The sequence below is a fragment of the Amblyomma maculatum genome, chromosome 2, assembly GCF_055883805.1.
Source record: "Amblyomma maculatum isolate TAMU_Amacu chromosome 2, ASM5588380v1, whole genome shotgun sequence".
Classification (NCBI taxonomy): domain Eukaryota; kingdom Metazoa; phylum Arthropoda; class Arachnida; order Ixodida; family Ixodidae; genus Amblyomma; species Amblyomma maculatum.
The window spans coordinates 42066308-42138396 of NC_139345.1; the positions used below are offsets into that span (position 1 = coordinate 42066308).

General features: G+C 45.0%; 3 protein-coding genes across 6 annotated transcripts in view; 2 read left to right on the plus strand and 1 right to left on the minus strand.

The window, feature by feature from the left end:
• Positions 1–6808, minus strand: part of LOC146198510 (protein Wnt-4-like) — a 93271-nt gene extending 86463 nt beyond the window's left edge. For 3 of the 4 annotated variants that reach the window (XM_084594012.1, XM_084594010.1, XM_084594011.1), the window contains exon 1: positions 6524–6808. Coding sequence is in view for 1 of the 4 variants with exons in the window: in XM_084594010.1 (XP_084450136.1) it covers positions 6524–6535 (12 nt within the window). In the remaining 3 variants the exon portion in view is untranslated. Of the gene's footprint in view, positions 1–3906; positions 4050–6523 lie in introns of those variants that run through there. The other variant, XR_014704996.1, reaches the window with a different exon arrangement.
• Positions 6809–30181: 23373 nt separating this feature from the next.
• LOC146198511 (uncharacterized) lies at positions 30182–60260 on the plus strand. The gene is made up of 3 exons (XM_084594013.1): positions 30182–30827; positions 30906–31143; positions 60020–60260. The coding sequence occupies exons 2-3, from the start codon at positions 30929–30931 to the stop codon at positions 60225–60227; spliced, it is 423 nt and encodes a 140-aa protein (XP_084450139.1). The 5' UTR covers positions 30182–30827; positions 30906–30928; the 3' UTR covers positions 60228–60260.
• A 7216-nt stretch (positions 60261–67476) lies between these two features.
• Positions 67477–69551, plus strand: LOC146198512 (uncharacterized). Its single transcript, XM_084592605.1, has 3 exons — positions 67477–67720; positions 68297–68566; positions 69279–69551. The coding sequence occupies exons 1-3, from the start codon at positions 67545–67547 to the stop codon at positions 69496–69498; spliced, it is 666 nt and encodes a 221-aa protein (XP_084448731.1). The 5' UTR covers positions 67477–67544; the 3' UTR covers positions 69499–69551.
• The last annotated feature ends 2538 nt before the right edge of the window (positions 69552–72089 follow it).

Here is a 72089-nt window from a genome sequence, read left to right on the forward strand (position 1 = left end):
TGCTATTAGGCACTGCTCGGTGTATCTGTCTACTACTTCATTAAACAACGTTAAAATGGCAATGAAACAGTAATTTGAGAGAGAATGAAGGTCGCCCTTCTTGAAAACTGGAATAATGTTAGATTTCTTGAGCTGTGGAAAAAAGAACTCTATTCAAGACACGATGTCACGCCATAAGGCGAATGGTCAAAAGTTAACTTCTTTATCAGCTGTATTTGAAACTTATCAAGAAAGTGGTGTCCGCCACGCCGCATCATCCATCTTCGCAGGTCACACCAAATCATCTTTCACGACGTTTAAATGACAAGTCTTTATGAGAATATGTGTATTGAGATATATCTGTATGTAAACCAACCAATGTATATTATCGCGCTATCGCTGAAATGTCTTCCCCAATACATTTTAATTCAAAACCATAAAGAACAGGATAGAGAATATCTCTATCATTGAATGTTCTCAAATTTAGAACTGCGGCCTTAATGATATTTCCGGGAAAGCGACTATTTGTTGCGATTCATCCTTGCAATATCCGCCTACGGGGTCGAGACCAGGATGCTAATAACAAGGCTCGACATGAGATTGACGACAGCGCAGGAAGATGTGGAAATAAAACTTCCTAGAGCACTGTGGAACCTACGCTGCAGAAATGCGAAAGCCTGATCTTTGCTGGTGCGCACTTTGCATCACGTTTGCTCTAATTATAATTATCAACTATATGCACCGTCATTATCACTGTTAATGTCATCATTGTCATTATCACTAAATGCGGCGTCGTTGCCATCGATACTATCACCCTCACTGCATACAAGAAGAATTATGATGTGCGTTTCACGATCGCAGGCGAAGCGCAGTTGGTTAAAGGGCTCGACTGGGGATCCGAGGGATGGAGGTTCGATTCTCGGTGGAGACAGGATTTTTATTTTTCTTATGACGTTAGTTTCGGGTTGAGTGATGACGTCATTTGATTGACAGCTATAGTGTGACCGAACGAACTAATGCTGATAGTATTAGCCATTAAAGGCTTTCGCCTTAAGAACGATGAATTGTATGTTTAGAGACTGTATGAGAGTGGCCGGAGTTGAGCAGTGTTTACACATGGGGGCTATCTGTTCCGGAAAGATCCTGCTGTATAAGATGGGGTGTGGGAAGCTGCCAGTTTATAGTTTGGCTATTCAGCCTAACGAAAAATGGCCGGGTGGATGGATAACAACTTTTACTTTCCACCGGAAATGGAGGCCCCCCTATTCCCCACCCCCGGCACGCAGCCTAGAGGACGGGGGTTGGAGCCTCCGCGACTAAAGGCTAACAAAGCGATTTTGTCTCTTCGCGGCCTCGGCCCGGGTGTTGACGTCATTTGATTGACAGCTATAGTGTGACCGAACGAACTAACGCCGACAGTATTAGCCATTAAAGGCTTTCGCCTTAAGAACGATGAATGGTATGTTTAGAGACTGATCAAGCTGTGTGACGTCGCGGTACATTAAGCAGCCCCAAGTGATCTAAATAACCATTCACCATTTTATACGGCATCTATCATGGCCCATATGTTCAGCCTTGGGATGTTAAACCCATCATTTACCACATCATACCACACTATGCTATGCTACGCCTCTCGACCCCGCCCCCCCACCCCCTCACACACACACTAAACAATGCTACACCACACCACACTACCTCCTACCAACCATTACATCCATGCCCTACCATACCACACCACAACACACCACGCCATACTACACCATACCATACTATACCATATTACACCATACATAGCATGCCGTAAAACATTACACCGTACCATACCATGTCATAAAATACCATGCAGTATGTCCCTACAACACATCATATCACAGTACACCATACTATACCATCCATACTGTGCCACACTACACCATATAGTCCATACAATGCCACACCATACTATAACCTACCACACTACACCATACCCTACCATACCATATCATAGCGTATTGCACTACACCATAGCATACCATACTTTACCACACTATGCTATACCCTACCATGCCATGCCATACCACACTGTACCACACTACAAAATACCCTACCATACCATGCCATACCACACTATACCACACCATGCCGCACCGCACTACATCAACCATACCATGTCATACCACACTATACCATGCCACACTACACCCTACCGTATCATACCAAACCACACCATACCATGCAATGTCCACCGTACCATACTGCACTACACCATACCATACCATTCCACATAGCACTACACCATACCATACCAATATCATACCAATTACACCACACCACACCATGTCATACCATACCATACCACATTACACCATATCATATACCGTGTCATTCCACACCATGCCGTACCACACTACACTATACCATACCGTGCCATACCATACCTTATCATATTATACCGTACCTTACTAGGGATACCATACCATTATGTACCATACCGTACCATATAGTACGTTTTCTTCTGCCCGCCCACTCCCCTCATTGCAAACACCCGCAGCGCTAGGTCACGTGGTGCAGTTATATGGTTAGGGCATACAAGTGGAGGCATATATATTGTTTCAAATGCCGATCGTCAAGTACACTAGCAGATGCATGCCAGTTAATCGAATATTTTAGGGGAATCCCCCTAGGTGGAGTAGAATTGTAATAAGGGAGGAATTACTCATTGACCTCCACCCAAGTGCAGCCACACGGCTACAAAATAAAGCTATACAACTTTCTCAGAAACTTCGCAGTTGAATAAAAATTCGCCCCGGTCTCCCTGGACCAGGACAAGTTTTTCTTCAACTCCGAAGTTTCTGAGAAAGCTATATAGCTTTCCTTTGTAGCCGTATGGCTGCGCTTAGGTGAATGTCAATGAGTATTCGTCCGTTATGCATGCTAGTAGGCAGCGAATTTGTATGGCGCCAACCGGAATGCTCCACTAAGAACGTTTTTGTCGCAATTTTGATAAGGGGGAGGAGAAATCTGGCGCTACATGGAGGTCCATTTGTGATGCCTACAATCAAATGGCGCCCCAGAAGCGAGAAAGGGGGGGAAGGGCCCAGACGCAGGACTATATGTTGTACATACATGCCGTTGGCACAGTCGCCGCTTCGGTCGCTTGACAAAGGCTGGCGGGACAGTTACCATATCCAGGCCCGACGGGGTATCCGATCTATATTAGCACTCTTTACGAAGAACTGTACTCTCATCCTCTTCCTACCTATTACTGCACTTACTTTTTTACGTATGAAGTAACGTCTCGTCATGTGTCTTTTGATACCACTGCTTTCGGCGACGTGTTCAGGTTTGTATGAGACGTATGAGGCTCTTAAGACGGTGATATTTTTCTGCCTAAAAAGCAAACTGACGGCAGTGCGTGCAGGCAGCTCTGTGGAAAGGACTTGCAAGGTGAGTCAACTGGCAGAGAGACTGGTATACGGCCCCAGCGAAGCGATCGAGCGAGGCACGAGTTTCTTGGCGTTGCCACATCACCATGAGGGCCATTCAAAATATTAGTGCAAATAACAAAAACAAAAGTATGACATCATTGTGACGCAGAATGGCATGCATTTTGATTATTTTTGTAGACGACGCAAGGTCAACGACGACGAAGGCCGAACGCTGCTCGGCCAAGTCGGCAAAAAGAAATTACCCCGTAACAGTTAAGGCTATTTAGTTTTGGTGACCAAATTTAGAAAACTCGTGGTGTTGAACTGGGTCAATCCTTAGCCGCCTTGTCCAAGTACGTACCGTTCTGCCTCCGTCGTCGTTAGTCTCGCCTTTCTTTACGCGTTAAGGTATGCCGCGGCTTGTTTCTGAAGGCTCGTTCTCAAATAATTGTGGCCTTATAAGGGAACGATACATGTTTGTGAAAGTAAAATAAGTGTTGCCAACCAAAGTTGTGCTCCCCTGAAAAACATGCTTTAATGCGCAGCTGCATAACAAATTGAAATGAAATCTTTAACTGTAGAAAGATGACCAGCCTTCATTCGGCCGCCGTGGGGTCTTGAAATGTAAACCTTGGCGAAAGCAAAATGGCCTGAGCGTTGCACCTGCAAACGAAACGCGGTGAGACTGGTAAGACTACAGAAGGGTCACGCCAATTGCGAAGAAGTAATCAATGCAATCAATGCAAAAAAAAAAAGTAATATAAAGAGCACGACCAAGGTGACTGAAACATGTTAAAACTCATGCTCAGGTGAGTTCGCACGCAATTTCAAGAAGAAAAGCGCGATTTAGACAATGACAGAATTAAGACACACGGACGTGTGGTCTTCCTTCAGTCTTTTTCTAAATCGCGCTGTTCTACAAGTGAATGCAACATTTTGTCGCCTACGCAGAGGATACTAAATGACCGAAACAGGTCGCTAAAAGTAAGGTAAAATATTATACAAAGATTAAAAAACACATGAACTACATTAATTTATACGAGGCAGTTATATATTTACTTTCCAGCTCTTTGGTGTCATCTTATTTTAGTACTTTAATTCGTGGTATCGCCACTCGCAGGGGTCCATCATAATCATCGTTGAGTCGATGTCGCTAGTAATAGGTTTCTTCACGCGTATTGTTGTTCAACTCGACTTTATGCATAGACCTTGACTGCAACACAAAAGCAATAAAAGCTCTTCCGCTCCCCTAAGCGTCAAACTCCAAAGCAATCTACGCATTCATACGATATTCGAGCAGCGCACGCAGCCACTTTCCACGACGGGTCGCCTCTCGGAAAAGCACTGACGCAGCACGGTCCGAGAATTCGCGCGCAATAAAAGATTATCGCAACCTACTCAACAATGCGTCAAAGCGTCTGACACACTATAATTTACATCCACGTTGTGCGAAGACGCTTGAAAAAGGCAATACGAAGGCAAGACAGCGCTGAACCGCCGCCTTCCCGGAGTTATCGCGAGCAAAACGCAATAAGCTTCGTTACATGCAAGCCCGTGCAAGCCGATCGTGCTGTAGAAGTTTCCACCGGGTTTACAAGAGAAAAAGAGGCCGCTAAATAACTAGTTACAATGTAATTACTAGAAAAATTATACCGCGTCCATTTAAGTAATTAAATAAATAATATATTTTGAAGGCTGGATTATTTCGTTTGTTTTTTACTTAGTAGTTCCAACATTTACAACTCACTTGGCAGATCTCCGTCCAAGAGATTGATACCGCTGTGAATAGGTTTCTGCACGCATTTGATCTCAAGTAACCACGAGATGGGCCTTGAGACATGTCTGCTGATCGCGTGTTGCAGTGACATCAATCTCAAAATAGAACAACCACGCTGTTGGTAATGGCTGTCGTTTTGCCTTCACCAAGCCGCAAAGCCGAAATGTGAACGTGACGCAGCCAGCTCGAACTGTGCGCCCCAGTCATCATACCACGTCATCGGCGGATCTATATATTTTTTTTATTTTTACACCAAGAGCCTTGCCTCACAGAGACTAGAACCGCTTTGCTTCGTGCACTGCCCTACTTTTGAACTCTACAAATAAATTGGTGGGATTCTGCGTATTGGAATAGGGACAAGGGCAATGGATTATTACTGCGTTTATTGCCAGACTTAAGGGGCGCTTTGCCTCTGCCACAGAAGATGAGCAAAATTTTGCCCTGACCGCACACTCTAAGAACGAAGGCTATCACCATAAGAAGGAAGAAAGAGAGAAGGCCACAATGGATAGCCTCGCTGACGATAGCTGCCTCACAAGTGATGCCGTGCTGCGTCACTGTTGAAGGCGGAGACACAGACGTCGCTGCCACTCTTTTGCCGACGAGTTTCGGTTTGAAGACAGGTGTGAGGGTGGAATAATCTCTCGTGCAGAAGAAGCAATCAAAATTTTCCTTTCACTTTACAGGGCAGCCCGTGCATCCACCCGCTCCCCTCCTCCCCAATTTAGCTGGATTGAAACACTCACTTTAAAGTGAAATATGTAAAAGATAATGAAACTATATTGGTTAATTAGTCGTCCAAGTAAGCGTTCACGCGTGTTTAAGGTGTTTTTTCTTACCTCTTTAAGGATTTAAACCTAAGTGCGAATTTCAAATACATAATGCGAACCATCTTTTCATTGCAGTTTGGTGCAGCTGAAAACGTAACACCCATTAACTATACTACATTTCATGGGTTTGAGCGGGTAGGCAGTTTTAAAGGGAGTTTATGTATTACGCTAATTGCTATGTCGCGTGCCTCAATTAGCCTTTACGGGATTGTAATAGATCCGAAGGAAGATTTTTTTTTCTGTTCAAAATTCTCTTAATAGCAGGTGCTGCCACTGATTGCCACGGTAACGTGTAATATCCGTTGACGTATTGGTCTTGTGGCAAGAAATGTAATGATGGGTTATCAACCAGAATTCATCTCAATCACTGAAGCGGCGACGGGAGCTCTTCGCACACTACTGCATGCTGCTGTAAATCAATTAGTTGTAAGACACCGGTGCTTGTTCAAGATATGGAATCACGTGCCTCGAGCTTCCTTCGATCTGCTTTTCTGAGCAAACAGCGTGTTCCATACTTCGTAACTTCTTACCTTTGCAGACATCAGAGAGCGGTCAGGTCACGCCATATGTCTCCTTGGTTGTTCTTCGCACTTCGACATCAATAAATGTCGGGGTCAATTCCGAGCGGCGCCATGCATCCTTGCGCCATGAAAGCGATAAATTCAGGGCACGAAACCTCGTGCACTTGAGTACTGCGTTCACGAACGTTATTCCCAAACCCCTTTTAGTTTGGCGCTATTGGATGGAAGAAGAACAATAAATGCGCGCACCTGCATGAAGCAAGCCCGGAGAAGGATAGCGCGTATCAGAAGCAAGGCCTTGATATTGCTTATTCGCGCCACGCAGGAGACGACAAAAAAAAAAAAGTCTGGCCCAAGGAAATGAGACAGTGGCCGTCTGTAGCACACGGTAGCAGCGGCGTGGCGGTGTGCACCGTCACTGTTCGCGGCTTATCTAGCCACGTGCCACTCAGTCGCTGATAACTCAGACTAGGCAGTCATCCTAAAAAAAAAAAAAAAAAAAAATCTGTCTGTGACATGAGCACGCATGCGCGAGCGGATGAGCTAGGCGATGAAAAGACGCGATCACGCTATTCCCAGACAGAAACTGCGCAGTTCGTTGCGGTGCCCAGCGACGCGCCATGTTAGGCTGCGCTAGGAATGGGCTACCCCGTTTCTGCTTCAAATGCTTCAGCGCACTTGTAGACTGGAGAAGTGAGGTTCAGGAATCTCTATTTCCTGTAGTAGATGCGCGCAGTACCGGTCCTTGTGGAGTTTGTCGAGTTGTCGGAAACACGGGAGAACAACGTTGCTCCCTTCTCTAAACTGAAGTATTTTTCGGTTCGGTACCGTTGCCCTGAAAGCTTTAGGGTGCCCCAGTTGGCTTATCGTTCGGCTGCCATGAGAGGACTTGACTCTGATGTCTCTAGACTGAAGTTTTTCTCTGTTCGGTACTACTGTCCTGAAAACAACAGGGTGCTGCAGTTGGCTTTTCGTTCGGCCGCCGTGAGAGGACTTAGCTCTGACGTCTGTATTGAGTGGACAATGGCTCTAATGAAAGTTTCCGATCGGTGACTGTGAATTCTGTGCCTGACTTTGTGGTCGCTGCCAGTGTGTTGCCGAGCCTAAGTCGCCACGCCGCTCATGACCGATGGACGGATCTGCGTCTACCAAGGATACTTCTCTACGAGCCAGGCCGTCGGCATCGAAGGTGAGTGCGAGGCGAGGGCGACTTGTGTCCGTGGAAACCTCCTGTTGACTATTAGTGAAAATTTAAGTTTCATGAGCTCTTTGCGCGAGCATTGCACCCAAGGCAACAAGTAACAACATGTATATAGAGGTTTCCTGGACCATCGCCATCGGGTTTTTGCTCCGTGACGCAAGCGCTGTGAGCAAGGATAAATGGCGCTGTAGGCTTAGCTCGCACTGTAGGCAGGAAGGTGTAGGTATTGAGGCAGCAAGCGAAATGGGACCTGTGGTGTCTACGGAATTAAGCCAAAAATACGGCACTATGTTGAAACTGAACTAGTTTATTCTTTCTTGTGCACGAGTCCGTGCAGACTTCCGGGATGACGTCCTCGTGTGCCGGCGCATATGTGTTGACTTCGTAACTGGCTCCTTTGATGGTTGCCGGATTTGCTTCAAGACCGCTATTGTGTCTGGTGACGGTGCACTTGCTATTGTGTTGTAGCCCCGTCGGATTCTATTTACGAGGTTCGTGCCTCGGCATTTTCAGTGATGCCCTCCTCTTCCTTGAATGTATTTCGCTCTTACCACCGTCAATTATCGGTATTATTTCGAACCCTGCTGGAGTCTCATGTGGAGTTTGATGTCGCTCTTCGAGAAGAGGCAGATAACTGTTGTTTTAAAACAGTTTCTTCATTTCCTCTGTCTTCAAGTTAACTTTTAGGTCTCTAGCCCCAGTGTGGCCTGTTCCAAGTTGCCTTCGGCTGCTGCGGTTGCTTGCTTGCCCATGGGGGCTTTTTCGAGAGTTTTTCTTTATTTGCTTGTGCCTTCATAACGGGTATCCTGGAGACCACGCATCGACTACCTCGGTTTTCGTCCTTTTCGCTCAGGCCGAGCCTTTGCTCCTCTGCCGTTGGTGTTTTCTTGATCTCGCTTGGGCAGTGTCTCCACTCCCGTTAGGACTAGCGAGCATTTTCTGAGCTTATGTCTTGGCCTGGCCGACGGGGCTTCCGTGTTTAGGGCCGCTGAGGCCGCCTTTTGGTCCCGCCACTTAGCAACGGCGTGGTCGCTCCGGATCTTTCCAACTCGATATAGGTCCAAAAACTAGGCTGCCCCTGAGATATTAGTATCCAGCTGTTCCACTCTTCGATGTATTCCATTTAACCAAAAATGGGTTGGCCAAGTTGATTTTAACCAGGTAACACTGTCCAAAAACTGGAGAGCTTCCATGTTCCGTACTATACGAACGCTTCGGAACGCTCTCACATACCACCCCTTCCCATCTCTTTCGCTCTCTGGTAGGAATAATCGAGTTGCTCTTAAGACGACATATTTGTCAGTTACTGTCAGCTCCTCAGAAATCTAAGCAAAGGGCTTCAAGTAGGCGTTTGTCATATTTTTTTATCATCTTCCTGGATTTCCCTCTTTAGCTGCTGTACCAGGTCGTCATCTTCGTAGGCCTTTTTCACTTCAGATATTGTCATACTCATGGGCACTGCTGGCGTGCTGACAAAGACCACATACTCTGGAGTGCTTTGGCCTTCTACGGTTTCTGGGCTGGTATCGTTGGCGTATCTTTGGTATCTTGACAAATAGGCTATAGGGCTGTCTTTTCATGATGTATGCAACACTTAGTAGTTCTGTTGGAGTCGTAGGTTTAAGTGCTCTAACCTGACTGATAGTTCTGCACTCAGATTCTGGAGCATGGAAGCGAGCAGTTCATGGTCCGTCTCAGTTTGCAAGGGCTCCTCTAGCCGCAGTAGTTTACCATCCCGAATAAACTTCGCACTTCCGAGGGATTTTTTGAGCTAGACATGCGCTGGTCCGCCTCCACCTTGTCAAATTTTGCTGTGATGCCTGACTAAAAAAATATGCTTTCGAAGTACTTTGCACTAGTTGTTCCAATCACCACTTGTTGACGTTCGGGGTCAGTCCGGTCTCTTGCAATTCTTTCAGCACAAAACGTAGCCATGACTGGGCTCTTTGAGAGAACTTCCGGATCCTGAAGTATCGTTTACGTTGAGTCATCATCATCATCATCATCAGCCTGATTATACCCACTGCAGGGCGAAGGCCTCTCCCATATTTCTCCACTTAACCCTGTTCTGTGCTAGCTGCATCCACTTGACCCCTGCGAACTTCTTAATCTCATCCGCCCACCTAACTTTCTGCCGCCCCCTGCTACGCTTTCCTTCCCTTGGAATCCAGTTTGTTACCCTCAGAGACCATCGGTTATCCTCTCTTCGCACTACATGTCCTGCCCATGTCCATTTCTTCTTCTTAATTTCCACTAGAATGTCGGTAACTTGAGTTATTTCTCTGACCCAATCTGCACGCTTCCTATCTCTTAATGTTACCCCTACCATTTTTCTTTCCATAGCCCTCTTGAGTACCTCTTATGTAGAATCTGTCGAATGGCGTCTTCTAAAATTTCTTCTCCTGAGTTTACTCCAAAGAGGTCTTTTGTGCCTTCTCAGTGCATGGTGCGTGGCGAACGCGGTTTTTTGTCACGATGTCTCGATATGCTCCAGCTGGTGGTAGCCCTCAGGTGCGACTTCAAAAAAACAGTTGGCAACGTTGTGGATACTGATGTTTTCCGCCGCCGGCATGAAGCGTATTTGTCATTTTATGCCTTCGTTTGGCTCACGCATGCCAACGCTCATTCTAACGTCACTTGTATCACTTTGTTTTGGGATGACCACATTGGGGAAACCCACGTATTCGGTCGTGTTGCTGCCTTGATTGCGTCGAGTTCTAGCATCTAGAGCTCTTCCTGCTCTCCTTTCGCAATTTGAAATGAATGTTTTTGTGTGGGCAGGCTACTGGTCTCTTCTTTTATTTGGAGCTATTGATTTGGTTCAGGTGTCTCTATTCGTTGAAGAGTGGAAATTCTGTCTCACGACATCCACGAGGGCTGTTGATAGGGCTTGCATGAGACTGGTCCCATGGAGCTTTGTAGATCAGTAGAGATGCGGGCTTTCCTTTGATGTCACAAACGTTTGTTTCCGCATTCTGCTTTCTGGCTTTCATCTTTTACCTGAAGAGTCCTAACATCAGAAGTACTGTACTCGCTCCATACGGCATGAGGTGTATGTTCGTTTCTTGCAAAGGTGCTCGCAGTACTTCGCTCCGAAGTCTTTTTTTCTGAGTCTAGGCAGAATTCTCTCTCGAGACCATTGAGTTCTAAAACTATAGTTGGAATCTTGTACTCCTTGCCTTTTATGAAGTAGAGCTCTTCTTAAGGCGGTCTGTTGTTTGTTCCAGTTTTTGAAGTGTTCACACTCAAGTCGCTCCCTGTGATCCTCACAGCTGAGCAAATTCATTTTTCTTGCTTTACTTGGGGAAGGTGGATCCCCGTGCTGCGCATTTCTATTTTTCTCCAGCATTGTCCTCCACGCCATGCGCTGGTTTCTTTGTGTATTTTTTGTGTTATTGCTGGCGATTCTGCCGCTTCTAGTTTGGGACTACCTTGCCTACCGCCACTGGCGTGTGTCTATATTTAACTAGCTTTTCGTTCGGCATTCCATTCTTTGAGCTACATCCGTTGCATGAAAACGGTCCAACGAGATCTCCTTTTCTCGAAAGGCGCTTCTTATTCTCGACGATGCGGGTCCTTTTATAATTTTCTATAGTGGTTTCTTGTTAATGTCGCCGAATTCGCACGTACCTGCCAGCTGTCGTAGACATACCCGAAACTGTTTCGGTTTTCTGCTGCTTCGTTTGACGAAACACGAGACGCTCGAAGCATCGTTCTGCTTTGCTGAAAAATGATTCTTTAATATTTCAACCACGGTTTCGTACGGCACACCCGTGTCCTGGTAGCGAAAGTGCAGTCGGCAACCTCTCCCACAATGTGCAACAAGTTCGTTCTCCTTTTGTTGTCATCGGTGATACTGGTAGAAACCAGGCAATTCTCGAATCTCGCATGCCCTTATACGTCCAACGCCGTGGCAGTAATTTAGCGAGGTCTTTTTGGTTCCCTCTTCGGTGTGGCCCAACGCAGAGTCGTCTTCCTTCTTTAGGAGCGACGTTGGCGCTCTGCTGCGTCGTTCTGGGGTCACTTTCGATATCCCATCCTCGTCGCAAATGTGTGGCGTTTCCAGGATTAATACAGACGGATGAGGCTTGGTTAAAACTGAGTTTACCGAGCTTATTCTCTCGTGGTCGCATTCATACGGACTCTTTTGGCAGTGCGCACCCATCTCTTCCATTTCTCTGCCTCGGGGCGGCCACTTTTCCTTGTTTAGAAATATCCCTGGCTTTGGGCAGCGATGCTCGGCGCGGCATCCGAGGTGTAGCGTCATGTATGATTGGCAAAAAGCACCGCAGGGCCTACCCAGTTTTGCTCGCTGCCTCAAGGGGGTTTAGATATGCGAGCTCGCTGCCGTTTGCGTCCCGGAGCGAAAATCCGTTCCGAATGCCGTTGCTGCCAAGCCACTATGTCGTGTCACCGTACTTACGGCTGCGCTTTGACCGACATATGGTTTGTGGTAGCACACGGTGCTCGGAAAATCTCGCCAACCCTGCCAGCCAGCAACTCGGAAGAACGGACACTGCCTGCGGTCTGTGGCACATCGCGTTTCCGCTGCAGCCATGGTGGGTAGTCAACCTTTTCTACTTTTCAGCTTCGCTGCTTCAGGCCTGTTCCGTCTCCTTCTGAGGCGAACCACGCAGCGCTCGTGTTCCCTGCCACGGTGAGTATACACGACTGCGATACGCTTGCGCGTCTGTAGCAGGTTGTATACGTCATCCTTTTTTTTTCTCCTTACAGATGTTTCACTTTGGCTTTCGTGTACACTGTACTGTTGGAAGCTTCGACTGCGCTGCGTCGCAGCGTCAAGTTTTCTGCGTTTCCGATAAGCGGGAGTGTGACTTATCGAAACGAGAAGACTGACAAGGCTGCTGTAACTCAGGCGGCTTCCTCGCCACCGAGTATAGCTGCAAAGAGGTGGATGATGTAGCTTAGTCGAAGTGCGAGCGACAAACGCCGCGTTTGCTTCCGACAGTGCAGCCAGTATGCAGCGTGGCCAACAGAACCCTTGGACAGCTCAGCCTTCATCCAAAGATAAATTTAACCTTTTATATCCCACGATTGTCCTTGTCTCAATTACTTGTGTTGCTACCAGTCACCGATGCTATTAATCGCCAAAATGCCGAACAAGCTGCGCAAAACGCATGTTCAAATATTCGTTTCCGGCGGTTTTAAACGAGATTTTCATGGACATACCCATACATGACATTTTCATACATGATGTACCCATACATGGAATATCCTTACAAAGACATACCCATACATGACATATACTTAAGTCTCGTCAACGAAGTTGCGTACCATTACTGTGAGGCAGTAAATTTTGCCTCCTTTATCCTCAGTTGGGTTTCACCTTTTTTTGTTTGCTCTCAGACATGATGCAGGTTAGTCAACATAAGTGTACCACCTTCGGGACACGATGCTGCGCTCTGTGCGCAAGGAGGTCAGGGCTCCTCATTTGAAGTTTTTTAACTGCTTTCCACGCAACATTCGTTTCTCGCGGAATGAATTTGTATTTACAATAGTTTCTCAAGTTCGTATGCAGCCATTTCTTATGTTGGTCCTAACCAGAGAACCTTGCTCGAAGGCAGGTTTGTTCTACCATGCAACGATATTTTTTTTTAGAGAGCTTGCAACTGATTTCGAAGCTTTAAGGTACTTTTCATCCACACCTGAAAACACAGTTCGCTCTGCAATCTTGGATGATCTTCGTTACAACAAAATAAATGCCCGAACAGTTATTGCGAGAAAGAATCTTAATTCTTCCTCGCATGCATTTTTTTAAATGTTTAGCTTTCCACGACATCATCGGCACTTGCCGACTTAGTCTCTCGTGTGCTTGCTTACAGTACCAGTTTAATTATTCTTAAACTCATATGTTGTACGTGGTACCATACCTCGCGCGTACCTGGCTTCCAGCCATGACCCCGTAATTCTGGCACTAAGCATTGCTTTAGTTTAAGCAAATGCTTTCCTCCCATCAGACCACTCGTTAACATGCATCTATGCAGACTGTAGGCTTACCTTCTGCTCTGATAATTTCTTTTTCTTCCTTCTTTTCTGAAAGTTTGATCTACATATCCACGAGTTCACCTTTACTTAAACCAGCGTCGTCATCCAAATAATTGCTTTGCGGGTAATTATTTGAGATGATATATTCCCTGTGTCTGTCTAGTTCTACGTTGAGTCCTCATCAATGCAGTCATCTGAGATCATCCGTATTGTTTTTAATAGTCAGCTCTGTACGCCAGCAAAAGGGCTTCTTGGCCAAGAAAGGCGAACGTAACTTCAGCTCTTTTGTGGCATGCAAAGCTGCTTTCCTCTTAAATACACTATTGTCGCTATTTGAAAACTCCGCTTCTTTCCCACCTCTTCTTGTTTCCATGCTTTCACCAGTGTGTAGATTTTCGCTGCTCTTTTTTCCGTCGTGAGTTAGACTGCAAGGGAGAGCTAGCAGGTTAAAATATAGCGCTAGACAGGGACTGTAAGCACAACAGCGCATTGATGATATAAGATAACGAAGACGAGAAATGAGATAAACGAGTGGAGCTAGTAGAGAGTGGTCAGGAGAGAGAGAAAGGAAGGCAGTAGAGAAAGAAAAGCCAATATGGCTCAGGCACAGAAGGTCCTATCTGCGGCAGCAGAACTAGAGAAGCTGTTTTCGTCTCCTTCCCGAGGCGGCGCGGTTATGTCCATCGCTACTTTCATACCGCCAATTCACTTCGAATCAACGAGAGCTGATATGCGGCGTCTTTTTCAGAGTCGAGATGCGCTTGTCCTCCATTCTAGGTGAGGGCAATGGTTTGTGGCAACCCTTGGCTGCTGCCAATGAAGGCGTGTCCAGAATGGTCACCTTTAGTTTACCGCGCGCGACGAATTAGCTCAATCTTTGCGCGCTAATTTTGTAGCCTCTTTCGACGATGAATATGCTCTTTTCGAAATATGGCCCACTGCAATTTTTGTTGTCGTTATTTTTGTTAAATATTCCGCGTACTGCTGCTTTTTTCTTTACGTGCCACATAGTACTAAAATCTGTGAAGTATTCAGTCTATGTCGATGATCTATAGACAGCCTACACATCATCCAGGGTATGAATGTGTTAGACTGTCTGATAAACTACTGATGCGGGCAGGAAAAGATTGATGTTTTTCAAAGAAAAAAAGCTCGTTGTTTTGTCCTCACTTAGACAGGGTTGTGCACCGCTTCCATTTTATATCTGAATTAAGTCGCACTGCCCGTAAAATACGAACACGAATTGTTTCGTATAACATTTGAGAAAAAAAACACACATTCTTGCCCCAAATAAGCAACCTCGAAAAGGCTTCGAAATTCTTGAATATACAAAGGGCTTTGAAGAAAAATTAAAGTTTGAAAAAACATGTCTGCTACGCATTTACCGCTCTGTTATACGATCTTGGACGATGGTTGTGTAGTGTACGGGTCTGTAAGACCAGTTGAAACGACTAGGTACAGTGCATAACCTAAGCATGCGTCTTTTGTTGTCTATGGAACTTCTCCCATGAACCGTCTGTATGTTGAACCAAACGAGCCTTTACTTTAGAGGAGGGCCTTTACATGCTCATACGTGCTATAATTCCGTTCACTGCCAAAACACATGTTATAGCTGTTATCCAACAATTACGCCGCGGTCATCCAGAACAATTCTCAACAGTAAATCCTAAACAGTCGTACCATTCCTCGCTTTTGAAGGGAGGTGTAAATTTACTATTTGGACTTGCTGAATGCACTTTCTGATATTGCACTGAGTCCCGGCCCATTGCTATCTTGGTACAGTTTACTCTCTGTATGTGACCTTAGAATGATAGTTTCAGAAAAGGCAAATACCACACAGGTACAAATACTGCAAGAGTTCCTGGCCTTAGGAGATAAATATAAAAATCAGTGCATTTTAACAGGTGGTTCTTACCTTCATATGCAGGTAGCGGTGTAGTGAAAGACAAATCCAAAACAGCTGGATTGTCTCAGACTGCATCAATTTTTACTCCTCAATGCCATGCCATCTCCTTAGCTGTAGAGAAGATAGTGAAGAGCAGCTCCGAGAAGAGTATGCTCTCTCAGTGTAATCATAGCAATAACTCCAAAGATGCAACATAGCCCTTTGTAGGAAATATACATTGTGTCACAGTAGCCGATACACGAGGACATGAAGTTAAATTCTGCTGGGCACCTAGAGAGGTTGTAATCAGTGATAACGAGACAGCTGAGGAATGTTCTGCAGCTGTAATAACAATAGAACAACAAGCAGACATATTTGAAGAGCATTTTGCCGCAGTTTAACGTTCTGCACACCATACACATTCCTTTTCAGCATACAAATCAACAGCTGAAAAACAAACTTCAAATGATGTGTAGCGAGAATGAACTTTTTAACTGTTTGATTGCATTTGAAGAAATTAAGAAAGTATTGTTGATTAGCAAACACATTGCTCCAGACCTAAAGAAATAAACTATGAAATGTTGGCCCATTTACCTGAATCGTGAGCAGAAGCATCAATGAAACTCATCAAGTATGGATATTGGGAATAATCCCAAAAGCGTGGAAGAAAGCCACTCTAGGGCCACTCTTGAAGCCTAAAAATCATCAAATTCCCCAACCAGTTATAGACCAATAGTCTTGACAAGCTGTCTCGCAAAGTCATTTGAAAGTGTTCTGAATACACGACTGATGTTTGTCCTTTAATCCCGGGCCGAAAGTTATTTCATATTTACCAGTGGTTTCAGGAAAAAAATTTTCACTATTGATCAATCGATCACCCTGTCCGCCTCGAAAATAGTTTGAGAAGCCTTTATACATAGGCAACACTGTCTTGCAGTCATTTTTGATCTCGAAAATGCCTAGGACACCACATGGAGGCTTGGGATCTTTGCGCGACTTTGGGGAGCTCAGAATTCGCGGCAGGATGTTAAAATGTGTTACTTACTTTCTATCTGACCGGTAATTTCAAGCACGCCTTGCTTCCACCCAGTCCAAAAACTTCACTCAGGAAAATGGTGTGCCTCAAAGGTGCATATTAAGCACTACTTTCCTGGTAAAAATGAACTCTATAGCAAATATAATCCCGAAGGCTATGTATTCAGCCTACGTCGACGACCTATATATAGCATGTACTATTAGGTACAAAAGTCACTGGACCATCCTGCATGCTGGCCGGAGAAGCCGAGAGCGCATTCCGCGCGCTCTCGCGGTGACTCGCCTGGTGACGAGACCCGCTTGCGCGCATGCGCGACCTTCCTTATGTTCGAGCATGCTGTTTTCCTCGCTGCTAGCCGCTCCTCATCGGTCGCGGTGACGCGTCGCCTGGTGCCATTGCTGCGGGGACACCTGCTGACTCACCGGCGCTGACAGGCACGTGTCTTTCGCTTGCGCACGCGGCCTCACGCTTCACGCGATTCCGATAACGGTTGTCGCCTGTCTTCCCCACGTTTCCATCGATAATAAAGCAAGAAAGAACCTATCTCAAACACGCTGATAGCGCATTTCGAGAACGCCAGTGGTGCAATGGTGCTTGTCTGCATTTTAATGGTCAGATAGAGCGCTTAAAACTTGAGCCATTAGACGAACTTATATATAGGGCGGAAAATAAAAATATACAATGATGTGGAGTGGGAAAAATTTAGAACGCTAACTAGTAGCGCCCTTAGCTCCATTTATATTTACGTTTTTCTTTCTCCTTTTTATCAAAGGGTACCAATTACCAAGCACTATCTAGGCTTCAGATTGGCATACTATGCTAGTACATAATCACCCACATCCATGGAACTTCTTTTCTGTACACCACCTTTTACTTTCACACATTTTATTTCCAGTTAACTGCTATAACTTTAGTACACACCTACAGCACACGTTATACAGCCATTAACCGGATAGAACGTTCTTTCAACAAAATGTCTTTCGCAGCTTATGCGCTGCGTGCCTGCTTAGAACGCAGAGAAGCTGGCTCGGTCGCCGATAGCAGCTATTTTTTCTCTCGGCCTCGTTTGAAATGCCAGCCATTTTCCTTACTGAAGCTGGATGACGGACGACACCGAGGTTTCAGCAGAATACGCTCCTTAAGTTGTCTTCAGATATAGGCAAGACTGGAAAAAAGTACGCAAGGCAGAAACAAAGCTAGTGACTTGTGAAGTTTCCCTGAAGAGCAATCACTTGTGCTATCCGCCGTGGCATCGAGTTGTAGAGACTGGTAATAACATCTGGTCGTACACGTAACACCTTCCATTCCTCTTGCACTGCATTCCATAAGGAGTCGGCCATAGTGGCAACACCCCGCGTGCGCCGAGCTGTTGTTTTATTAGGCCCAATACATTTTCTACAGAGTTTAGGTCGGCTTATTTAGGGGGCCAGTTCAGCTGGCACACTACGTGGTGGTCGAGAAGTGCTGTGACGTTGCGGGCTGTGTGGACAGGACTTCTGTCACGCTGAAAGTAAAAGTCACCATCAAGGAAAGGGCCATCGAGAACGTATGGCAACATGTGATGAGTGATAATGTTGTAGTACTCTTCACATGTAAATGGCACTTCGATGCGGACTATCGGGCCGAGCCCTTCCTTGCTGATTGCCGCCCACACGTTTATTGTGCACTGCCCGCTGCAAAAATGATTTGGATGTATTTCGGGATGTACCTAAAAGTGCAGAAATTAGAAAAATGATGTGTAATGCCAGTAAGAAAGATACGTCCGAATTTGTGCGTAAAGAATGAAAACAGCATAAGCAATCAATAAAAAGAAACGTGCGACAGGACAAGACGGAGCAAAGGCGTAGGCAGGACACATGCAGATGTATTACTGATGCTTACAGAAGAGAACCTATTTTAAAGAGTACTAAAGAAGTATACTAATATTATAGCACAGAAGAAAAGTAAATTACATGTTAAGTTGAATTAAGAAACATTACTTCTGCTTGATAAAAAGGCATCACGAACACACTGGGAAAGGTATTACTTCTTATTCTAGTAATATAATATAACAGCCCTATTTATAAAGGTGTAGGCTGCCAAACCTAACATGGCGATTATCATAACGTCAAAATCCGCACTACCATAACCATACTACCAAAGCATTTTCTTGCAGAGTAAAATTTCAATAATGTCAAAGAAAACCAGCTCTCGTCGATATCATACGGTGGCGAGCGCTAGTACACTTCGATGGAAAAGAGGCTTTAATCGAATCAGAGGTATCTTAAAATGAGCCTTTAATTTTGACATGTAGCAAGGAAGAAAGCCAGCGCAAACGAAGGTACGCAGTGGAAAATTGATTGCCTTGATTCTGCAAGAAACAATATGAAATAGAGGAATCACGCGCAATGTTTTCAGGGTGTCAAAACAAGAAATAAAAAAAAAAAAAGAATTCAGGGGAGTATGGCAACATAAAATTTCACCATATAACAAAGTACGATATTACACGAGCTTTTATATGAAAACGATGTCCTGTTCATAAAAATACTTGCTTTTTAATAACCATTCGTTTAGTACACTGAAGCGCACTCATCTGCTGTTGCCTGGTCGCCAAACACACCTTTGGTGGTCCCAGCAAGTGCTGAACGTTGATTCGTCTCAGAAGGTAACTAATTCATAGTCTTCCACTGACCACTGCTCAACGGCTTGTGCAAAAGCCAACCTTTCTCTTCGCTGCTTAACACAGCTTCACAGACCTGCTTCCCGTAGTCTGCGCTATATTGTCTTGCAGGAAACATTGAGATTAAGGGCTTCCTTTAGTTCTTTCGCACTGAGGAACGGGTCAGCAACTACGGCAGCCACAATTAGTTGGCCCACGTCTTGTGTAGTTGCCTTTGGTTTGCCGCTGCGTTGGGCGTCACCTAACCTCCCTTCCTCATTTTAAGTCTTTAATTATCCTAGGCATAGTGCTTCTTGCCCTCTTGGGGACAGCTTCTATAAAAAAAAAAAAAAAACGCCAATACGCCGTTTTCTAGCGGCACTTTCGGTTCCATGGTACTGACTGAAGTTCGAGCTTGAGAACGGGTTGTTAGACTTCTAATACCTACAACTAGCCAGTCACCGTGATAAGAACATCAGCATTAAGCGTAAAAACAGAAATTAAGCTTCGTGAATTCTTAGCACCAAAGCACTTTTGCTACACGATAGTTACAAAGTGCCCATCCAGGACACTGTTCAATAACAAGCCCCGAGCCGTCAGGCCGCTCCTGCTTCGTTTCGACGAGATGTGCCGAGATTTGAACATATTTGATAAACTATCTGATGTTGTGCATTGTCCCTACTCTCTGTCACCTTGGCACAATTTGCCAAATGTTCTCGACATCACACTTACAAAATTCAACAAAAACCAAACACCACATGACCACTAGATGGTTCTAAAACAGCATTTATCTAGGCAGTGCAATAGTAGAAGATAAAAGATAAAAAGTTGTAAGGTTGCCTTAGTGTGCTTCCGTTTTCACTGTGCAGTGTTACGCTGTCTTCTTAGCAGTTGAAACAGCAATAAACGAGAATGCGAAGAACAGTATCGTTTACACCGTTTCTCTGAGTGTATCCACCGCCCTTCACCCTAGAAATGCAGCTACACCATTAATAGGCAATATCATACACAAGACAGTAACTGCCACTGCACAGGGCCTGAACATAAAATTCTGTTGGGTCCCAAGTCATGTAGGAATCAAAGAGAATGAGAGAGCAGATGCATGTGTGGCTCAAGCTCGAGAGAGGAAAAGTAATTTACCATTTAAAGATTGCATGAAGTTAGCACGTTGTGAACAGAAAGATAAATGACAGTACACTTGGAATAAAGCAATAAATAAACTTCATTTCATAAAGCCTGTGTTGGGAGAATGAAAATCAAGTACTCACCAGGTACGTTTTAAGGAAGTCATTGTATGTCGCCTTCATATAGGACACAAACATCTCACACATAATTTCCTACTCACAAAAGACAGACCCCTATGTGATGTATAAAGGGATTACCTCACTGTAAACAATATCTTATACTCATGTAAAAGATTTTGAAACACTAAGGAGAAAACATTTCACATAGTTCTACAACGAGCACATTCCTTCTCACCCAGCATTGGTTTTAGGTGAAAAGGCTGTTGACGACTTATTCTGCATTGTTAGTTTTTTAAAACAAGCTATTGTTATACACACAGTATAGCCCAGAAGAAATAGTCCATAAATGCACCAAATTTGGTAATTAATCTCGAGCTTGGCGCATGATAGCCTCAGTTGCATATGCGCCATTAAACCCAACGCAACACAGAGAAGCTGCCTGCGATGCTAAAATCGGAAAACATACCTCATAAAGATGTAATGAAATTTGTACAAAGAAAACTGAGAGCGAAATGACACTTTTTGGAACAATGAAATAACAAACCAAACTAAATGAAACCGTTCTCTGAGAAATAGAAATCTCGCAGTTATCAAAAACGCTTCAAAGAAGTAGTGTTATGCGGCATTCGCATCGGACACACACATTTGGCACACAATTTTACTGTCAAGACAGCAGATTCGTATTTTATTACCCTGTAGAGAACGTTAAAAGTTAAAAATACTTCCCACAGTTTTACATCGAACGTATAACATTTGATCCCACATTACTCAGCAGAAAATCTATGTATGTTAGAAGAAACAATGTTTTTAAACGAGCTATGATATCCTATCATTTTTATCTTCTGCCAAGCAAACACCATACACCTTGTGCTTGGCGCATTATAGAATAAATTTATTATGCGCCAAAAAATCCAACAGAACACACCAAACACGCAAGCACCTTACGCTTACACGGCACATATTCATTTCGTCCTCCCTGTTGTTACCGCTGAGGTACCTGCGGGCAGCCTCTAAGCGAAATGGGCATTCTTGCGTTTCAGATTTCTCGTGCTTGCGGTAATCTTTTAAGGGCCGAAGGAAAAATATGAGAGGAAGCAGAAGCTGGTGAGCCTTGGGAGCTCGCATTCGTCACACTGAATGTAGAAACCTCCGTTAGGCACTGAGTATGCAATAGTTGTGGTGGTGCTTGCTGGATAGCCCAACACGGATTCCCCTGGTCTTTAAGTCAACTACTCACTGACCTGTATGCCTGTCATCTATTACATTATAACTCAAGACAGTGACGCTGGACGAGCAATTCAAGGAGTGAGCAACTGGAAGCATTACCTGGAGCCGCGGACTTTTGGTGGGAAGCATGAGGAAGAAGCCGACGAGTGGCGAACCAAACTACGGATAGGTGAGCCGGTACAACCGGCGGGATTCGACCGTGAGACAGGCGAACTTAGTTCTCGATAGTCAGACGCAAGTTCATACTGCGACCAGCTTGGTCCGTACCAATTAATGGCGAGCACACTCCGTCTGCTCAAAGTTACTCCGCAGCTGTTTGTCTTTGCGCTACCAAGCACCGTTGATTATATTGTCACGCAACATAGCACATCGGCGGAAGAAGAGGAATGGTGGGACGATCGGTAGAAGAAAAACGCGGGTCAGAAGGACGTTTGTAGTCGCGGTCCTACTTCCATCAATCCCTGTAAAAAAAAAAAAAAAAAACCCTGTGCGTACTAAGCACGTAACAGTTGTGGTGAGTGGTGCTTGGGGTATTGCCCACGGAGCCTTCTATCCATCGAATGAGCCGTAGACTCGCTGGCTACCGGTGCCATTGAACATGAGTGAAGACAGCAATAGCGAGCAACAGGGACCATCGACGGCGAACAAGTGGCCACACTACCGAGAGTCCCGGACTTTTTTTGAAAAACCTGAGGAAGACGTTGACGAGTGGCTCAAACACTACGAAAGGGTGAGCAAATACAATCACTGGAACGCGGCTACTAAACTGGCTAATGCGGTGTTCTTCCTTGCTGCAACTGTCTTCGACTGGTTCGACTATCACGAGGATTCACTAACCACATGTGCTATCTTTACAAGTGAGATAAAGAAAAATTTTGGGGACGAACCTGCCAAGAAGAACCGTGCCGAACAGACATTGCTTCACCGGGCGCAAGTATCCGGAGAAACTTGCACTGCATACATCGAGGCTATTTTAAAGCTATGCTAGCTTGGGAATTCCAGCATGCACGAAGAAGATAAAGTCGGCCACATCTTAAAAGGAATAGCGAAAGTTGTTTACAATTTCCTGATTAGCAAAGAGAGCCTAAGCACCACTGCCGATATTATAAAACACTGCAGAACATTTGAAGCTCTCAAGCTGCGTCGAATTACCCCTAAATTTGGAAGACTGGCCAATGTAACCTCTGTAGCCAGTGTTGAAGCATGTTTTCCGCTTCCAATGGCTGATATGATACGGGAAATTGTGCGTGAGGAACTGTCCAGGTCCAGGGACGCCATCTGCCGTAAGAATATCAGCGGCACAGTAGTGCACCGCAGGCAGATGTCGTCGCCCTTTCCACTCCGTGGGTACAACCTAGAGGCGCTTCGGATATGGACGATCGTAACAACTCTGCCCAAAGTTATGTCCATCAGCCGACAGGAAGGAGGTCCGCCTACCCTAGAGACGTGGTTCGTCAGCAGCGAGAGCCTGGCTACAACCAATGTCGCGACTTTGTTAGTCAGGACTCTTATGCTGATCGCTGGCGCTCTCAACCTGTGTGTTACAGGTGTGGCATTGCAGGACACATCGCTAGATATTGCCACCACCGCTTCCTTGCTCAAGACTACCGACCCCCGGCGAACATTCAGACAACTGCACACCGAACAGCAGCGATCTCCGACTATGTCCGTTTGGGACACATACCATTCGACTCATTTGCGGAGTTGATTACCTGCATCTGATCGCAGTGTGACGCCACCACCCCAGCGCCAGCGGTGGTCTCCATCCTCGCGACGTCGTCCCCCCCCCCCCCCCCCCCCCCCCCCCGCCTCCTGGAAACTAGGAGGCGCGGCCGATGGAGGTGAGGGCGAGTCACTGAAATCCATACCTCTACCCGTGTTTATGCTAAAGAACAAATAGGAAGTGTTTATTGATGGTGTGAGAACAATGGCTCTTGATGACACTGGAGCTACAGTATCTGTTATGAGTGAGTTTTACGAACCCTTTAGGTAGGAAAGTAACGTTTAGTGGTGACCGTGCAGTGTTATTCCATGGTGTCGGTGGTGAACCTTTAGTTCCAGTAGGTGTGTGTGCTTCATATATTGCTATTGGTGGTCTAAAGTTTAGAACAGAATTCGCAGTGCTGCATCGGTCAACGCATGATGTAATTCTGGGGATTCATTTTCTGAAAGAATGTGGCGCAAATTTAGACTGTCTTACGGGAGAGATTAATTTGAATTCTTCGGCTCTAGGGGATGATTCGATACCTGAGTTTGGAGCATTTGCGGTGGAAGAACACACTATTGTACCAGCTTTATCAGCATCATTCGTGCGGGTTTTCTCTATCCGCAATCAACGTGAATCGTTTGAAGCTGTAGTAGAACGAACACTCACCTGCTCTAAGAATATCCTCGTGCCTCGTTGCGTCGTTCCCGTGACTAGAGGCCGCACTGAGCTGTGGAAAGTCAACCACTCTGAAGAGCCAGCTCTGTTGCCTCGAGGCCTAAAACTCGCCCGTTTCGAGGAAGGTGTCTCAGGTTGCGTCACGGCGTTAAACAGCTCTGTCACAGAGAAGCACATGCAACCAGTTGGAGAGCGAAGTTCAGGCAATGATTAAGTCCCTTTTAACATCCGATCGTCGCATTCTAAATGAACTGCTTCTGAAGCACGTGACAGTGTTCGACTTTGCCAAGGAGGACTCAACACCGCTGCCTACCAGTCGTATTCATCACACGATCAACACCGGGTCCGCACCTCCGACACGCCAGAAGCCCTATCGAGGCTCAGTAGCTGAACGTAAGGTAATCGATGATCAAGTTCAAGAGATGCTAAAACGCGGAATTATTCGAGAATCTTCTAGTCCTTGGGCAGCTCCAGTCATCCTTGTTAGGAAGAAAGATGGCACATGGAGGTTTTGTGTTGATTACCGTAACAAAGAAAGATGTCTACCCACTTCCACGTATTAATGACGCAATCGACTGTCTGCACTCAGCTTCATACTTTTCTTCTATTGACTTGAGATCAGACTACTGGCAAATTCCCATGCACACTGCAGATAAAGAAAAAACGGCATTCGTAGCACCAGACGGTCTCTATGAATTTAATGTTATGCCTTTTGGATTATGTAATGCGCCTGCCACATTCGAGCGGTTCATGGATACAATTCTCCGTGGACTAAAGTGGCAAGTTTGTTTGTTATTTGGACGACGTTGTAATTTTTGGCAAAACATTTAGTGAGCACAACAGCCATCTGGATATCGTACTTAATTGCATGGAACGAGCTGGACTTATACTGAATTCAAAGAAGTGTCATTTTGGGGATCGTGAAACAATTGTTCTTGGTCACCTAGTTGACAAACAAGGTGTTCGACCAGATCGAAAGAAAATTGAAGCTGTCAAAAGTTTCAAGGTGCCCCAATCAGTAAAAGAGCTTCAGAGCTTTTTAGGTCTATGCTCGTACTTTCGACGCTTTATACCAAGGTTTGCAAATATCGCTTATCCACTGACGTGTCTGCTGCATAAAGATGCACCATTCGATTGGACCAGCGAATGGGACGCAGCTTTCCGTCATCTCAAATTTCTTTTGGCCTTGGACCCCATCCTACGCCACTTCTGTCCATCAGCTCCAATTGAAGTACACACTGACAGAAGTGGTATCGGTATCGGCGCTGTACTTATACAACGCCATGGCCGTGATCAGCACGTCATAGCATATGCCAGCCGCTCGTTGAGTAAGAGCGAAAGAAATTGCACGGTTACTGAGCAAGAATGTCTCGCCGTTGTTTTCCGCTCCTATCTGTACGGGAATACGTTCACTGTCGTGACCGACCACCATTCACTTTGCTGGCTCGTTAGTCTTCGTGACCAATGTGAGCGGCTCGCTCGATGGACTTTACGCCTACAAGAGTTTAATTTTACTGTGCTGCATAAAAGCGGCCATAAATACTCAGATGCTGATTGACTTTCGCGTTTTCCGCTTCAAACGACTGAAGACGAAGCAGAAAACTTCGATGAATATTTGGCTCCACTTTCGCAAACCTTCCCCGATCTCCGAGTTTTCAGAACCGAGCAACACAAAAACCGAACAATAACGTCTCTGATTCTGCCGTCGATCCTATGAAGAACACATTTAGCATTCGCGAAGGAGTGAGAACTTCGCCTCTAGGGGAGCACGCATGCTTCTTGTCGTTCCGGAAAGCCTATGCATCACAGTTTCAGAAATGATGCATGATGACGCCACGTCTGGTCACTTCGGAATGGCCCGAACACTCCACCGCACACAGCAGCGGTTTTACTGGCCGAAGATGCGTTCAACAATCGAGCGATATGTGGCCAGCTGTGTGCAATGCCAGCGTTTTAAGCTGCCAACGTCAAGTTCACCGGGCAAACTGTGACCAGTCACACATCCAACAGCCCCATTTGAGCAAGTTGGCATTGACCTTCTTGGACCTTTCCGACGGTCCTCTATAGGAAACCGATGGATTCGTGTGTGCGTAGATTATTTAACCCGCTATTGTGAGACAGCCGCGATACCCTCCGCTACTGCGTCTGAAGTATCTCATTTCTTACTTCGATTCGTCATTCTTCGGCACGGTCCTCTTGCAATAATCTTAGTGACCGTGGACTCCAATTCACAGCGTACATTGTCGAAGAACTTCTTCGCCTCAGCGCCTGCCAGTTTTCGCCACTCCACACCATATCATCCCCAAACGAACGGCGCACTAATCGAACGCTTACCGCCATGTTGGCTATGTACGTCGCAGCAGATCATAAGGACTGGGATGGCGTTGTAACATCTTGCTATTCAAGAAAAACCAGTAATACAGCACTGAAACAGTCCGTCGCCATTCCATCGTTCATGTCACTCCGCATCATATCGCGCCTTTGTCCTCTGCATCGTTTGTATTATCACCAGCGCACGACACAGTCACAACAAGGGCAATCTTTTCCGTTGTATTTCGTGCAATAAACAGGCAATGGTTCTTGGTATACATTTCTATGTCACACCCTTTTACACTGTGTTTTCTCATATATTACACGTGTGTTCTTTCTACTTCTGGTATTTCACGTAGTTCTGTATTATATTTTCGGTCATTCACCTGCTATAAATATTTTTTTTTTTTGTTCTCGTTTGCCCAAGTATTCTTTCTACGCTTTTTAGTATTCTTGTTCTTGTTGGCTCCACACCTTGAGTTTGCTATGCCCTCCTTATTGCAATGCCCTCGAGCCTTTAAGGGAAAATAAATGAAATGATATGGATTCCAAAACTGGTTTCCAACTGAACCGGGAGGGATTGCAAGAAGGTACAATTAGTTTGTATCGCGTATTCCAAATAGACCGCCATTTGGACGCATGGATATTCCAATTTTTAGGTAGCGTTCCACTTGACAATGAGCAACCAACTAGCCGGCACATCAAAGCTTGTTAACTTCATGTTTACAATGGTCGGGAAGCGCGGCTGCCATTCTTTCTCCATTCGTGAAGCCATGAATAATGCCTCAAAACCCTCAATCAATGTGCTTAAACCAACCAAATTACAACAGCGTTCAATCCATGGACATGAAGTGAGATAATGCGAAACCAACGATCGCATTATCTCACTTCATGTCCATGGATTGAACGCTGTTGTAATTTCCACTCCTCATTGAGAGTTCGCGGTGTGCTTAAAAAGGTACTGGCCTTTTTCGGTTTAAACCGAACTTTTTAAAATGCTCTCGGCGTACCTATATCGGTGTTTTTCGGTTCCAACCGAAAAGTCCGACACCTAGTTATAAAAAAAACCTGCGCTCATGTCCTAAAGGCAGCTCAAATGGAACCGCGAACAAAATATTAAATTTCCTTTAGTGAAGCCAACTATAAAAGAAAGCAAGGATTGCCATCCTAAAAATTGATTTTATGAAATGATACATTGAAGATTACAAATTGGGATCATCTAACACACTACTTGCTTTTAGGAACACAGCCACCGCAATGCGATAAATGTATTGACCAACTTTCAGTGGGGCATATTCTTCTTCCGTGTCCATTTTACGAAATACATCGTCGCACTAATTGTAAGAAGTTTTATGAATATCATATTTCATCCTTGAAATTTAATAGGGGACGGCCCCATTGCATCAGTTGACGACGTCATGCGTTATTTACATATCGAAATTTTAATGAGTATATAAAGTTTTATTTTCAGTCAGGGCTACTAGTTTCAAAGGGTGACCTGTCACCGAACAAGATCGCGTCGTAACCGAGCACGGTAGAATGAAACTTCTCACCCTCTTGCTCGTGCCAAAGTCCTGCTATTAGCTTCTATAATGTTGTTGCATACTTCAATTCCAGTGATTTACACTGTCTATTGCCATTTTTTACTCAAAGCGATTCACCCCACCATCTCGTTTGACAGACCACATAGAGTCAAACTTTGTTGTGGCCCTCTTTGGCCTTAGGCTCTCTGCAACTTAAACTTCCAACTCCAATATACCAAGAAACACTCATACCAGTGTATCTAACGGGTCTTATTATTTACATCGATCTGAGCTGTCAGGACTGAACAGAAAGTATACAGTAAATATTCGAAACTTAGTTTTTCCTCAGGCTGTCGCTTGCATATACAATAACAAAGTCATAACACCTACTGTATGCGTATAGGTCATCCATGCAAGTGGTGCTTATTGCTATTCCGGACTTGAGTCAACGGGTTTCAACTGGCCAGCATAGCCTCCCACCGCTCTAAAGAAGTGCCCGCAAGTAGCGGCGCCTTTTTTTCAGCTCCCTACAATCTGATCATATCCGGCCATCTCGCCGCATTCTTTGCATGTTGGATTGTATTGCGCTGGGTACATGTGTGCCAGCTTGCACGGGCTATAGAAAGCTCTTGCCTGGAGCCGACGCCACGTTACCTCGTGCCTTTTGTCGAGCTTGTTGTGTGGTCGTGGATTATCCGCCATGTCAGCTTAAAGCGATTAGAGTAGTCGTGAATCGGTATGACTGCCTTTCTCGCTTTCTCGTGAAAATAGGGGGATCATCCTGGCTCACTGGTCCAGCTTTACTGTGAGCCAACTAGTTTCCCCTTCCAAGCTATAGCGCACACAAGACGAGGGACTGAGAACGAGAGGACACACATAGCGCTGTGTGTGTGTCCTCTCGTTCTCTGTCCCTCGTCTTGTGTGCGCTACAGCTTGGAAGTATCAACCAACAAGCCCAGATTTCGACATCGTTTTCCCTGTTCTCTCTTTGTGCCAGATCTCATGCTAGTTTCACCTCTCTTTGGTTCCTGGCCTGATTTCTTAGAATTAGTTCTGTCTCCTTGGATGCCATGCCCCTCACGAAATCGTTCATAGCGACTTTGCGATCGCTAATTATGACTGCTTTGCTGCTGACCATTTTCATGCCGATAGCCGCCTCCTTGGTTCTTTATTTCTATCGAATCTACCAATGTTTTACCTGGGTCGTTCATGTTCCCTTTAACAAAAGAGTAGCCTCCTCCGTATTCTCCGCGCCTACGTAAGTAGAGCATTCCGAACTTTCTAACTTGGCGTCAAGAACCTTTTATGTTGCTCTGCTGCCTCCATGAAGAGTGCATGCTTATTGGTCGTGGTTTAGTACTTAGTGCGTTGCTCATTTCACTCGGCAGTTTTACTCGTGCATTTCTCTCCTAGATTCTATCTCGTAGCTCTAGACTACCAGGATATTTCACCCCATGGCGCGATCCTCCTTAACGGCGTGATTTTATGCGCCTCGCACAAATCCGTTGTGTAGTTGTAGACCCCTGGTTTAAGAAGTGTTTCTGTAGGGGTACAGTGGGGTATCTCCAGTGCTGCTTTGTAGACCTGTCGTATAGTCACTCTAATTGGTTCTTTACCGCCAGACTTTGCTTGAGGTAGGGGATGACGTACACAATTCTGCTTATGACAAAAGCTTGAACAATTCGGCAGAAATCTTTGACTCGCCATCGTTTCTGGGCTATACACCCGTCAGCCTAGTTGTCATGCCAATTGTCGACTTAAGTCAGTTTATTGTTTTTGCATTCCTTCTATTGTCTTCGACTGTCAGTCTTAGGACCCTGATTTTGTCCACTCTGGTTACCGGTGTCTCATTTACTTTTACCAGAATACGTTTTGCGTTGATGTCGGGTTTCACCACCTCCTGATCAACAGAAGTTTGGGTGTTCTTGGCAAGCATTTTAACCTTGCCTATTCCGCGTAATATTAAACAGCGTCAATCGCATGTTGGAAATTTTTTTCTATTTGCTTATCGTTGGCTGTGTATATCCATATTGTAATATTGTCGGCATATAGTGTGTGTTTTATCTCTTTACCCTGCTGAAAAACCAAACGATCCACCGGGCAATAACCTCAGTCTCACCAAATCGCTTAGACTTTCATACGGTGGACATCATTATTATAACATATTTCGCATAATTTATGATAATGTGCAAGAAACTATGAGATCTTGTGCAATTATATGCGATTTGTATGTGATTTTTTATACGAATTGCGTGAGATTGCCATGTGTGAGAAAATGTGAGGTTATTGCCTCATACATGTTTTTCAGTAGGGTAGTCTCCAGTAATGGCGGGAGATCAGGAGTAATGGCGGGTGATCACTGAGCACTGTGGGGGTGCCTTTGCCCCCAGCCTTATTGTTTCCAAACTCAGGTATATTCCTGCTGTTCTTTCGACTAGAAAATCCTTAACATAATCGAAAATCCTTTTTTCAAAGACAATTTTCTCCAGATTGGTTAGCATGACATTGTGTTTCACATTGTGGCCCAATACTGATTTCTGCCCTCTTTGTTGTGCGCCGCGCATTTTCAATCGTGGCCTCGCGGCCGCGGGTATTTATTATTTTTTTGCACTTTTCTCAAATTGTGGTCCAATGTCCTGGTAACACCTGGTCTGGCAAATTCCTGCTAGCTCTTGGTCGGTCCAGGCCATCGGCTAGCCGGTCTCCTGAGCGCTATTCGCAGGACGAGGAACACGTGGTATCTTGCGCCTACGGCGCCGCTGCAGCAGTCAGTCCTTTCGCCGCTCACCAGCGAGGCACTCTGCCATCCTTGCGTGCACCCCCGTTGACACGGAGCTGTTCGTGGAACAACTCTTTTGAGGTACGCTGCGCTGCGCTGCGCCTTCTCAACCGTGGGTTCTGCAGTGGTAATTTTTGTTGGTTTTTGTGCTGTTCGCAGGTGTGGCCTATTCTCCTGGTGCCATGTGGTTCGGCAAATTCCTGCCTGCTCTTGGTCTGTCCAGGCCATCGGCTGCCCGGCCTCCTGAACGCCATTTGCGGCAATTAGAACACGTGGCCGCTCGCGCCTACGGTGTCGCTGCAGCAGCCAGCCCTTCCGCGGCTCACCAGCGAGCCACTGCCATCCTTGCGTGCACAGCCGTCGACATGGAGCCGCACATGGAACAATTCTTTTTAAGGTACGCTGCTCTGCGCCTTCTGAACCACGGCTTCTGCCGCTGAATTCTTTTGTTTTTGTGCTGTTCACAGGTTGTGCCCTATTCTCCTGGGACCACGTGGTTCGGCAAGTTCTTGCCATCAGCTACCCGGCCTCTTGAGCGCCATTCGCGACACTAGGAACACGTGAACACTCGCGCCTACTGCGCCGCTGCAGCAGACAGCCTTTCCGCCGCTCACCAGCGAGGCACACTGCCATCCTTGCGTGCAGCCTTGTCGACACGATTTAAGTAGAGCCTGCTAATCACTGCCCTGAAGGAGAACTGTTGAATTAGAGTGCGGGATATTTGGAGAGGGTACTAAAACTCTGAGGGGAGCAAGAGAAATTACGGCGCTGAATGAAGTCAGAATTTCTTGTGAATGACGACGTCTAACCTGGGAAATTGGAGAAATCGACCTTGACGAGAATATATAATGCAGCGCGCTTGATATAAGCAGTTAGGCCGAGTCCAAGCTCGGCGGACGGAAGAGCTACATAGTCAGACTCGGTCCATCTGTTTGGCATGACCCGAGGCGTATCATCGGGATGGGAGCAACGCCTTCTGGATCAAGACATAAGAATCAGATTCGGCACTGGATAGAGTGCTCAAGATGTCTTTATAGGCAGGGAATAGAAGGGATTTCTCAACGACTGCACTTATACGAGAAAGAAACCTGGCTACAATATAATCTACGTTTGATCAACCAATGTATGCCGAGCGAAATTCAATAAAGGTCAGAGGGTCGAGTTCAGGGTTTTACCATATTTCTCTGGATCACGTATCGACGACTGCGATGCGGTTTCACGCGCTGTCAGAATCCTGTGAGCTGGAGACCCCCTCCCCCAATTACAAAAATTAGAGAATTACAAAAATCAGCGCACGGAAACGAGAGTAATTCGATTCATAAAATTCTAAATATAAGAAATAAGAACAGCACGTCTGAGCTGGTGTGAGAGAGCCCCTCTCCAATTTCGCTCGTCCAGCGCCCGACTCGGGCAAAACCTATGACAAACGTAGCTTTCTGCTGATGTATCGGAAGCTATCCGCCATGGTTGCCTGTCCAACGCAACCTGTAGCCGCACAGCGTCGTTACCATGGTAACAGTAACCACTTGTGTTGCATGGCTGTCGAGGTGTCGGGTTTTGCATTCCAGCCCTTGTTTACGCTGACGATTACGCCATTATGGCGGAACTCGCCAGAACGCCATTTTGGCGTTCCGCCGGCGTCCATCGCTGGTGCTGTCGCAGATCACTCGAACGCTGCTTGAGCGAAAATTCGAGAACGAGTGCGAAGGTGGAGAAAGAGGAGTGGACGTGGTGACAAGCGAAGAGGACAGCACAACATGGCGATAGGGTGAATGATGATTTAATGGTTGGCCTAGCACGAGGGCTCCTCTTGCGCCACTGCCTATCTTCTTCGTAACCATATCCTCTCCAGCTGCTTTCCCCCTTTCCATAGTTTCTAACACTTTCTTAACCTCTCCCTTCGTCAATGGCGGAACGTCTGACTGCTTTTCCCTACTGCCAATCTTAGTATTTTCCTCACTATTTTGGCTACTGTAGAGATCAGTTTAGAACTCGGCTACTTTGACTATCTTCTCCATATTCGTGATGACAATGCCCGCCTTGCCCTTAGTGCATACATCTGATTTTTGCCTGTGCTCAATTTATTCTCCCACCGCTTTAAGGCTTCCCCCGTTCTTTACAGCATGCTCAATTTTCTCCATGTTATACTTCCTTATATCGGCCACTTTGCGCTTATTGATTATCTCTGATATCTCTGCCAATTCTATCTGGTCTGTTGGATCGGAAGCTTTTATACTTTGCCGTTTGTTAATCAAATATTTTGGGTCCTTAGACAGCTTACGGGTATCCTCTCTAACTATACCGCCTACTTGTACAGCTCACTCAGTAATGATATCTCTCAAATTATTGTTCATTGCTTCTAGGCTAATGTGTTCATCCTCGGTTAGAGCTGAATATTCTGTAGCGAGATCTTGAGCCCTTCTGCTCTCCCTTCACCGCTAATTCATCGATGCACGTCTTCCTTACTAATCTGATTCGTTCCCTCTTCAGATTTAGGCTAATTCGAGACCTTACCATCTTGTGGTCATTGCATCGCACTTTCCTGATTACCTCTACATCCTGCATAATGGAGGGGTTAGAACACAGTATGAAGTTAACTTAATTTTTAGTCTCCCTTTTAGGAGGTGTTTATGTCCACTTCCCAAACTAAACTAAATATAAATGGACCTAAAGTACAGAAACACCAAATCCTAACCAAACAGACAAACACGGAACTGGAACCAAAAGACGAATGAGAGGAATGACAACCACCGAAACCTAAACCAAGTTGGCCTGCTTTGGAAAAAAAAAAACTAAAATCGGGAGTGACAAGAGCCAAAAATGGCAGAGGAACCTTGAAGTCTCAGGGGTCCCCAGACCTATGAGAGTGCCACTTCTGGGGTTAGGGTCGCGATGTGCCCTAGAGCGGTGGATTAACCCGAAGGTTCAAGTAAAGATGTCAAGGCAACAGGCGGGATACCTGCAGTTTCAAGGCAGAGAGAGTACAGCTCAACCTGCGACAGGCGTGGTAAGCAGCGGAAGCAGGCTAAACCCTCGGGTGCAGTCCAATCGGTAACCCGAAATCAACTACTCATAGAACACCGCTCACAAGGGCCAAGGAACTTGTGTTGGCGAGGGCGTCTGGTCCTCCTTGTCTGAGTTACCCAAAGGTCATCGTTTGCCATAACAATACGATTCTCGCCCTCGTTGCCTGTCAGGCTAGCGGTGCCACTAAGCTAGCAGACATTATCCGCGGGGCACCTCGTAGAGATGAGAACCACCTGGAAGGGCTTTCTGGAACGTCTGTACATGTCGGCGCATTGCAACAACACCGACTGAATCGCAGCATCCATCCACCCAAGATAAACCAGCAACCTCATGACTGATATCGGCAATATGTGTTGTTGCGCGTGCCCACGCGCAATCTTGGGCTGTCTCTAATTTATCCCTTAGATGAAGTGGCATAGAGTAGGGACATGCGCTGCGAACCGAACACGTTTGTTTATTACCCTAGAGATATCAGCCGTGATTTTTCATTCGTTGTGGAACGTTCTCATAGACGTGGCGCGAGATGAAGTGGACCTAATCAAAGCACTGTACGCAAACGTTGCAACACTGGCGGTTTGGCGGCCATACTCAATGGTGCCAGTCACAATACAGCGAGGAGTGCGACAGGGTTGCCATTGCCGGCTTTGCTGTTCATGCTGTATGTAGTGCCGGAGAGTCTACTTCAATTAGACTCAACTACACTGTGTATGTAATGTCCGTTATACTTTGTGGCACGGGCAGAGGCTCTTTATTTTTCTTTCCTTTTGCATGCCTCAGCATAATATATGTATGTAGTGCCCGTTATACCCAGTGGCACGGGCAGAGGCACATTATGTTTTTTTGTTTTTGGGTAGCCTCTCCATAATATATGTATGTAGTGGGGGTGACGCAGACGGTGGCCACATCGGGTTGTGGCTCTACCCTAAAACACTGAGGAGGGACACTGTGTGGTACGCAAGACCCTTGCCATGCTGTACGCTAATGATAGCTTACCTAGCGTATACAGCTGCTGAACTCACTCTTGGACACATGTGACACAGCCATGCGTTCTCTCCGGTGCGAACATACTGCTAGAAGAAAAAAAAAACGTATCTCGGTGTGTTACATCCGCACTGGACATAACTATTTGTCCGAACACACACAAAAACATCGAGAGCGAAAGTAACCAGGTACAAGAGTACTGCCACCACATGCTGGGCTCATTCAACCGCTATGAGGAGGTACTGGATGTGTGAAAGTTCGGGGGAGTTCTGGGCCCAACTTAAGGAATGCTGTCCTGGGAATCTCGTCAGCGGCGAGAGAATTCCTAGAGCGACACCACGGCTGGCGCATGGCTCAGACATGCCATGACAAGGCCACCCTCACGACCACGGAAGGCAGCACTTCCAGAGCGCTTCGCGCTTTCATGAATGTAGGTAGCTGTTCCCGGAGGTTAATAGCGTTCTCATGTTTCCTTGTAGCTCCCAGTTTCCTTTATGTTGCATGTCAATTGCCACTTAAAGAGGCATTTGTACGTAGTAACTGCTTCCGGATCACGTCATGCGGCAGTTGCTAATCACTTTATTCATAAGTAGGCGGTTAATTTTCAGCTTTAATGCTGATTATAAGCTTCAGAATTTTGCACCACATTCGCCCTTCAGCATAAGTATGCGTAAAACACATGGCCGATGCAACACCATCCTGTTACCGTGACATTTTGAAAATTAACTCTCGTCATACCTCTTCTTTTTTTTTTTTTCCTCGTATTAGCTCACAGAGTCGTATGGCGTCAAATTAGGGCGATGCGTTTCGGTATCTTTCTCTACAAGGATTTTGTGGAGACAGCTCTTGTACTTCCGTGACGTTTGTTCATTACCCACGTTTTATTTACTGCTATTTAGAGGTAGTGACTTCAACTTATTGTGTCTTTAAATGTTCACTGCTACAACCGTTAAATCTAGCTTCTCCGGTTTGTACGTTTCTGTAATTTTCTTTAGCAGCTTTAATGTAACACGAATTACTTAGACATTTTCTGTCCAGTATTGTGGGTCTTCTGTCCACTTACTTGCCTCAGGTCTGGTCAAGCTCTATGACTGCGACGTTTGGCTCACTTTAAATAAAACTTGTTTTGAAGAGAAATGCCCGGCGTTGTAGAAAAATATCGACATTGTAGTTTCTTTTCTAGGGCTGCGGACGATGGCAAGGTTCATTGGTGGTCGCCTCAAATAACGGTTTATGTATAAAAGAAAAAAGTTGGCATAAAAATGTTTGCCCAGATTTTGATAATTAGTCTTGATAATTAGGTGTGTATATGATAATTTGATACTTAGGTGTGTATATGACCGCCTCAATGGGAACATATTTTTGTATCTCTGGGGAGTGTTTTCCCAAGGAATCGAAGATTAGGAAAGAAGGCGATAAAAAGAAAAGCGGTTCTTTCGCCATAGTTATCAGCGCGAAAAAAAAAAAAAAAAAAATAGCGCAGGTTAAACGGGTGCCTTTAGAAGAACACCAGGGTTTGTAGGGTAATCCCTGTCCAAGTGCCTAACTAATCGTTTGATTCAAGCATACATTGGGGCTTTTTTTCACCCGCAGCTATGTATAACCAGTACAGATAAAAGACTGCTTATTCAATATTTTTGTTCGCATACTTGTTAAAGAAAGGAAAATGGAGAGAATGTGTTATATATGAGGATGGAGCCTATCCGCTTGCTTTGGTGACAACCGCACTTTCCGAGTTGTGATGAGCGAAGGGTAATGACGAGTGTGCCGGGTTTGCCTTCCTCACCAAATTCGACTTCACCACAGAAGTGACGGGTCTCCGCTGGCACCGTTGAGACCTCTAGACACCTAGGGGGCCTTAAACGCACTATTTTACGCCCTGACGGTCCTTTTAGCGCCATCTTCGAGGGCTGCCGAGAAACAACGTCGGCACGTTTTCGATCCTTTCACGAGCGAGTGCGCTCAATGCGCTCTTTGCTTGTTCGCATGGTGCATGCATGCGGCTTACTCCACGGCAAGCCGGCAGCAGCTGGGGCCGGTCCCTCTGCCGTGCGCCCGCGCACTTGTGTGTAAAACCAGGCTAATCGTTTCCGGAGAAGAAAGTTCGAGGACAAGCAACTGTCACAGTAATTAAGTCGTGGTGTCGAATTTGTGAAAAGCGTCATGAAAACATCCCAAGCAGCTGAGGTCATGGCAATGATGACACAAAAATGTTATGCACGTTGCACTCTCATTAAGTGTTACCCAGAAAATATTACTTCAGCATTAAACGTATGCATTCTTCCTCCGCTGTATTTTATATGCGTTAAGGCGAATAAGCCCAGGCGTCATATGTCTCTAGGACAGCGCCCGTAATTGCAGTCGGCTCGTAGCGTTAAAACCCCTTTCCAGTTCTGCCGCAATTTACCACAATACACCGACAGCTTTGCATAATGTCTGAACGGACATCCAAGCAGTGCCATGGAAAAAGGTCGCAGTTTCAAACGCAAGGTCAAGAGGGTTAAGTATCAGTGGAGCTCCTTTTATCTTGGCTGCCCCTAGACTATGGAGTAGCCTCTATACGCAAATCCGGAAATACGTAGCTGCCCCTTTAATTAGGGCATGCCTTTCGAATAAGGCCAGCTTGGCGCCTTCAAAAATGTAGGCAGTTTAGGAGCACGGCAATTCCTTGTAGCCCCACAGTCGATATTCTAGAGTGATTTGACAACTAGAATTACAAAAGTGCACAGTAACGACCGACAATTTCTCTTTTTCCTTGACTACGCAAGAAGAGCAGAAGTGACTAGCGAAAAGACTAAAAATAGTTAGCAGGACACTTAAGATCCACCTTATAAGAGTGAGGTCTGATAGAGATATGTGGTCCCTTCCAGTTACGCACGCGCACGCACGCACGCACGCACGCACGCACGCACAAAAATATATTCGTATGACCTCGCTTTACGTGAAAGCCTAAGTACTACATACAGTCCCTTCGTGACCACCAGCCGTGCAGTCGTGTCTGAAACGAAAGGTCGTGATTTGAAATCTTGCCTAAACCGAAATGTTTCTTTCATCGGTATTTAATACTTTTGAAAACCAACGATTTAAAACAATCGGCGGCTTTTAATTCACATTACATGCCGTGTTTTCATTCATTTAGTTCTACTCTTGATCGAGGTCACGTATTTCGGGAACGTTAGGGGCTGTTTGAAATTCTCGCGCGAGATATGCGGCTATAATGTCACGCCACTGTGGACCAATCAGGGTTTTAACTCCCTGTCCCGTACGCCCACATCGACGAAGGCCATGCCGGCTTTCTGTGACACGGGACCTGCAGTCGATTGCTCAAAAACGCCAAAGGTATGAGAGCATGCTCTCATACCTTTGAGTTTCGGTGAAATAATTGAGTTCCGGTGAAAGCACGCAGGATGTCAACGCCTGCACCCCTTCTGGTAGCTTAAGAGTGCAGGTCACAGTAGCCGCCAAGCGGCGGAGTAAACCTAAAGAAGAGAAAGAATGCATCAAGAAACACACACACACGCATACAAAAATGAAAGACGACGAGCACTCAGACAACTTTGCATCGTTGGCTGGTGAAAGCCAATTAGATAAAAGCCGTCTGTAGTACGAGTACCCTTGTGCGGCGAAGATAAAATTAACAACCCAAAAAGCAGGTGACGAAACTGGATTTTATTTACGCGATGATCACGATGTGAACCGACTTTTTATTTTCTGGAATAATACTTAGAATGAATAACAATATAGAGAGACAAGAACAAATCAAAGAGATTTTAGAAACTATGTTTAATGGTAGAACATCGACTACAGTTATCCGCAACACCTTTTAACCATCACTTACTTTCCTTCTCCATTGTTCTGTTTTCCTTTCACCAGAGTGAATTTTTATCTACGCTGTTTATCCTCTTCCTTACATGCATATAACAAAACTTGCTTTGCTTCCACATCGATATGGCTGTATGTTTACCGTTCTTTGTGCTCCGGGTGCTGTGGAAAAAAAAAAAAAAAAAAAAAAAAAACGCGCGGCAGCAGGTTATCTCGGAGATGCTTTTCTGCACCCCGGTCTTTTTACAACCACCATTCCGTCGTGAAATTGGCTGTCGCGTCTCGCGTGCTGTGCTCTCTGGAAGCCTGGAATCGTGCACTGAATAGTTGCTATTTTCGTCGTACGCAGGAGTGGAAGTGCCAGCACGCTATATACTGAGCCACAAAGCGTACGAAGCGTTATATAGTTGTACGTAACTCACACGCGCGTGGCCTTAAAATCCACTTAATTCTGCGTAGTGATTGCACGGGGTTTCTTGCCATTCGACCCGCATGTCGGCATCCTTATTGCCAAGACCTTACAGTGTAGGTTATCTTTGATTCAGCTTGAGCGAAGGGTGTGCCGCCCTTTGTAGAAGTCAATGGCAAGGCTTATGAGGAACTTGCCGTTGTGACTGGCTGGTTATCGCCTTTGTTGCTTTTCCGGTGTTAATATCCGAAGTCGGCAGATTGATTTCACTGAATGAGAGATTCTAGAACCCATTTTGCGTGGCTCCTCATCCCCATGAGTTAACTTCGCTCAAGCAAGTTCGGTTAGACTGCGGCTGATATTGCCTACCTCTGGCACTTTAAAACCAAAATGCACTGCACCTTTTTCATCTGACAATCTCCGACCTCTTTTGTTGTAGTGTGTTGGTACGTTTCCTGAAGTCGATGCCATGATGCTGCGGCGGCGCCGCGAACTGCCTGCTGAGAAGGATCGGCAGCGGGCGGAACCGTTCGTTTGCACCTTTTCGAAGGCTTTATTGCCACGTTCCGACACTGTTGTCAGCATATTCATAAATACTGGCGATTGTCACGCCGTAGGTTGCCCAAAGTGATAAGGCTGAGATTGATTAGTAGGTGGAAAACTCTCTCGGCAGATTGTTGCTGCGTGCTCCTTAGCAATTTCTTCCATTGTTGCTAATGACTAGTTGTGTACATATAAAAGACAAACACAGGAAGAGAACAATGGAGATGGAATTTGCGTTCTTTTAATTTCCAAGGATTCCAACTTTGAAACCTTGCCAGAAATCCCGCGTTGCTGTAGGCGCCATCTTCGTCGGCGATTGCAATGAGGATGCTGTCGCTACCTTTGTGCGGCGACAGGCAGTGATTGCGATGATGATAACGCTCATTTGCTAGCCGCGCGCAATGGCCTTCGCGGATGTTTCCACGCCGGTCCTTTCTCACCTCATGTCAAGTTTTCATGACAGTATGTTCTTAGTGTTTTATTTTTATTAAACATTCACACAAATTTTAATGGTAAATATCTACCAGGCGGCGATAAAGCTATCGTTGTATTAGACATAACGCCGACGATCGATCGCTATAGCTGGTATATTTTTACATAGGGGCAATGGGAAAACTGATAAGTTCCAAACGTTTGATCGATATGAGCGATATATTGTTATATGTGGTGATCTTTTAAGTGGACTGCACTGTACTTGCGGCCGCGGTGTCGCGAGAAAAACTGCACTTGAAGTTGCAATCAAGCGCCGGCATTAATTTTTTGTGCTCTGCGCGGTTCGCGCTTAAACATTCCTTATTTTCATTAGACGGACTATACCTTCTGCAGGGCGAAGAACTGTCCCATATTCCTTCAAGTAATCCTGTGCTGTGCTAGCTCTATCCACTTGACCCCTGAGAACTTCTTAACCTCATCCGCCCACCTAACTTTCTGCCGCCCCCTGCTACGCTTTCCTTCCCTTGAAATCCAGTTAACTTAGGTGACCGTCGGTTGTCCTCTCTTCGCACTACATGTCCTGCCCATGCCCATTTCTTCGCCTTAATTTCCACGAGAATGCCGGTAACTTGAGTTATTTCTCTGACCCACTCGGCACGCTTCTTATCTCCTAACGTTAACCCTATCATTTTTCTTTCCACAGCCCTCTGCGTTGTCCTCAACTTAAGTAAAACCCTCTTCGTTAGCCTTCACGTTTCAGCCCCATAGGTGAGTACAGGTAAAATGCAACTGGTGTGTACTTTCCTATTGAGCGATACCGGTGTGCGGCCACAATATATGCCTTCCAGTAATCTTCACATACGGTTCGTCTACACCCTGGTTTTGCAATGCCTGCATGACCGCCGAGGTTTCTACTGAGTCGAGAGTGTTTTTTCGTAATCAATGAATGCTATGCATTAGGTCTGAGTATACTCCGAGCATTTTTCTATCACCTGGTTAATGGCATGGATATGAGCGATAGTAGAGTACTCTTTCGGAAAACCTGCTTGATCATTTGCTTGATTGAAGTCTAAGGTGGTCCTGATTCTATTAGCGATTACCTTAGTAAATACCTTATACTTAACAGATAGTAAGCTGATTTGTCTAATTTTTCAAGTCCTTAGCGTCCCCTATCCTATGAATTAAAATATTTGCGTTATTTCATGATTCCGATACCGTCGATGACACCAGGCATTGCGCATACAGGGTGGCCAGTTTTTCTAGCCCAATAGCCCCCCCTCCCCCGTATTTTAAGAAATCTGCAGTTACGTAGTTTCCTTCAGCTGCTTTCCCTCCTTTCCCTCTTAACGTCTTCCTTCGTCACTGGCGGAACGTCTATTTTTCTTACTGCCAATCTCATTATTACTCGGCTACTTTGACTATTTTGTCCATATTCGTGATAACATTAGCCGTCTCGTCCCTTAGCGCATACGTCAAATTTTCACCTATGCCCAATTTCTTCATTCTTTTAAGACTTCCCCCGTTCTTTACAGCATGTTCAATTTTCTCTAAATCTTATACTTCCTTGTATTGGCCACTTTATGGTTATTGATTAGCTTTGATATCTCTGCCAGTTCTGTCTGGTTTGTTGGTTTGGAAGCTTTGATACTTTCGCGTTTCTTAATAAAATCTTTCGGCTCCTTAGATAGCTTACCGGTATCCTTTCTAACTATCCTACTACCTACTTTTACAACGCACTCAGTAATGTCTCTGAAATTATTGCTCATTGCTTCTAGGCTAAAGTAGTCATCCTCGGTTAGAGCTGAATATCTATTCTAGCGAGATCCTGAACTCTTCTGTCCTCCCCCTCACCGCTAATTCGTTGATGGACTTTTCTTACTAACCTGTTTGGTTCGCTCTTGAGATTGACTAATTCGAGACCTTACCATCCTGCGGTTCCTGCATTGCACTTTCCGGATTACCTCTACATCGTGCATAATGGCGGGGTTCGCACACAGTATGAAGAAAATTTCCTTTTAGTCTTCCCATTAGGACTTTTCCATGTCCATTTCCGGTTCTTCAGTTGGCTGAGGAAGGTATTTAAGATTCTTAAGTTACTGCGTTCTGCAAACTCAACTATTAATTTCCATGTCCATTTCCGGTTCTTCAGTTGGCTGAGGAAGGTATTTAAGATTCTTAAGTTACTGCGCTCTGCAAACTCAACTATTAACTCTCTCCGGCTATTCCTAGAACCAATGCCATAGTCGCCCACTGCCTGGTCTTCTGCCTGCTTTTTTCCTACCTTGGCATTGAAGTAGCCCATTAGTGCAGTATACAGCGTCTTTCGCTTCCGCATTGCCGATTCGACATCGTAGAAGCTTTCAACTGCCTATTCATCATGGGTCACATTAGTTTATTTGGAGCACTCGGCTTTCAGATTCTGCGTATCATTCAAGTGAGAACTGAGTACTGAAAGAAGCGTATTTGAGAAAGTAGAAGCCGGCTGGCCAGAAGAAAGAAAAGCTGGCCGAGAGTTTTTTTTTTTTTTTTTTATTGATATTGTTAACTCTCGCTTGATGGTCGATACAGCGTACGACTAGCATATAATTCTACTTCCAATGAGCTATTCTTCCTTCATGCCAGATATTTAGAACCTCACCAATTAGGCTGTGATGTCGTTTGCGTGGTGTGTGCGAGGGTACACAATACAATATATAACAAATAATAAATGTTAAGTTGAACGCACTCGACACGAAATATCAGTGGATCGTTCGAATTTTCGTACATCCGTTTGCTGAATAACATCAGTTGGCAAAGCATTCCAAGATTCTATAACACCAGGAAAAATAAAGTTGCGAAAAACATCAACACGTGTGCCATACGGCTTGATTGCTCTGGTGATTTGTTCTAATGCTCCGTTTTCCCGGGGAGCAAATATATCTACCTTTCCCTACATTTAAATGCCCTTGGAGTATCTGAAATAAAACTTTAATCTGAATTTTTGCCTTCGAATTTCGAGTAGCTCGAGTTCACACGTGTTTCGTATTTTTTATTTAGAACATACTGCAGGCCTACAGTAGGCCCAAGCAGGAGGGGCGAATACATAATATATGCAAAAAGAACGGGATTAGCAAAATTGAAAAATGTTAAGTACAAGTTGTAACACAAAATACAACAATAAATACAAGGCTCAGATGCAAAATACAAAAAGTAAACGTAGAAATAAATGGCTCTCAAATTAAATGCTGCGAAGAAAACATTGAGTCAAACGAATCAGCTCTGGTTAAAAGATCTGGCGGACACCTGTTCCACTCCTCAATGGTGCGTGGAAAAAATGCGTATTTAAAGGCGTTAATCCTAGCACTGTAGGGGGTTAATGATTGTGCATGATGATTTCGTGTTTGGCGCGTAGTGTTAGGTTTAAGGAAGGGGTCTGCATTCATAGACAGTTTATGGTTTTTTAGTAAGGAAAGTAGTTTCAGTCTGAATTTTCCGGCGCAGCTGTAATGTTTCAATACCGTGAGTTCTCATGAGGGTCGTTGGTGAGTCAGTTACACGATACTTTGAAAAAATAAAACGGACGGCTTTGCGTTGAATCATTTCAAGGGCCTCGATGTTACGTTTAGTGTAGGGATCCCAGACGGTGCACGCATATTCTAGTGATGGCCTTATTATTGAAAAGTAGGTTAATTTTTTAAGTTCAGGTGGGGCAAGTTTTAGTTTGTCTAAGAACACTGACACTGAGTCCGTCACTGAGTCCATTCATCTGTATATTGACAGAATAAAACGAGGGGTCATTCTTTGAATACGTTCCAGTTTATCTTTCAAAACATTTTGATGGGGGTTCCAGACAACACAGGCATACTCAAAGATTGGGCGTATGAATGTTTTGTATGCGAATAATTTGACATCTTCTGTTGCATATTCTAACTTCTTTCTCAGCAAGTAAAGTTTTTGTAAAGCTGTTGAGCACACATTATTAATATATTTATGCCACTGGAGATTGTGTAATTGTGATTCCTAAATATTTGAAGGTATAAACATTTTTTACCTTGTTGTTTCCAACGTTAAAACTAAATAAACTAACACTCTCTTTATTTGTAATATGCGTAAAAGTGGATTTTGTGCAATTAATTTCCATGTCCCATTTTTCATACCAAAGATGCAAAGAATGAAGTACTCGGTTTATTCTGATCTGGTCGTCAGCTTGAGTTATTCGAGAATAAATTAAACTCTACAGGAGACTCAATAGCCTCGTTAATATCATTAACATAAATTAAAAACAATGGAGCTAGAACCGATCCTTGAGGAATGCCAGAGAACACTTCTAATGTTGAGGAAGAGAAAGTCACCCATACGCACAACCGGTCTGCGATTATTCAGATAGGCTTCAATCCCACTTCAAAATAGTTTCACTAATTCCTGCTTTATGTAACTTTAAAAGTAATTTACTGTGTGAAATCTTGTCAAATGCTTTTGCGAAATCTACGCAAATGACATCAATTTGTTCTTGGGCATCTACGGTTGAACTAAAATAATCTTTCTATGAGCTGTGTTATGGTAGATAACCCTTTTCGGAAACCGTGTTGGTGCTGATAAAAGAAATCGTTATCCTCAAGAAAAGTTAGTATATGTCTATAATATGTTATAAGATTTTACAGCTGATACTGGTCAAGAAAATTGGGCGATAGTTATTTGTGAGTAATCTGTTATCACTTTTAAAAACAGGTATTAAGACCGTGCAACGCCAATCTTGTGGCAAGGAGTGAGTCTGTTGCGACTTTATAAAACTTTTATGCAGAAAAAAGGACACCCACTCCGCGTATCACTTTAGAAACTGGGCTGGTATTCCGTCTGGCCCGCTGGATTTTTTAGAATCCAAAAGCAACAGTTGATTAAACACGCCAACCTGATTCACGACCAGGTCTCCCATCGAACACGAAAAGGAAGAAGGCGTCACTGTCATCATTGCCTAGTTTAGAAAATACAGACTGGAAGAACTGATTGAAATGGTCTGCTATTTTTGTATTGTCTGTCACTATTTCCTCGCTAACTTGAATTCTGTTTATTTCTTCTTTATTGCCACCCAGGTAAAGCCAAAACTTCCTAGGTGCTGTTTTGATGAAGCTATTTAGTTCTTGACTGCAAAATTGCTCTTGTGATTCCTTCAGACCCGTTTTTATGTACTTCGCAACTTCGATACCTCGACTGAGCAATCTGTCTTCTTACGTAACCGCTTTATTTTGCGCTTCATGTGTATAATAGGTCGATTAATGCAAGGATTGCGGGGTTCTATTTTCTTTTCATGGGTAGGAACGAATCTGTCAAAGCAATGTTTTACAGTATTGTTTAAGCGTAGCCACAGATTCTTCAACCGACTCACAATCGCAGGCAAGTTCGAATTCACCAAAAGACAATTCTAAAAAATCCAGAATGGACGTGTCGTCTGCCCGCCCATAATCCTTTACTTGCACAGGTATGAAATGTTTGGTACGAATTTTCGCTTTGACATGAATGTGCACAGAAACCGTCTTATGATCAGATATTCCATCTTTTACAGATATGATCACCCACTGTACTCGAAAGAAACACGAAGTCTAATAGTGACCGAGAATCAGGCGTTACCCTCGTGTATTCTTCTACGATTTGTTTCAGATTGTGCGAAAACATTATTTGCAGCAGTGTTTCGGAGCTAGAAATTCCTACTCGCGGGTGAAGGCTAAGCCAACATACTAGACCCCATCAGTAAATTGCACTTCGCCCGTTTCACGCCTGGCATGTGGTTTAACGGTACATGGATGCAGAATCAGGAGAACGCGTTACTACTCTCACGGTCGCGCCACCAGGCCACGCTGCGTAATTCCATCTTCTCAACGGTATGGTCCCGCAACTTCTTTCTCGTCACTGGTTGCCTCTGGGCGGGTTAAACGGCGATAGTTGCTGAGAGGTGTGTCTGAGCGCAATCTAAATGTAACATACAGTCACTAAAGGCAGGAAATGATTACGTTGAAAATTATTAGAGTAAGCGTTGTCATTGTGTAGTCTCGCGGCTGTGTTCAGGGCAGGTTTCGTGGCTATTAAGAATTAAAAACATACATGATGCAACCTAAAGGGGAACACCCTCCAGAAAGATATTAGTAGCTTATTTTGATAATGCAATTTAAAAAACAAATTTGGAAAAAAATTTACGAACGCGTGATTCGAACATACATTTTATTCGCTAATTGCTCAGGTAAGTAATGTTAATCCATTGCGCCACTGAGGCATTTTTTTCTTTATTGCATGAAAAAACTTCTGTAAAAAGGAACAACACTTACTTAAACATGTCCAAGTCTAAAGTTACCGGGCTGCTTAATACGAGCCCGTCAAATCCCCAGCCCGACAATGCACAATCATCAGAACATGAAAAGTCTGGGAGGCATATACATGCGTCTAGATACGGCATCCAGTTTGGAGGTTCTTCACGTGCAGCATATACACTTTTCATCAAAACACACTGCTCCCGAAACACGGATTTGGACGATCTTGGTGGCTCTGCATGCCTGTCGATCATGCGGCTTTTCCAAAGGCTGAACAGTCCCATCAACACAAACAGATCGTAAGGCACGACAGAGTTTTTGTCAGGAGGCAAAAATCTAATTGTATAAGGCGTAATTTCAATGTCCTTTTTAAGAGTCCTTTGTAGTATGTCCCAAAAGAACATAGCATCATGGCACAGAATAAAGCAATGATCAATTGTGTCAGGCACGTTACAGAGACGACAATTTACTGACCAGGGCACTAACATCTCCTTATTGTGAAGAAATGTCTTGACAGGCAACGTCGCTGTATGTAATTTGAAAAAGAACGTTTTTCAGCTGCCTGAATGCACATTTGCCTAACACGCTTTAGAACAGTGGTGTCCAAAAACCCCAGATAAGGCTGCCGATACAACGGTGTAGGGAACAAAGACTGAGTGAGAGCCTGGGTCATCTGCTTTTTCGAGAGGCTATACAGGTAATCTACACAGAAACGCACAGTGAGAAAATTGAAAGTGTCAGCAACCTCCTTAAGGAATCCCCATAAACGCCCCTCACGAGCCTGCCCAGTTGGTGCGAATAAGTAAGGCAAATGTGGACTAAGACGCCTAATGAGCACAGTTACAAGAAACGGATGGTTTGCCGATTTGAAAAAGAAAAAAACGGGAAACAAGTTCATGCACAAACAAGGGAACAAGGCCCACTCCAGCAGACTCTAAGGGCCCACTCCACCAGAACAAGGTCCACTCCACCAGACTTTCCTCCTCGCACAATGCAGGACTAGAAGGACATACGCAAGCTTTGCAAACAAAAATATGTTACAGACCTGTGCCCTAGCAAACACTGAGAGTTCCCTACCCATCCAAGCCTGCGTTTGTCGCCGCATAGGTACGATTTGTGAATCCCAGTAGGCTGCGCTGTTACGAACTTGGTGCAGCGGAACCCCTAGGTGCTGAAGAGGACTACAGTCCCAGCTAATGCCTCCAAACTGGCTTGGTCTAGTGCCCCAGTGTCCCAACCAAAAACTTTTGGATTTATTTAAGGGCCGCGCCTGATACATCGCAGAACTGTTCAGTCAAGTGTAAAGCCTCAAGTACACACTTTTTGTCAGAACAAACAAGGGCGATATCGTCCGCGTAAGCTAAAATCTTAACTTCACATTGAGCCAGAGAGAAACCATGGATGGCTGCACTGTTAATTATACTCAGACGGAGGGGTTCCAGATATGAGCCAAACAACAGTGGAGACAGTGGACATCCTTGACGAACATATGATTCCAGTGGTATTGGTTTCGTTAGCTCCTGATTAACAATTAGTCTTGTATACGAGTTCATATAGCACAGCTTTATGCCTTTGAGCAAAACGTCACCAATGTTTGCATTCTCCAAGACCGCGAACAAGAAATTGTGCCGAACTTTATCAAACGCCTTCGCCAGGTCAATTTGAATCAGAGCTACTTGGCCTGTCTCATCTGATACTGTCTCGATTACTGAACGTGCAATATGGATGTGTGTTTGAATACTGCGCCCTCTGATACCACATACCTGATGCGAACCTATCAAGTCCATGATAACCAGCTGCAAACGAGAACAAAGGACCTTTAATTATGTGTGGCCTGAATAGAAAGTGGGAGGTGGGAAACCCACATCATAAGATGCTTGGAATACTTCCATCAAAACAGGCGTTAGGCAAGGCGCCTAAGCTCACGAAGGTGGTGTCTCTTTAGGAACGCGATTCTTACAGAGGCTTCAATTGCTAAGTTTTTGGTTTCCTGTTTAAACAAGTTCCATTTTTGAAAAACTGACAGATCATGGCGTGACCATATGTCTTTCAAACAAGTAGGTACAGCACGCTTAATGATTTCATCTGAGAGCAGACAGTTATTCATTTTCCACAGTTCCCACCGAGGGTGAAGTATCTGCCAACTGTACCTCCCTACCTCAAGACACACCATACAATGGTCACTGAAGAAGATGGGCCGCACCCAGTAACCAAACACATTTGCTAACGTGTCTGCAGAAACATAAATTCTGTCAAGGCGGGCATTAGAGGAGAACTGAAAATGAGTAAAATGAATACTGTCGCCTTTTTCCTGCCCTACATCCACAAGGTTATATTCACAAGCCAAATCGTTAATGCAGCACTAGGGTCATATCTCTTACATAATGCTGATCGGTCCTCATCCCTACAGACACAAAATCTCTCAACATAATTTTGAGATCTGTGCACAAATGATTAACTAATGAAAGAAAAAAAATGCCTTCTGTCTCGCTGTTTTACAGGGGCGTAAACACAAATAATTCGCCACTGCACACCAGAGATGGTGAGGTCACAGCATATAAGTCGTCCCTCGTCATCTATGCAATAAGACATGGCTGTCATCTCTAGTGTTTTGGCCAGGAATAGCATACACCCTCCGGACAAGCCTCTAGCGTGGCTAACAATAATGTTATATTCTGGCAAAAACGGCTCAAGAGCAGCTTCCGTCTCTTCATCGGAGGACAACTTTGTTTCCTGAATTGCTGCTACAGACACTCCATTTCTTTAACAGATGTCTTAACTGCTGCTGTCTCCGACTATTACGCATACCGCTGACGTTAAGGGTAGCGACTTGATATGCTCCGACGCTAGCCATGTTTGGTACTAGTCCTTTTAAACATCATCCCCTGGAATGAGGTGGTCCGCCTGCAAATTGGCGGCATTTCGGGCAGACATCGCCCTCCTCTTTAAAGTCAACCTTCCTGTGGCCTCTACACAGTGTGCCTCCTGGCCAGCAGCATCGATACACACCTCGTCATCTGCGGGACGCTTCAAAGGCACTGTGTTGTCCATGTCCTCCTCTGAGACACTCAAGGTTTCGGCCCACGAACCTGATTGGAGCACATCGCTCGCTGCGACACTGACAGCCGACAGAGAACCGGACGCACCAGAGATCGGCGCCACAGACGGCTCACTGTTACCCTCCAAAGACGAAGGAGAATCAATGACGAAGGAGGATAGGCGAGCATCCACTGGCAGTATCTTCTCCATTGACTCCACAGGAGGCATATCCAGACGTCCTTCAATGACAGGTGGTTCTTGGGCAGCAAATGCAGCACTCTGAGTGGCACTCACAGGCGGGCCAGGGTCCAGCGGTTTTGGCTCTGGAGACGCTGGTTCTTGATGACCAGTCACTGCAGATTCTTCTGAGTTGATGTGAGGTGCAGAAGGCTTCTGCTCCCCATCAATTTGAGGTTCACGACCTAACTCACCAGTTACATCAACAACCTCTGACACATCCATGATATGTTCGGACGCCACGTCATCTTCTCGTGACCGCTGGCCTTGACGCAGTCAATCGGCATAACTTAATACACAGTTCTCCACAGTATGGCCAAAGCGCCGGCACTGGGTGCATCGAGGCGTTCGGCACTGACGCCGTACATGACCTACGCGGCTGCATCGAAGACACAGTGGAGGTCTCCCTGGGATAAGCACTAATGCCTGCACCCCATAAACATTAAGAGTGTGAGGAATTGTACTTGCTGACACTCCGTCCTTGAGCGTGAGGGAGATTTCACGGTTCGCCGTTTCCATGTGCTCCATCCCTGGGCACCGCCACTTTTCACGCTCCACAGATTGAATCGTTCCATAAGGCTCGAAAGCTTCCACAATCCTCCGGTGCTCCATATAGCGGGGTGAGCTTAACCTTGACATTCTTTGTATCCGGGTCGAACATCATGCACCGAAGTCCTTTCACAGGGAACTCTGATTTGTTAATTAGCTTCTGCTTTGAAGAACTACTCTCGCAGGTAACCATCCACACGGGGCTCATTTGGTATTGACCAATGCACAAAATTTCCCGGAGGTCCAAAATCTGTGCAAGTGCGTCTCGAAAGTCAGGTGCTCGGTACGGGCGACCCTTAAGGTCGGCATGCAGGAAAACGGTATTAAGGATAACATTAGTTGTGGGCAGGCGTGGAAAGACAACTTTGTACGTTTCGGTAGTGTCCCGAGGAGTCGAAAGACCTCGGCCAGCGGCCGATGCGCTGTTTCCAGCAAGCAACATTTTCAGGCTCAGCCGCCCAGAACGCCCTTCGTCTTCTTCTCCATTGCGCCACTGAGGCAACGAGCACGGCAGGCTTTAAATGTGCTCTTATTCATTTTTACAATATTTCCGCTATCTGTCGCCAGGTGACGCTGCTCAGATGACCCTACAGGGATCTTGTTGAATGTCTCAGTGACGATATAAGCCAGTTGGGAAACGGGGCCAATATTATTCTACTGGGGGACATGAATGGCCACATCGACGATCTGGATGGATGCACGGATTGTAACGGCAAGCTAATGCTAGATTTCTGTGAGCGATACGATCTAGTTTTAGTAAATAGAGAAACAAAATGTGAAGGCCAAATCACGTGGGAATTCCGCAACAGGCAGACGACCATTGACTATTGTCTAATGTCGCAGGAAATTTATAGCAAGGTCACAAAAATGGAAATAGACGAAGAAGGGGAGTGTAGTTTGGGAAGTGATCATAAACGTATTAGTCTGCAGATGGGGCCCTTGATGAAAAGAGAAATGGAACTTAGACAAAACGTAAACGCAAAATTAAACGACGATCAAATAGCGCAGATAGCAGCAGACATAGAGGAAGCAATAGAGAAAAGCCCCATGGAAGACTGGGATTATGAACAGGTAGAACTACTCATAAGGAGGAAAATTCAGGAGGTTAAAGTAGCAAACCGCTGGAATGGAAAGAGGAAGCCACGGAGCTGGTGGAATAAGGAAATCAGGGAAGCTATTGAACAACGACGGGCTGCTTCAAGGGAACACCGAATGGCAAAGAAAGCACAGGTATCTCAGGAGGAAATCGACCAAAAATGGGAATCATATCGACAAAAGGAACTTGAGGTACAGGCCCTCGTCCAAAGTAAAATAAGGCAGTCCACCGATCGCTGGATGGCTGACATACACGATGCCTATAGAGGCGGAACAAGAAAGTTCTGGAACCATATAAGCTGGCTAGGGAAGAAGAATCAAAGAAAGCGGGATCGGATTCAAGATAACGAGGGAAATTGTTTAAAGGGAGATAACGCAATGAACTACATTACATCAGTTATAGCCGAGTCATTTAAGAGCGACGATAGGGTAATCTCAGCGAATCAGGAAGCAACACAAGGTAGGAGAATACAAAGCAGCTTAGAACTGACCACTCTAAACCGGAAAAAGGCAGAAAAAAATATTCCTAAAAACACATCTACAGGAATAGATGGAATTCCGATCAAGCTGATTAATGAACTCGGTCCAAAAAGTAAGGAAACGTTAAAAGCTCTGGAAACAGTCATAACGAACAAGCAAATTCCAGACAGCTGGCGGTAGAGTAAAATGAATTTGATTTATAAAGGGAAAGGAGACAGGATGCACATAAAATCCTACAGGCCGATAACCATAACATCTGTTATGTACAGGTTAGCCATGCAGGCGGTGAAATTAAAGGTGCAAGCATAGGTTGAAAGTAACAAGATACTCGGAGAACTTCAGAACAGCTTTAGAAATGGTAGGCGCTTAGATGATAGCCTGTTCGTGCTTACCCAATGCATCGAAATATCTAGAGTGGAAAATAGACCTTTGTATTTGGCCTTCCTGGACATAAACGGGGCGTACGACAACGTAAGCAGGGAACTCCTGCGGAACATATTAAAAGAAGGTATCGGTTATGAGATAATAGATTTCCTACAGGAAATATACCGGGATAACAAAGTAGAAATTACGTGGGAAGGGATAAGAAGTACGGAGGATGTCAAAGCATGCAAAGGATTAAGACAAGGCTGTCCTCTATCACCGGTGCTGTTCATGCTTTATATGATAAACCTGGAACGGAGGATACAAGACAGTAACCTAGGTTTTAACCTGTCATATAAATTAGGTGAAAAGGCGGTAGAGCAGCGCCTCCCCGGTTTGATGTATGCAGACGATATTGTGCTGCTAGCTGAGAGTCTGGAAGAATTGCAAACTCTGGTTAAGTATTGCGGAAACGAAGGGGACGCTCTAGGCTTCAGTTTCAGCGCAGTTAAGTCGGGTCTGATGATTTTCAACGGCTCAACTGATCAGGGTCTTAAAATACAAGGCCTTGAAATACCTAGAGTAGCAGAATATAAATATTTGGGGGTATGAGTAAACGAAGGATTGGCATACATTGGAAAGCATGAGCAATCACTTAAGGCCAAAGGGCGAAGGAATGCCGGGATAATGAAGCATAAGGCATTGTGGGGTACAATAGGTATGAGGTTTTGAGGGGTATTTGGAAAGGAATAACGGTGCCCAGACTTACTTTCGGAAATGCGGTTTTGTGCATAAAATTAGGCGGTACAGGGAGATATTGACTGGGCATCTTTCGAAGTGCGGGAAGCTCAGAGTAAAATATTATATGAGGAACGCCTGAGGAAATTGGATAGTAACAGATGGGAAGCTAAAGTATTTAAATACCTGTACCTAAAAAGCGTTGACTCACAATGGAGGAAAAGAACTAGGAAACTAACTAATAAGTATGCTAGTAACAAGGACGGAGAAATAAAGAGAATTAAGCAACAGGTGAAAAACACAGAAGGTAAAAATTGGATAAATTCGATGGAAAAGAAACAGGGTGGAATTATACCGAAAGTGGAAAATGCAGATCAGGAAGGAAGATTTCTTTGATAACTCAAGAGGCAGTGCCCTCCTTTTTGAAGCTAGATCAGGGTGCCTTAGAACACGCAGCTACAAAAAGAAATTTAACAATGTAGATGACGCATGTGCTGTATGTGGAAACTCCAGTGAAACAATTGCCCATATTATACTCGAATATAACGGTATCCATCCGGAAGTTGGTGCAGGCGCAATCACTGTTCCTGAAGCTCTGGGGTTTAGAGATAACAGTGGCCGGGCGAATAAATCGGCGATGGAAACTAGCAAAAAAACAACTGGAAGATTGGTGGCTTAAAAGCAGAGAAGTGACATAATGTTAGTAATGTAGAAACAAAATTTAATAAATAGAATGATGGTTTAGTTGACCATTCTAAATCAATAATAATTATATAGGGAGAAAAATGAACATGATAGCTACTGCTACCACCCCGTTTCAAAGGGGACGCTCCTATATTCCATCCATCCATCCATACCGTTGAGAGAACAGAATCACGCGATATGCGTCAGCTTGTCTCGAAGCGCCCGAGCAGGTGTTTTTTATTATGCTCTAGCATGGCTCATGAGCCATGCCAGAGCAGTCCTCTGCAGAGAAACTATAGCAAAACCTTACAGCAGGGCCTCAGCTTCACGGTCTGTGCTCTTAATGAAGCGATAGTGTATCGAAGTAAGATCAAGAAACGACCGAACTTCCCTAATAACAGCAGTTACGCGCCGGAGTTTTTGTTCCGAAGCACAACACTCAAGAGTCCTAGAGTAGTCCGCTCAAGAATGCACGTATAAAGTTGTTTGCTGGGCTGAAGTGGTAGTCAAATGAAGATGGTGATGGGATTCAGTTTTATTAATTTTAATCCGAAAGAAAAAGCAGCGGTCAAAAGCAAAACCATTGCTAATCCTCAAAGTGTGTTGCTAGGTGAATTGGTGACTGATCATGGTAGAAGAAAATAGTGCAGGAGACGGGAAAAGGCAGTATAGACAACACGAGCGCTGAACAACAAGTGAATGTATTCAAAGCGTGAGCGTATAAATGCACTGTGTGACAGATGCGCGGGAAGGAAGAAAGTAGGGCCACAGCGTCAACACGAACAAATGCCTTGCTCACCATTAAGAGTTAAGATAGGCAAGCTCATGGCACGACAATGAAACAGAAGGTATGCTTCCGCATGAAGCTCCTTTGCGGGCAATGATAAGAGCTTCAAAGATTTTCCCTGGTATGTTTTTCACGGTAACATTTTAGAATGACGCACTGTTCGAAACGCGTGGAACACGATTCGGACAAGATTTACAATGTAGCGCCAAGTTGCTTTTGGCTACAATGTCAGCAAGGGACGATGCATGTTCTCTGAGGCGATCATTGAAAAGTATTTAGACCCACTATTCTGCTTTGCCTGTCCAGGTCATTGTTCATAAGTTGCAGTTGATCCCTGAGTTACTTAGGCGGGCGAATTACTCCCTGAATACTAAGTTCTTCTTCACAAACTCTCATCTTTCCTTAAGCCGCTCTTAATCCAGCAGTCTGAATTCCTCCTCTACACACGCGGTGGATAACACTGGAGAGATCGTGTCTTCCTGTCTGTCACCCTTTGGTTTGGAATTCCGTTACTTTATGGAGGAGGATGATGGCCGTGCTGGCTGTAGTAGAAATATTCTGGTATTTTTGCCGATGACGAATGTGTGTCTTGATTCTGCAACGCCTGGATGAGTGCTGAGGTTAAGATGTCAAATGATTTCTCGCAACTATACTTGCCGCACGTTTGGGTTAATCAGTAAACGAATTAGAGAAATGACGGGATGGTTGTGAGATATACAAGAGGGGAGCCAACAGCCACTGACACCAAAAGTAGGCGTAGGGAGTTGTTTGGTTTTTATCAGTATAAAGGAATAGCATAACCGTGGAGATAATCGATTAGAAAGTAGAATAACAAAGCAACTACATGTCGGCGGTGGGATCCAAACCCATGACTCCGGAATTTTTCGTGCGATGCTTTGCCGAGTGAGCTACGGCGCTGGCTGTTCTATCTTCTACTTTCCCTGGTATTGATATTGCGTCCAACCTATATCCTTGACCATGTTCGGCAGCACCTCTTTCTTCGAAAGCAGCGATTGTGGAACGTCCGGTGTTACCGCGAATATGATGTGGAACTCGGTCTAACACAAGGGCCAGAGAGGCGGGATTAACCTTGTTACGCTTCCCCAAGAATCAATGCTGCCAGGAAAGAGACCCGCTTTAGGCTGACAAACAAACAAATATAGGAAAATGAAAGGCTCGTTATGCGATATGTTCAAAATAAGTAAACAGCTACTGACATGAAGGAAAACGTCGGGCAGCATTTCCGTCTTCGTGCACATCTAAAAGATGACGGAGTGCGAACTGCTGGCTTTTAATTATATCGCACTATCATTGCAAAGATTGCAGTCAAGTAAGCAACGTTTCTCTGTGGTTCCCGTCACCGCGATAAGAATTCTGCGCAGAAAGTGTAAAATAATGAACTTACACGATTTTTCACATAACTTGAGCCAAGGACACAAATAAACACAGCTGAGCTTCATGAAACCGACGACATATCGTGCAGTGCTCCTCAGAGTATCTTTTATATTTCATTATAACCTTTAGATTACTCAGTTAACAAGCTGAATTATGGAAAATGTCTAATATTCTAAGTAGGGCCGACTGCGTTTCACTATTTTGATGAGGGGATCAAGAAACAACAGATCTAGTTTTTGCAACGTACGTTCTACATGCATGTAATTTTCCACCGGTGCTTAGAGAATAAGAGTGAAATATGATAGAATACTATGTGATTGCGCCCTTACGCCCTAACTGTATCGCAGCGTTGCCAAACGCGTTTCGAATCATCGAAGCGTGCGCGCTCACCGTCTAGAAATGAATGATTGATGCCTTAAGAATAGCCTCCGAGATCTATCAGTGTGTTTTGGTTCAACAATTCTTTTTTTTTTTATTATTCGAAGACTTACCATGTGGCATAGAACGGGGCTGTCTTTAACTTAAAGTCGCATACACTATTGTCGTCAAGAAACCGGGGTAAGCTCCGGCTCTTAACGTTGTGTATTAGAAACAAGTGCTTGTAGCCGGCAGTACAACCTCTCGTAGTCGTCTTGTTCTTGATATCTGCATTCCTGGGCAAAAGCTGGCGATGCCCCACCTCGGCGGCTGACCTTGGACACTTGGGACATAGGCTCGGCACTGCATTCTCTGCCTGGACATAGAAAGTGCGAACCCGGATTTGCTATAAGTGATAAGCAGGGCACTTGCATCCGACTCAGACGAAGCCGAAGGAGAATCACAGAAGTCGCGTAAGTTAAGGAAGGCTGCATGTTCTTTATTTTTATCATTGTGCCGCCCGCCGGTATCAGTAGCTGCCGTTCACTTGTGCATGGTCGCAGCGCACGTTTCGTATGTTGAAAACGCGGTTGGAAGCGTTGCATTATTCTAACGCTCCATCATAGTCACGCGGTATTTCATATTTTGCGGACATTTTTTTTAATGCCGACAAAGAAGAGTCAGTAAGCATGTTGGCTGAAAAAAATTGAATCGGTTGCTTCTGAACCCAATCTACAACTTAATAAAACGCACTTGGCCATCCCTAAAGTGAATAATAAACGATTTTCGTAACAAATTTAATGATAGAAAAAAAAATTACTGTTCTGAGAGGTACATAACGGAAAATTATATGCTTTTGGTTTGCTCGTGCTGCACCGCACCGCTTTATTTATATTTTCGCCTCAAGCTACGTGAGGCACCCTGTACATGGTGCTCAACTCATGACAAACTCTACTATGCGATGACCGCATGACCTGCCTAGGTGCACCAAAGATGTGTTCCCAATAGCAAAGCATACCTTCGTCCTCATTTTACGATGACTTCAGCGACAAGTACTTTTCAATGTCCACAGCTGTCGTCGAGACACATTTTTCCGTAGTGCAACTGCCTCGTATACTTTCATGATTGTCTTGAAGCAAAGTTTTAAATATGTATACATAAGTCAACATCTACAGAAACCAAGGAAAAGAATTAGTAGTAAAATCATTGCAGATAGACGTGTGAGATTATCTTCTTATAATTATCATTTCTTTAACTTAATTGTCTATCTTACCTATTGTATTAAGCTGAGGTTCTGCAAACCATATTGTAATGAAGATCATGTTGCTAATGACCGTAAAGCAAGCATAATAGATATTAAAGAAGGCGTCATTAAAATTTTTTACGTACATATGTCTAAAACATAAGGGGTCTTAATGTGTATGACTATCTTGGTTTATTTATCCAACAGTTTCGCGCATCAAGACACCCTTATCAGGACACGAGATCGGAGTGGTGTCCGTGTGCTGTGCGATGTCAGCGTTGTTGTTGTTGTTGTTGTGGCTGTAGGAAGAAGGAAAAGAAAATGCATCGGCCTGCTACAGGCTCTGTAGCTGAGCCACCTCCGCTGCCTCGTGCAGACAGAAGAGAAAATTGAGAAGAAAGGAAAGGAAGAGGGAGAGAAAGACGCGCGCCGCAACAACAGCCGTCGTCCACCACCGAAGCGGTTGCGGGTGCAATGACGGCCTACAACAGATAAAAATTCGGTGGCAGGCAAGCCTCCCGCAAGCGGCGGCGACCTACATGTCCTAGCCCCCTCACTGTGTAGATAAGATCCCCAGGTGGTCGAAATTACTCCGTAGCCCTCCACTACGGCTCCTCTTTCTCTCTTTCCACTTTCACTCCCACGTTCCTCCACTCCCTTACGGCGTGGTTGTGGTGTCCACAGAAAACAAGTGAGACAGTTACCGCGCCTTTCCCTTCCTGTAAATAAATCAGTTTTTATCAGGACAAGAGATGACTAAAACACTCCTCCCCCCACCCCCCCCACACACACACACATTTTTAACACTTTAAAGAAGTGGGAAGGGAGCACACCTTCATGTGGAAACTCGTGGAAAACACGCTTACAACCCAGAGGAACAAAAAAAAAAAATACTGAGTACGAATAGCTTAAAACGGCACCTAGCAATCAAGACATCTACAGTTTGCCCATCGAAATATTCGTATTTTTCTTACTTTAAAATATCTGCTATCGTCAGAAACATGCTCCATTCGTTTTCTATGGAAGTCGACTAATCCATGCAGGCGAATTATACGTATTAACAAAAGTCGTTGCTGCGCATTGGAATGATAGATCGCGCCGTCCAATATTTTCATAACAGTAGTTGACCAGGTTTCATCGTTTCTCCAAAATTACAAGTTATGTGCAGGAAAGCTCGACTTGGCATATGTGTACAACTCTCCAGAATGCCTAAGAAATTGTCAAAAATGTCCTGCATTCTCTTTTTTTTTATTTATCGCTTTATTTTAACCCTGGTTCACCTCTCATTCCCTTTCCATGTTTTCTTCCTTTCCGGATTGCTGAGAGCCCTCGTGTAGAATGGCCTATTACGCTCCACATACACGCGCTACCGGAACAAAGAGGAAAACGAAGCACCCGATCCCCCAGTCAACCGCCATTTTTTTTTAGTCGTCATTCAGTGGCTCGAGAGAATGCGGGAGTATAGGCAAACGGAACAGAGAACAGCTCCATTCAAGAACGCAGAGACAGTAATGGCGCACTCGAAGAAGAATACGACTCCCCGCAGCCCGCATCGTTCCCCACAAAGAAAAGTGACTGCTCAGGCCCCAGGGAAACGAAGCCTCACCAGCGCCAAGACCACCCAGCGGTCACCGTCGATGCCAGCCAGGACGCCACGAGGCGGCGGCCGCAGCAGCGGCGGCTGGCTGTCATCCCGCTCTCGAGTGCTCATCGCGATCAACGGTGCGGCACTCGCCTCGTTCTGCCTGGTGGCTGCGATTTTCGTGGTCAACTTCGTGGGAAGAAGCTCCAGCTCTGCGTCGACTGCGGGACGACGGGAAGACCGTAGGGCAGTGAGGCACCTTCACGCTGCCGCTGTGCCAAGGGAATTCAGCAAGACCGCGCGCCCGTCACACAATAACGACGTTGCACATGAAAGGGTGGCCCGCGTCATACCTGAGAATTCAAGGTATGCACAGAGGGCAAGCTCGAAAAGTATTACGCAGCTACGATGACGATTGAAGCGCCATCTCTTCCCAAACCTAATGTATCTCGCAATACAATCTGAGGTATCACAATGACGGGACTGATCTGCTGAAAGATAGCAGAATAGCGAGACGAAGCGAAGCGACGCAGAAACCAGAGATCGGAATCTGGAGAAGTTCGACTGCCGGTGAATTTGTGGCTACTTTCTTAGCAGTACATCGTCGAAGCAGCTTTTATATGGTATAAACACGTAGACACGCAATCAGCGCCAGACAAGTCTTCATTGTCGTTCGCATGCTAACTGGCGGAGAAGATGCACACGCGGAACAAAGATGCAGGCGAGCATCGAATGTTTAAAAGAAGGTCATCATGTGTGGGTAGCTTTGATTACGAAACACATCATTTCAAAATAGCCTCCACAAAATGTTCAATTCTGGTGATGGCCCTAATATGGTTCAAGACTTTTTCACTCCTCAAGACTGCTTCTCTGTGCGTGGAGAAAGTGTGGGAAAAGCCTCCCCCTCGTCGAATTTAGGTTCTGGTCGCGCGATTTGTTTAATTAGTTCAGTTAGGACAAATTTGACAACAAACGTTCCAATAGGCGTATGTAGAAATTGGTACGAGACGTTACAACCAAAGCTACATCAATGACTGATTAAATAAACTTTAATTATTGGTAATTCAGCTGGCCTAATGTGAGGCATATAAATGAACGGGCTCTATTTCAGGGCTCTACTAGCTTCAGCAAATCTACTTGCTCTTCTTAACCAAGTAGATCCGGTACTTTAAGTCGCAGCTTGCGAGCAGTGTGCCTCCCACTGATCTCTATTTGGATTTCTCTTTGCGCAGGTTTGTGTGCGTCTACCGCGAAGCGAGCAGGCGGCCAGGCTACGGTCCCGACACATTCCCGTACGCTTACTGCCACGTGGTCGCCTACTGTTGCCTGCCAGTGGACACATCGCCAGAAGACACGCAGGCGCTGCAGAGCATTGCCAGGCTGGCCAACGCCCACCGGCCGCTGGCCATTATCGTCACAGGCAAGCACTCTGTGCATTAATTAGGGGAATCCCGCTACCTGGAGTAGGCTTCAAACGACACGATAAATAAAGGCTGTATAACAACCGGACCCTTACAAAGCTGCACAATGAGTTTCAGTCAGCAGTCCTTCTGGAGTCTATCTAATTGCAGCAGAAGCTGAAACATTATTGAGTTCATTGATTAAAATGTCAAAACGTCCTCTACTGATATGAGTCAACTTGGAGTCATTTACTTGAAAGTAAATTTAATCTAATCTAAAACTGAGTGAACAAAATCCAATTGCTTTCGATTAAACTGATCTCAGTTAATTTCGCCCGGTGTTAATATCCTGATAGTATTACTTTTTCTTCAGTAGAACCCTGAATAAAATACGTGTCGACAGGCTTACAAGCAGAACACTTCAGCAGTATTCATGAAACAATGGCATCAAAAATTGATGCATTCGCGCAAAGGGGGAAAACGCTATAGGCAATTAGAAGTATACGTCAAGAACCTTTCTCAAGGACTCAACTGTCCGTGTACCGAGGACTAAATACAACTAACATCACCCTGCAAATAAACTCCTTCCTCTGTGCCATCTAGAAAGTGCGTAATTGCGCTGAAATTATTTTACACATCTGCTGTTATTAACAGCTCACTGCCACATTTGGAGAGTCACCCTTTAGAGCCAGTATATACGCATGATCACGCATGCTTGAGGCAGATGAATGTATGACAGCATGACGTAAAAAGTAGCATGACGTAAATCACGTCGCTTATAGAGTGAAACAAGAGTTAGGGATCAGAGCAATTGGTTGCAGTCGAAATAGTAGCTCCTCCGTAAGTGCCGATCATAGAGAATTCGAATAGAGCGCCCTTTCGCACGTTGAAACGCGATGCACTGCGTAGCCATCGAAGAGTTTCAGAGTACACAACGGACATTTAGTATTGACAAGGCAAGGTTATCATTTAAGAGAAAGAGGCAATCGTTCAACTGGAAATTTCTTGCACGCCATGTAATGATTCCAATACACTATAGCGCAGCAAAAGACGAGGACACAAGAGACGAACACCACGAGCGCTAACTTCCAACAAATTTTATTCTCCTGAAGCATCATATTTATACGCCAGAAAAACAGGAATCACATGTGCCAACAGTATCAATTCCTTAGAAAGACGAGCTCTTTATCTGAGAGGAGAATGGAAGGTGTGCTTACACACGCGCATCCTGAACTATTTATCTTTTCGGCTTCAATGATTTTGCGCTTTGCCCTTTCTCTGCTTTTTCCTATTACCACACTTTTATCAAAGAAAGGCTTACAGGTTTTTGGCTTGCATTCGAGAATGTGGACAACCAGCGATCCGCCTTGCCGGCCGTTTCTGACGTTGCGAGCGTGTTCCATTAGGCGCTCGTTCAGACATCTCCCCGTCTGGCCGATATAGTGTTTCCCGCATGACAAGGGAATTTTATATACAACACCTTCATCGCACGTGACGTACGGCTTCTGGTGCCTAATTGCGCATCCGCGCGCTTTGTTGGTGTTGGTTTCTTTCAGCTTGCACAACGTAGAAAGTTTCTTCGGCGCCGAGAACCCTACGGTCGCATTTGCTCGATGACCAATTCTTTTCAAATTGTGAGAAATCTTGTGCAGATATGGTAATACAACAAGGTTTTTCCGTTCCCGAGGAACCGGATTTGGGTGGCATTGATTTTCTGGTTTCATTTTTTTTTTAAGAAGTTTTTCGGCAACAGAAACTTGAACATGGGCGGGACCGTAGTGTTCTCGGCGCCGAAGAAACTTTCTACGTTGTGCAAGCTGAAAGAAACCAACACCAACAAAGCGCGCGGATGCGCAATTAGGCACCAGAAGCCGTACGTCACGTGCCATGAAGGTGTTGTATATAAAATTCCCTTGTCATGCGGGAAACACTATATCGGCCAGACGGGGAGATGTCTGAACGAGCGCCTAATGGAACACGCTCGCAACGTCAGAAACTGCCGGCAAGGCGGATCGCTGGTTGTCCACATTCTCGAATGCAAGCCAAAAACCTGTAAGCCTTTCTTTGATAAAAGTGTGGTAATAGGAAAAAGCAGAGAAAGGGCAAAGCGCGAAATCATTGAAGCCGAAAAGATAAATAGTTCAGGATGCGCGTGTGTAAGCACACCTTCCATTCTCCTCTCAGATAAAGAGCTCGTCTTTCTAAGGAATTGATACTGTTGGCACATGTGATTCCTGTTTTTCTGGCGTATAAATATGATGCTTCAGGAGAATAAAATTTGTTGGAAGTCAGCGCTCGTGGTGTTCGTCTCTTGTGTCCTCGTCTTTTGCTGCGCTATAGTGTATTGAAATCATGCACCAACAAGCCCAAAAAACCAGGCTATTGAATGTAATGATGCCTATAACGAGCGCGAACTCGAGCAACGTTGTCTGCCTGCGAGTTGTAGTCCAGGATTCAGGGACACGTTTTTATTTTGAGGCAACTGTGTGATATTAAAAGATACTGCTACGTACAGTCACGTACAAAAGATTGAGGGATGTGAGTTCATGCAAAAATATTTATTTCTGTGTGGCTGGCCAAACATAGTTCATGAAATGTGCTGAAACATGAAAACACATGCACACCCCATTCAGAGAAAAAAATATCAAAAAAATCCACATCCCGTTAACTTTTGTCCCTGACTGTACATGCTGATGGGATAGTCTAAGCTTGAAATCAGTGGCAAAATCTGCTTTTGTAGTTTTTACTGCGCTCGGAGCTAGTAATAAATGTGCGATAGAAAAGCAATGAGCCGTGTTTATAAAAGTATTTTTGAAGCAATTTTTTATGCAATGTTTTATTTGTGATGCTTGCTCAGCGCTCTAAATGAGTAATTAAGGCTTTTCATCAGAAAGCAATGGGGTGATTTATTAAATAATTGTAAGACATATGTCGAAAATTGTAATATACGTTTTGAGCCTATTAAATAGCCCAAACCTCCAATGCATAGCAAATATTGCTTCTGATGTTTATTGCAGGCCCACATCGGATAATTGACTGCCGTAAGTTTTGAAAATTAAAAGCAAAGTTTAGAAGCACTACGAAAGATTTTGCGTTGATATATCTATTGTTATCGCAAAGTTATACAATATGCAAAAAAAAATACGTTCAAGAACTTCTTGAAAAACGTCTGGAGTTTCTGAGTATGTGTCAGCTTAGAGTCGAGGTGCACAATTAGGTCACCTACAACTTTAATGAGACTCACATGATTGCAGCCTTCATTGTACTTGTACAGTGTTGGTAAGTTCCATTCAGTGAAGAAAATATAGGCACAATGTTCTACAGTTGATCACTATAGGACGTTTAGTGGGAACCATCCTTCTTCATCGGCTGCAGCTGGTGCAGCGCCAACTTATTCCCATTGGCTGTTGCGAGCTTGACATTCCTTCCTCCCATTGGCCGTAGCGGGCAGGACCACTTCTTCCCATTGGCTGCAGCTGTTTTAAAGAGGTCTTCATTATCTTTACTCACTCCAACGCATCTACTGCTCCGAGGCTGTAGTTGAATATCAAGGCTTTTTTTTCGTAATTTACAGATTTAATGCTATCGCCCTATATTTTGGGGAACAGTTTGGCTCTGGCTTTAAAAAGTATGGCGCGACAGCATTGATAGGTCGCGTCTGCGACTCCCTTTTCAGATCTTGTTTTTATTACATGCGCCGTGCTACTTACGCCCTTCATCACTAATATTTAATTTGTGCTTCACGCAAACTCGTTAGCATGCGTAGCACGTTAAGATAAGAATTAGGGCAGATAGGACTTGGGCTAGTTAGTTTACCAAGTTGTGCTCCTAAACACAGTGCCTTTGTACTTTTCTAACCTGCATTAATCCGTTAATACTGTGCAGCTTGTGTAGGTGTATTCTGCTCTCTAGCTACGCTGTGCCCAAGGATGCGGGATTGAATCTTGGCTGCGGGGGTCGCTTTTCGATGGAGGTGAAAAGCTATGTCCGTGTGCTGTGCGATGTCAGTGCACGTTAAAGAACCCCAGGTGGTCGAAATTTCCGGAGCCCTCCACTAAGGCGTCTCTCATAGCCTGAGTCGCTTTGGGACGTCAAACTCCATAGACCCTAGCCAAAACCTATCCGCACACCCCTATTAGGGAGAGTCGCTTTGGGACGTCAAACTCCATAGACCCTAGCCAAAACCTATCCGCACACCCCTATTAGGGAGAATAAATGACATGAAATGCTCTGCTTCAATTGTTTTTCTTGCAGTTTAGGGATAACAGATGCGTGTGGCGCTGAACGTTTTGTGTTTGGCTGCTGACGTTGTGCTTACGCTGTGTGCTTTCTGTTGCTTGTTTTTCAAGTGTCATTTTGTGCAACGTCTGCCCACCGAATGAGACTTAGTGTGCAGTTTCGGCTTGCTAGTAATGTGCTTTGCTAGATTCTTCTTCCCAAAAGACATAGATGAAAGTCACATTGCGTACAATGGGGGCGTTACACAAGAAAGGAAATTTAACTTTCGCCCACAACTGATCCCTGTAATTTCGCAGATAAGGTTGAAGCGACATGTGCAGCAAACAGCACATCACGTTATAACTTGCCGACCCACAGGTTCCATCGTTTTTGCCGAAAAGAACATGTAGCCTCAATGGTTTCTAGTCATGAAGCAGTATATGTATAGGTCACGACCACAGACGTGATGCGCGTTACGCTGCCAGGCTTACGTAGCCTTTCTCTCTCAAGGGTCATTATTTAATATTTTATTCCAGCATACTCAATGCTGTCGAAAGAGAAACAAAGTGCCAGAGTGGAATTGTGGAAGTGACACATCACGCGCTGACTGGAAACAACAACAACAACAACAAACACAACACGGGCGAGTTAGGGTAGTTATGTCCAATTCCAGTTATGTGGGCTACAGCTACGGCTTTTTCTTCAGCTTTGGTTTAGAGTCTCGCAGTCGTATAGTATGTAAACTTGCACACACAGTCGCAATCTGCAACGTTACTTAGGATAGGTGTGTAGGCCAGTTGGTAAAAACATCAGGACATTAAAAAGCGCAGCAGACAGAGAGGGAGGCGACGACTCAGGGTGGTACTTGCAAGTGAAATTTTATTGAATAGCTTCACGGCTCTTATAGACAGATGGCACGTGTTATCTTACAATGAGGTAAGAAAAAATGAAAAACAAAAAGCAAGACAAGACCTTTGAGACTACAACACGCTCATGAAGTTTAAGAAAAGGCTCAGCCAAATGACACGAACAATACATGAATGAGGTACCAGGCAGTGCCAAAACTTGAAAGGACGACGGCCAGGCGTGGAAGCGAATACATGAAAAACCATTGCATAAAGTAACCAAATACGCGTAGAAGGGACTGATCAAAGCAACCAAAAGATAACGTGGCAAGGAACCCAGTGCTTTTTGGAGGACGGAAAAAGGCGAGCTAACACATGTATCTGGATGCGACCGTAAGATGACAACTGCCTCTACAATCCCTCTTTCAAGCCGCCCCTGGCTTCTTCCTATAACCTGAGCAAGGCTGAACTAAGGTCAACAGCCCGACATCTGCTGCAATGAACCGTCAGATTGAAATTCTCCGCTTTCACTCCCCCCCCCCCCCCCTTTTCTCGTAAACGATTAATTCAGCACCTAGCAGTTTGTCCAATTGTAAGATCAATAATTAGTTGCCCAATTGTCAGAACGAAGGATCACACATGCCATTTGTTCATGAAAGCCATGAAGCTTTTCAATAAAATTTCAGTTGCAACTACCACATTGTATGAACAACAATCCCACACCAGTGTAAAGATCCGCTTTAAGCAAGGGGTGCGAATGTTTTGGAAAAAAATATAAATAACGCATGACAGGAATAGTGTGTCGGACCTTCACTATCCAGTGGCTGCCGTCTTATTCGGAATCCAAGGGTCCCGGTCGGTTGGATTTTCATTACAAAAGTGCTGCCAGGATTGTAGCTTCCGCCAAATGCGTCCCCACATGTGGTCTCTTGAAGTCACACAATTTGCCGGCCAATCAGTTTCCGATCAAGTCACCTGCCAACTAAAACCTGGCAGAGGCACGCCGATGAGATGGACGGGAACAAAGAACAAAAAAAAAAATACTTCGACGAAGTGCTGGATTGTGAGTATCACGCTAGCGTACTTTAAAAAAAAAAGCAATAGCTCATTACATGAGAGCTCCTGCGGATGATCCTGCCAGTTTCGAAGGGCGAACAACGCGTCCCGGATTATGTAACCGAAGGAGGCGCAGTTTAGAAGGAGGACGTTGACAACATTGCCAACGCCGTGCTATCGGCTGCCATTTCAAAACTTGGTCATCAGGGGCTGTCGTGTTGAACGGCTGTCTATAAATGAGTAAGCTTCTCCTTGGTAGGGCCCAGTTTCACAGGATATAATATTCTTGCTCAATGCTATTTTGAAAGCCGGTAGCACGGAGCAAAAAACAAAGAAAAAAAAATAACATTTCGATCATTTCTCGATGGTCCCAGTGTTTGTCGCGCTCGGCTGCAGAACACAAATCAGATCTTTTGGTGCCGGCCTGCCTCATTGCACGCAACGCTGATATGGCGCGTAAAATAACACACCTAAAGACGGAAGACGAAGCGAAACACTGATAATTCAATAGATGTTATGAGCAGTAATGGCCGTTGCTTCGCTTTCGTCTCCATGCGCATCCCGGATTGGACGGATTTCTGTCAGAATTAGTTATTCGTGCCGTTGTTGCACCATGTCTTCAAGTCATTTTATTCTTGGTACTTGAGATGCCAAGGCTTGGATACGTTTTATTGCCCTGCGTCTAGTGGCATTGAATTGGTCTACAGAGGAGTGTTTCTATACACATTTGCTTGCACGGACAAATTCAGGTATTTCATCTAGCTTCCAAGTTAAAATTTTCGATGAACAATTGATATTTTCGCAGTGTTTTCAGAAGCATGCGACAATTAAGATTTCTCCTCACTCAAGTAAAGGATGACGACCTGTAACTTTCTGCATAAATATTACTCTCTCTGACGGACCATTAGTCTTTTCGTCCAGCTACCCGTGTATTCGCTTTGGTAACTAGTCTGCCGCGTTTATTGATCAAAGTGTGCAATTAACTATGGCCAGCACGTGCCTAACGAGACTTTTCACTCAATCCGTTACTGTGTTTCGGTTTCGTAATCAGTCTAGCGCGTTCAGACACCGAAGTTTGTAACTAACTATTGCCAGCTCTTGCTCTGTATTTATTCGAGTGCGCGTGCCAACCAGTATTGTGAATGCGCGTCGCAGTGGGCGCCGGCCCGACGGACACCGACCTTACGGCGTTGTTCAGCGCTTGGCGCGCTGGCCAATTCACGGCGCGTCTGCTGGATATGCGCCGGCGCACGGCGTTTTGCTGTGCCTACCTGCATTGGCGGAGGCCCTCAGCGCTCTACCGCGACCGCGTCACGCGCCTGGCCGCCGACCTGCGCGCTGCCCTTGGGGACCACTCTGTGCGTTTGGGGTTCGTCGTTGATGCCGGCACGGCCGATGCGCTCGACGTGCGCACGTTAGTAGCACGCATTCATGTTTGGAAACTCTGTTCGGACTACCAGAGGCGCAATCGCCGAACGTCCGAAGCGTCGAACATCCAAGGTTGCTCAGAAAACAAATACCATCATACAGAGTCTAGAATTAAAATTTAAAGAAAAGGCGTTTCACCATAGGGGTACCGAAGTCGCTTTTCTTCGCCTTGGCTATGAGTTCATGATGAAAAATAGCGCGAAAAGTTCACGAAGGACGGATGGACGGCACGGGCTATGCTATGCGGTCCTGCTATGTGGTCCTGCTATGCTATGCAGACTACACGGACGGGCTATGTGGTCACGGAAGGCGTCGCGGTAAAGAACATGGGATTAATTGCGAATGCTTGCCGTTTTTTAACGGACATAGGGAATCAGAATGCTGCTACAGGGAGTGCCGCCGCCTACAAAAGCACGTGCTATTCTTTGGATATTCTAAATATTGGCCCAAGCGATCCTCTTATCGTCATTATTTCTAAAACGAGCGACCATGGACACTGTAAACGGAGATTAAATTAAGAATTGTAGAGGAGCGCTTCCACTTTCCCCTTGTGGCGATGCAGGCTCCTGACGACCCTTGGCCGAGACTCTCTGCTGGTAGCACCCGCTCCGCTGCCTGCTTCTCCCGAGGCCCACGACCTGGCGTACCACGGCTACGAGGCCTTGCGCTGGCACAGCCACCTGGCGGAGCTGAGCGGGAACGCGAGCGGCAACGCGTGCCACACCGTTAGTTTGGCCGGCGTGGCGCTGGTCAAGGGCGACCCGGCCAATGCCACGCTGGTACCTTACGAGCGCATCTGCAAGGAACACTTCCTCAGGAAGCCCATAATCAGGTTAAAAAAAAAACATTTTTAACGCGAAATAACGAGCCGGAAAAAAGTACAGTCTTGGTCAGAAGTCCTGAAGCCAAAGGATTTTCGTCTAAGCCATAAAATGGACCCGTAACGGCCTCTTTAAAGGCCGACTGGCCTTTACAATACTGGGAAATGCATTCTTGTCACAGCACGAAAGTATCTAAACATTTCTCAGCTCTTTAGCTTTTAACGGTGATATGACAACCTTATTTTGCGACTGAGAAAAAAATCCTTTCACTTTAGGACTTTTGACCAAGTCTGTGCGCATTTTATGCTCTCACAACAGAATTTGTCTCGTTTTTGTCGGTGAACCTGTTCTGAGTCAATTGACAACAAACTTCTGCTGCAAGATCATAATTTTGTGCAGTTACAACAACAAACTACTACAGAACATCTGAAATGTCAGACGTAACGAAAGAACTGCGAGATAATATATCATATTTTTGAGATGGTTCTGTCGTTTGTATTTTTTCTTTTTTTCGACTGGGCAACTTCGAAGCAGGACCATACAGCTGACGTTCGCTCCGTTGGCATGACATCGTACTCGAAACGAGACGGTTGTGATTATGTTTTAATTAGAGAGGGGTGTGCTTGTCTTAAGCAGATCAAGGAACGAGGTGGCCCTCTGTTTGTAAGGGGAGTTCCTTTAGTCACATCTTTTCCCCCTCTTTGTGGTGCCTCTGCTTTTTAGGGACGGCTGGTCCTCCGTGGGGCGCCTGAGGGGCTCCGGCTCGCTGGTGTCGTTCCTGTCCCCCGCCAGGGCGCGCTCATTCTTGGGTGCTGTGTACGAGGAGGCTGGCTCCAGCTGCCTCGGTTTCTGGGACCCCGAATACGACGACTTCTCCGCCCGCTGCGGAGGTCCCTCATACCCGCTCGTCAGGGCCGTTGTCAGTCATGCCGTCGGCTCATGAGCGGGCGGATGCTTGATAAAAGAATTTTTCATTTTACCTTACACATGCTACGTGCCTGCTCTTTTTTTTTCTCAAGAGTTGACGCTTTCATATCCTGCAGTGCAGATTCTATCAGAAAGACAGAGAGAGAGAGAGAGAGAGAGAGAGAGAGAGAGAGAGAGAGAGAGAGAGAGAGAGAGAGAGAGAGAGAGAGAGAGAGCGCATCTTATCACACAGCCGGTTGGAGGCAAGGAAGCGTGGTAGTATACACACGAAGCTAGTAGTTTTAACACGATTATCGAGACTTTGCGACCTAGGACGCTGCTACAGCGCTCTAGGAACTTGGACCGTGTCACGAACGCGCCGCGAATGCATGGGAAGGAGGGGGCAACGGTATTAAGATGGGCGTAGCTGCGTCGTCGAAGGGTGCGCTGCTACTGGCAGGTGTGCGCAATCGACCGATCGCGGGCGCGTGCGCGCACCCGGTCCTGGTCACGCCTCTTGGAACCGCTTTGCGGGAAAGTTTGCAGAGTTTAAAATAAATATATCGCTTAGTAATGTGCGCTTGCCGCTTGTGCGCGAACTTTTTTTTTTTCCTTTCAATTCCGGCCTTTAGACGCAAAGTCGGATTTAGCAACTTCATACTTTGTTGTGTTCCAGAGGGTAACCGCGGACTGAAACATAGGAGGAAACTGAAATACCACGCTAGAGCTGCTTTTCATTCTGTACGCACAGAAATGTACGTAGGGGTATGAAATGCGAAAGCCCCCGTACTCAATCCAGCTAACACATCCTCTTCTTTTGATACAGAAAAATGCGGTCGGCAGTTCACAAAGTATGTTATAATTACTGGAAAAATTTAGGCTACCGGTGAGCGATGTGCTTTTGGAATTACTATGACTTGTAATGCGGTCGAATAGAACCGTCTGAGGGGTTTTGCTTCTAGTAAAATAAGTACGCTCTTGTTTTATTAAATGGGTGCGTGGACGGTATGTGTTTCGAAAAGAGAGTGCAGTAGTACCTTCCGTTGGACAAATTAATCAGTACCTTGCAGTAAACAAACTAATTACTAACAGATTGTCTTCGTATGCTTCTCAAGGTTATTATCGGGAATGATCGAAGGGGGTTCATTGATGTTATTTAATTTGGGTTAAAGGGTTAGACTAGTATAGTAACGTCTAACGTTTTAATGCTACTTGATTTCGTAATCGCACGTGCACGGCAGTTGCCGAAAAAGCTGTTGCCTGCGTAAATTTCGATTCTTAAATTATGTGGCAGAGTAAAGGCGAACACTGTGTGCATGCAAGAAAAAATATTGCCCAGCTGCGCTTTAGGTGACAGTCATCCCGATTAGTTTGACTGTTGAAGGCGTGGAAATATCGCCTGCATTTCGATGTCCTTCCTCGCTCTGGCAGATGTAAAACATATATGTACGTTCTCTAATTTGAAATTGGCCCGGTGATAGGTTCAAGCGTGTAACTGTTTGATTAATTCGTCACTGCAATATAGGTTTTACAGACTTATACACGCTAGTGGGTATAACCGCTCCTTCTGGTTTTGTAAATGTTTATAATACCATAATATCTTGCCAGAATACTTCGGCACTTTAATCGGCAGTATAGATGTTATTGATGTCTTGTTTGTTTACGATTTATTTTTTATTTCACGTCCTACTTTTTAATACTCAGTTTCCACTTTTGAGGATGTGAAATAAACAATGCAGGTAAATTTAACAAATGCTTCTAAATGATTTTATTAAATCACAAAGCATTTATTTATTGTACATACATTAAAGGTCCAGAAGCGCAGCAGAAAGCAGTCGTGAAATTAAGTACATTATTTGCAATACAAAATGAAGAAAGTTTAAAGCGTTTTGAACTGCGATCCTGAAGTTAGTAGTGTCCCAAGTGGAGACTGTGGAGGCGAGAAGGCGGTTCCTTTCAGTGGCTGTTTGTGGTAAAAAAGGGGGAATGGTACAAGTTAACGCGGAAAGATGGCACTTGAGTTTTGTTTTGATGGTCGATGCGAGGTGAAATGTAACAGGGTCGGTGAAAAACGTTTTATTTCAGGAAAGGAGGGAGGTATATTTTATGAAGAAGACAGACAAAAGTATATCGACGTAGTGAGAAAGGTTAGCCAGATCTAGTGTTTGTTTCATGAACGTGATATCAGAATTATGTGAATAAAGAGAATAAAGTGGGCGGCGTGGTTCTGAATGCACAAGAGAATTTGTGAGCGGGGTTCCATATGGCATAAGCATACTCGAGCTTAGAACAGGCAGGCGTTTTGTATAATGAAGTTTTAGGGAGTTGCTGATGCAAAGTTGCTTGTGAGGTAGCCTGCCGTATGGTTAGCATTATTAGTGACGTATTCAATATGAATGTTCTATGAAAGATTGCTAGTGATATGGGAGATAACCGACATAACATTAACAATGATAGAATATGGGAGTGAATCAGAAGGGGTAGCGTAAGAGGAAACACGCGCACTTTTCATTCAGTAGAACTAATTAGGCTTCATTAGCCATTTGTTAGATCAGTTCGTTACACTACTCAGACTATCTTTAAGCTTAATAAAATCACTGATTTTTTTTTGTGGTATATGACACAGTC

Coding starts and splice junctions, on each gene's coding strand:
- LOC146198512 (XM_084592605.1), top strand. CDS start 67,545: ATGCGCCGGCGCACGGCGTTTTGCTGTGCCTACCTGCATTGGCGGAGG. Junction 67,721..68,296: donor GATGCGCTCGACGTGCGCAC/GTTAGTAGCACG, acceptor GTGGCGATGCAG/GCTCCTGACGACCCTTGGCC. Junction 68,567..69,278: donor CTCAGGAAGCCCATAATCAG/GTTAAAAAAAAA, acceptor TCTGCTTTTTAG/GGACGGCTGGTCCTCCGTGG.
- LOC146198511 (XM_084594013.1), top strand. CDS start 30,929: ATGTGGTTCGGCAAATTCCTGCCTGCTCTTGGTCTGTCCAGGCCATCG. Junction 31,144..60,019: donor ATGGAACAATTCTTTTTAAG/GTACGCTGCTCT, acceptor CTCTTTGCGCAG/GTTTGTGTGCGTCTACCGCG.